General features: G+C 42.2%; 1 protein-coding gene across 1 annotated transcript; it reads left to right on the plus strand.

The window, feature by feature from the left end:
- The first annotated feature begins 14,261 nt into the window (after positions 1-14,261).
- Mtpn (myotrophin) lies at positions 14,262-39,014 on the plus strand. Its single transcript, XM_051174734.1, has 4 exons — positions 14,262-14,534; positions 26,299-26,412; positions 27,162-27,245; positions 37,640-39,014. The coding sequence occupies exons 1-4, from the start codon at positions 14,463-14,465 to the stop codon at positions 37,724-37,726; spliced, it is 357 nt and encodes a 118-aa protein (XP_051030691.1). The 5' UTR covers positions 14,262-14,462; the 3' UTR covers positions 37,727-39,014.
- The last annotated feature ends 33,075 nt before the right edge of the window (positions 39,015-72,089 follow it).

Consider the following 72,089-nt stretch of genomic DNA (forward strand, 5'->3'; position numbering starts at 1 on the left):
CACGCCTAAGATCCGTTTTTCCAGCAGGGGGCGCTCACACCATTAGAAGTACAGATAGAAAAAGTCTGAACTGTTACAGCCTCACAATTCATTTGCTCAAATAAAAACATTACCGAATGTCAACTAACTGCTAAACGTTGTTATTTTCTGGAGACGCAATACAAAGGCCTTTGTCCCCGTAGAAGTTAGTTCCCGTAGTGTCTGAGTTTTGGCCACCTCTACCACAAATCATCACTGTTTTCAAAGTAAAAGCTGTTACAAGGAGAACATCCATTTGGGGAGAAGGAGATGTGGGTTGCTGGGAAAGCACTTTGGAAATAGCTCTTAGCACACATTACATTTGGCGCTTCTGAGCTCTAAAATGTGTTGATTCATGGAACTAGAAGTGAAATTTCCTTGTTCCCTTCCGTGCCCTCTCCTGAGATCCAGCCCATTTTGGATCCTGAAAAGAAGCTGATCTAGAGGTAGAAGATTCCGGGGCTTACCACCTCAGGTGTTTACACCTAGGATCTACAATCCTAGGAATGATAAGTGACATTGAATATTGTTTAAGCTGCCAAGACTTAAAACACCAGCTCGTGAAATTGTGGTACATGGAGAAATTCCAGAAAATTTTTCAGATTTGATTATTTTTTTTTCTTCTAAATGAAAACTTAGTCCACTGTGACTTAATGAATTAGATCCATCTTACAGTATGGATCATCTGCTTTCATAACATAATGTCAGTGAGGAGACTGGTGCTATTTTACAAACCACTAAAACGTTAGCTTTCGGATAGACTCGTGGGGTAACATGGTGGCGAAAGTTCCATCTTCTTAACCTTTCTGGCCAGGCGCCATTCAAATGCCAAGGAGCATGCGTAATGGATCGAGGACGCATCTCACTTCACTAATTAGACACTCAGAGGCCAGGAAGGCTCCAGAGCTTTTTCATATTCCATGCAGTGCATTCTCAATACATTTTCTCAGGTTCAGTTCTTAAGGATATGAAACCAAGGCATCTTAGAAGTAAAGCTGAGTCTTGGGAAGTCACCAATCCAAACCCCTGTCCAAAGTGAAGACCACTCAGTAGCCCCTTTGAAGGAACTCGGTGTGAGCGGTGGCAGAGTAACTGCCCTCAGCCCTGACAGGTGCCGCTCCTCCCGCCGCAAGACCTTCTGATTGTTATAAAACTCTCCTATGGGACCTACAGAGACGTCATTTCTCACTGTTTTATCATCTGAGGCTATATATAGAGCTGTGCCACCTTATTTAGGATTGGTCATTTATAAATCCCAGTCCTCAACTTCTTACCCATTCTCCAAAAGTTAGACATGGTTTCTACCCTGAATCCCACCCCAGCCTTAAATTTGTACCACATGTGGAATCATCACATTGCTTTATCTAGCAGGCATGGAGTACAATGGGACATACAGAAACACGAGTAGATCCATCTCTGTCCCCCATCTCTTCCTCTCAATCCATCCTCCCACCTCCAGCCTCTGGTTTTGCTTTGTTTGATATTTGTGTCTTCTGAGAAAGGGTCTTACTCTGTAGACCCAGGTGGCTTGAATTCAGTTCACTCTGGCACTGATTGCTATAGCAGACCTCAGATCCATTGCTGGCAAGCCATCCTGCCCCGGCCTCCTAAGTTCGAGGGTTACAGGAATGAGCTGCTATATCGGCTTCTAATTCTCACAAAGCCACGCTTATTTCGGGATGGGAAAGAATATTATTCTACACCTGGAAGATTTAAAGCAAAACTACCTCTCATGCCATTCCGATCTGTGTAAAGACTTTTTCAGTCAAATCAGCTCTATAAACTAGAAAATGCCAACTGGACTTGGGGGGGATGGCTCGGAGGTACAAGTGTTAGCAGTATGAGCCCAATGACCCGAGCTCAATCCTAGGATTGAAGCCGAATGTGATAACCCACATTTGTACCCTCAGGACCCGGAGAGGGAGACGGGAGGTGGATAAAGGAGAACCACCCAGAAGCCCCCAGGCCAACTAGGCTGTGGTACCCAGTGCAGCATCAGAAGAAAAGAGAAACCTAAGTTAATGTGGTGGAGGGGACGATTACTCCCAAAAGCCATCCTCTGACGTCCACATGGGCACTGGTACAAGTGTAAACACATGCTCACACAAAATAAAAATGTTTTTTAAATGCCAACCTAATAAGGTAAAGAAAACTAATTTGTTTATATTACAACAACAGAAATCAACTCAGTAGTTTCTAATGTCAGCATCCCCCAAGGGGGAAAGTGGGCTCAAGTTAATTGGGTTTGAGTAGATCAATATATACTAACCAGTTTGGGGATTTCTTGGAGATTAGTCATTACCAGAAAGGAAATATACTCCAAGGTTGAAAGATATAACTGAAAGAGATCTTTGCATTCACGCAATAAACATACCAAGAAAACAACCAAGAAGTCTTCGGCGCAAATCACTCTGATTGATGAACAGGATGTGGATACATTTATGCAAATAAATGATTATTTTAAAAAAGACCCACTGCAACAATTTCCAAATAACGTTCAGTTCCTAAAGCTAATTTTAGTTAATTAGCCATCCTCAATCTAGCCAACCAGATAGGACTGTGTCCTGTAAGACATGCTAAGCTGCTCACCAATCACTCAAAATAGCCCTGGGTGGAAAGCCACAAAGTCCAGAATTAAACACCAGCGCCCAGCAACATGCATGATATGGTCTCCTGTATCTTCTCAGCAGATGCCAGCTGCATGCTCACCTACCATCAGAGCAGCAGAGGAGGACTTCAAAGTCAAAAATAACGGATAGGCTTGAGTGTCTTCAGAAAAATTTTGTCAGATTACCAACACTCATGCCAATGTCACCCTGGGCATGTTCAATTTGATGAGCTCTTTCCCAGGCATGAGACACCAAGGTAATTACTAATAATATACCTACTTGACTAGAATGGCTTCCCTTCATCTTCATCCTCCAACTCTTTTCCAATGGGTATCTTATTCATCTCTGCTCTGCAGATGAGGAAGTTGGGTGCTGGAGAAGGGAATTCACTTGCTCAAGGCCACTTAGGTAGGAAATGACAGAACTGGAATTTGAATCCAAGTCTGTCTGTGATGCTGGACTGGGTGAAGAGTACCCAGGCCGCAAGCAAGCAACTCTCCCTCTCATTGACAGTTGCCGTGAACCCCAATCAAATATGGATGTCTAACTTTCTAAACACTTTGGGTGGTTTGATGGAGAGCGGTCCCCATGGGCTAATATATATTTGAATACTTGGTCCCAGTTGGAGAAACTTTTTGGACGACTTAGGGGGTGTAGCCTTTTTACTGCTGGTGTGTCACTGGTGGCTGGCCTTTAGGTTTCAAACCACTCATGCAATTGCCACTGTCCTCTCCCCCCCCCTCCATGTCTGTGTCTCAAGATCTGAGCTCTCTGCTAACAGCTCCAGCGCTATGCCTGCATGACTGCTGCATTGTTCCCACAGTGATGGAGCCCAGCCCCCCGAAACTGTAAGCCTCAATTAAATGTTTTCTTTTGTAAATCTCTTTGCTTATGATGTCTTATCACAGCAATAGAAAGTAACTGAGACACGCTTGTTTTCAAGCATCCTAAGATCTCCTTACACTCAATATTGAAGTCCAGATCCATTATCTTTCCTGCACAGAGAGGTAGCATTGTATGTAGGACATAAGTCAGAAAATTGCATCCTGTATCTGTTTTACTAGCTATACCATTACTGCTGCTACTCTCTGCTACTCCATTAATCCTAAAATAAAAATAATAATGATAAATGTTATCAACTTCATGAAGTTGTCCTAAGTTGTAAATGAGAATAAAATGTTTTAAAATTCTTTGCGAAATAATATGACAATGCCATCTATTCGATTTATAGTGCGTTGTGTTTCAGTGATGAGTTGTAGCTGAATGGAAGATCTTGGTAGCCCATCCTTTTATGACTAAGCAATAATCAGATGCAAACAGAGTAAGGGAATTTTCAGATGTGAAGCTTTATGGTTTGGCAAACCTACACTGCTTAAACTATATTGCTTCTGTCACTTTATTTTATTTATTCTAACAAGGACAGCAAGCAATGACTTTGCTAAGACTGATTCCCAATTAACCTTGATACCATAAAGCACTTGGTTCTTACAGTATATTAAACATGGAGATACGTAATTGCTTCTTAAGAAATATTTGTTTTCACTTTAGGCTTTGGAGTGAGGTGGAGAGCTAAATCATGCTATTTTAAATGGCATTAGTTAGGCAAAATTCTCAGTATAGATAATAGATTGGGTAATAGAAGCATAGTCATAGAAAAAGGAAAATGAATTTTTAGAAGCATTGGACCTTAGATGCTATCATTTCTCTATAAACCACAATGATGACAAAGACTATTATTGAGATAAGAGATTATCACTCATATTGCATGGAATTTTATCTGCATTTGGATGTTATTATATTATTTTTAATATGGGATTTAATTCTACTTTCTTTTTATAACCAAGAAATACGATGCACGAGTCCAAATTGAGGCTAACTTAAAATTTAAATTCTTTCATCTCTGAGTCTTTTCTTTTCGTATATATTTTTGAGACTCCGTGTTTACAAAGTAATATTTAAGTATATGTTTGAGCTCTTGGCCCCACACAGGATCCACATATGTGTGTGTCCTACTCCATCCCCTTTTCCTTAATTCTAGTGCTGAACTTTAATTTTGGACTTTCCTTTTGCTACCAAATCTGATGTTATCTCCTGGTTCCCCCTTGTCTACCCAATCCTATCCTAGCTGTTTCCCAGTTGTTTGCCTTGCACATTCAATTGCCTGCAGAACAAATCACTCTCAGCACTCAGGAAAGGCCAGGCAGGAAGAATATCAGTTGGCTTCATAAAAAACAAAACTCATGGAAATTTAAATTGTTATCTTTTTTCAATTAATAAATTTCTCTAAAGCTCCTAAATCATCCAAACTCTTCCATGGAACACCACAGCTCAAAATCTTGATTTCCCAAGATATTTCATTTTCTCCCTGGTCATTGCCCTGTAACATTGAGAAGGAAATGAATGATGAAATGTGATCTATTCACAAATAGGGAGGGGGCAATCATAATACTCTGTTGTTGAACATGGGAGGGCATTAAGGAATTGACAGTTGGTAAAGCATGAAGCTTCATGGTCACCCACCCTTCTCCCCACCACATGCTGTTCCCGGGGTTACCTCCCAGAACAAGAAGCATGAAACACTGCTTCAGAGGCTATGGAATGGATTCATCTACTCAGAACACGGTGAACCACAGTATTCATTACCCAGTTACACACATCACTGTCAACTCATCTACATTTCCTGGTAGGCTACATATGGTTTTTACAAATTATGGTTCCCCTGCCACATGCATATTCTTTAGTAAGTAAATAAAGAAGGAAGACATTGCATTCAAGAACGTTATAGATGTAAATGGTTTGCTGTGGGTGAGTTAAAAGTTCACTTCCCTCCAGCAACAGGCTTGTTCTAAGGGAGGTTGTTCCTGATTTGTCTGTGTGGCTTTACCCAGTCTCTCTACTGCTATTGTGAGCATGGACTCATAAAGGGAGATGGTTGCTTAATAATGGTCATGTAAGAGTCCAGCCTCTTTAAAAAGACATGTAGTTGTGCCATAGACAAACTTTGCCAGCTACATCCCAGACTTTTTTAAAAAAGAAAAAATCATCCACTTATTTTACATCCTTGCTGCGACCCCCTTCTCATCCTCCTCTCTCAGTCCCTCTCCTCCATTCCCCTTCACACCCCCAATCCTCTCCTCTTCTGTCTCCATCCAGGAAAGGGCAGGTCTTCTATATGTCAAGTTGCAGTAAGACTAAATACCTTCCCATGTATTAAGGCTGGGTAAGATGACCCAGTATGATAATTGGGGCCCCAGGAGCCAGTGGAAGAGTCAGAGTTCCCTGTTCCCACTGTTAGGAGTCCCATAAGAGGACCAAGCTATTCAACTGTAACATACATGCAGAGGGCCTAGGTCAGTCTCACACAGGCTCCCTACGAACCCCTACGAACACAGGTTAGTTGATAGTGTGAGCTTCCCGTGGTGTCCGTGAAGGTCTACCTTCCTCCACAGATTCCTGACCACTGCCTAATGTTTGGCCATGGCACACCTCAGACTATTAATCCATCAGCCCAAGGTAGTTCTTCATGGTCCATTTCAGTCATCGTTGTCAGCTGTATGAAACAGCTTCACATTTGGCTCTTCAGCTGTAAGTTTAGGAGTGCAAATTTAACATTTCAGAGATAATTTATTCCAACCCAGAGAGTACCCAAAATTTAGGCACAAGCAAAGGTTAATACTGGCATCTATGTGATTGTGCACATGATGGAGGAAACAGCTTGCTTTCCAGTTTATTCTGTTTTCATCTACAGCAATATATTTGGACCTGTATTACTTACTTTTCTGTTGCTATAATAAAATAGCTGACCATAGGCAACATATGGAAGATAAGGCTTAGGGTTGGGGGGGGGTCCATAATGATGTGGAAAGCATGGCAGCAGTCATCTGGAACAGGAAGCTGTATGGTCACATTTAGTCATAAAGGAAGCCAAAAGAGTAAGCTAGGAGAGTAGTGAAGCTGTGTCCTCTCAAAACCATCCTCCAGCAAGACTCCTCATACTAAACAGCACCACCAACTGGAGATCATATGTTCAAATACCTAAACCTATAGGAGACCTTTCTCTTCCACATCAGTAAAGTTCTCCCAAAAACATAAAATTATACAAATGCTTCATGATTAGGACACTGAGTCTACATAATAATAATGTAAGACCCTCAGAATGAGGAGTCTTCCAGGTTCGGTCAATACCCCAAGAACTCAATGTCCAGTCCAGTTGCTGCAAAACGCAAGAGGCTTTAATGAACAGGAAATGTTTGTGCAAACAGGCTCCTCCAGCATGCAGGCTAGAGAGAAGCCCCCTCCCCTGGGCCCAGGTGTTTTTAAAGGCAAACCCACACTAGCTTAGGGAGGGGGTGGGACCCTCTGTCCATTGAGTACGTGACCCTTGGAGGCCGGATGGTCTGCTATTAGGGTCAGCAGATCTTAGGGCCTCAGGGTGTGCTAATTAATCTTGTCTGGGCAAACCAGAGTTACAGCTATCTCTTTGTTTCCTAAGGACCCTATTTACCACCTGTTGACTCACAGGAAAGGAGGGGCAGTGTGAATTCTTGTCATCTCAGGGCCTGGTGAGAGGAAGCTAGCAAATTCCAAGGAACAGATATTGGTTAGCTTTCCAGGTCAGGCCGTCCTTTATTTAACTTTACTTTTTGGTCTTTCAATAAACGTGACTTGAAGAGAATTTAAGGTAAACGGACAATTGAAGGCTACATTCATATAGACTTTCTACATGATCTTAGTGCTATTTCAGCACCTTACCATGTTGGAAAAGTGTCAGTAATACTTTATGCATGTGTTTTTCTTCTTATGACACTTCAGCAGGCCCGGGTCATCGTCACAGCTCGCCTTGACTCTTCACTTATCCATTTCTACTATTAGAGTCAACTCAATCCCTGAATCCACCAAGCCTGTTTGCCTTGCTGTTCCATCTGCCTGGAACATTCTACTGCAGGAAAGTGGGTGAGCTGCTCTTTGTCTGACCTTGGGTGTTCTTTCTCTGACAAACCTTCCTTAACTACTCTATTTCCATAACGCTGGCCTCCCACAAACTACATTCATTATAAACACACCCTCTTAATATTCCTCATAACACTTAACCTGAGGTGAACTCTCTTACTAATTTGTCTACTCTCTGTCTCCTCCATGAGAGGGAGGCTTGTCTCCGTTACTGCTCTGTTGCTGTGAAGAGACACCAGGACCAAGGCAACTCCTAGAGAAGACAGCATTTAAGTGGGGACTTTGGAGGAATAGTCCGTGGTCATCGCGGCAGAAGGCAGACAGGTACGGCACTGGGGCAGTAGCTGAGAGCTTTTACAGCCTCGTGTGCAAGCAGCAGACGGAGAGAAAGGTGAGGAGACAAAGCTTGGTGGGAGCTTTTGAATGTCTACATGCAGTGACATACCTCCATCAACTAGACACAAGCTAGTTTTTAAGTTGAGAAAATGGCTCCATAAAATTGGGCTGTAAGTAAGCCTGTAGGATATTTTCTTAATTAGGGATTAGTGGGGAATTAATGTATTAGTTCATTGTCTATGGGGCCACTCCTGGAATGGTGGTCCTGGATTCTATTAAAAGAAAAGGAAAGAAAAGAAAAGAAAAGAAAAGAAAAGAAAAGAAAAGGCTGGAGAACAAACCAGTAAGCAGCATTCCTCCATGGTCTGGGCATCATCTCTTGCCTCCAAGTTCCTGCCCTGTTTGAGTTCATTGAAGGAGATGAGGAAGCATAAGCCAAATAAATTCTTTTCTCCTGGAGTGGCTTTGGTCATGGTGTTTCCTTGCAGCAATGACCAGTCTAACTAAGAGGCAGTCATTCCTGTTCAAACCACCACAGAGAGCTTATTCTCAATCATCACTTTCTTCCTGATTCCTAGAACAGTTTGGGCACTGAATAAAAGTGTGTGTATTGTTTGTTCTAAGTCTACATTACATTGAAGATCAGATAGAATGAGGCCTGTTTCATGGCTTCTTCCTACTCAGTCTTTATAAACATAACGTTATAATCATAAAGTCCCTCAACTAAATTGGACATGTTTTACCCTATATAGATATCAATTATAACTCGCTTATAAAAATTAGGAAGTTTATGTAAGTATAAGAAAAATCAACCACAAGTCCACACAATTCAGGGAATGCTCATATAATATTAGCTCTCTCTTACCCCTCCAGTGGGGAGACAGCAGTCATGCTATGCTGGCCTTCAAAACTTTAGAAATAAATGTTTTTTTTAAATCTTCTATCCTCTAGTGTATTATGACATACTGTTATGCAAGAAATAGTTGTATTATTCAACTGTGTTATTTCACTATGGCATACAATGCCTGAAATTTTAGTTGCATTCAATATAAAACATTCCTCAATGACATGTGTGTCTATCACTGGTAACAAGGGAATCTTCTTGACATGGTTACTCCAGATCCTGTGTTGATTGATGGTGGCCACTATATTTGGAAAAGAGTACTAGAAAAACACACAATGGCTATCAAATGCTTAGGTGCTCTGTCAAATGTTAACTGTTCACATCTTACTTGCCGGAACTAGTCACAAGTCCCCACTTAAGCCCAAGGGACCAAAAAGTGACCTCCCCAAAGGAGGAAGCAAGAGCAAAAACAACTGATAACCAGTTTGTCCTTAGTTATCGGGGTCACACTTTAACCCCCATGCAAAATAAACGTATAATGTCTTCTGAGTAAAATAACCCAAGGAGCTTCGTGCTATTAGAGCATCAAATTTGCTGGGTAACTTAGCTCAGTGGTAGAGTGCTTTCCCAGCATGTGAAAGACCCTAGATGCAAATCCTCAGAACTACAAAGGCAAAGCAAATAGACCATACAGGAGTATCAAGACGAACACCCAGGATCTCACAGGAGGGTTTGTAGGCCTGCAAAGTACCCTTCCTGTGTACCTAGTATGCAAATGTATGTAGAAACACGATAGCCACAATAACCACTCCCATTCAGAAAGAGGAAGAATGGGATGGAGACGCCAATCTTAGTCTATGGCTATTTTTGCAATCTTGCCCAGCCTTTTCAAGGAGCCCCTTAGGGGAGGGGATGGTCTTTGATTAGGCCCCATTTCTAATCCACAACACCTTCTTCCTCCTCTAGCTCATGGCTTCTGGCGGTTCACACACACACACACACACACACACACACACACACACACATATCCTTTTATATCTTTTTCATGATCTCATTTGTCATCTTGAGTAAGAATTGGAGAATATGTTCTTCTTAGAGTTCAAGCAACTTTCTCAAACTGCTTCCTGTACATAAAGGAAGAGGCCCTGGGCCATTTCAAGGCTATCCACGGTTTCCTATAGATATGACTGATAGATATTTCGGCCCCGCTCTCAGAACTTCTGTCAGTTGTTTCTACAGTTAATCCAAGTGAACTCTATGTGTCCTAATCGCAGCCGTCGTCATTCCCTGCTTATTTCTTTCTTGTTTCTTTCAGCCCATTGGCCTAGCAATGCATGCACTATTTTGTACTACTGAAAGATTTCACTAAAATTACTTTAATCTAGAATGGGACCCTGTCCTCAAGTGTACATTCTAACCAGTCTTTGTTGCTCTCTCTCTCTCTCTCTCTCTCTCTCTCTCTCTCTCCCTCTCCCCTCCCCTCTTCTGTCTCCTTTCTTTTTTGCTTATTTTTAATAACTAAAAGTGGAAGACACCTTTTTCTTCTAGTTGCTCATATTTCCATATTTTTGGGCTCTATAATCAATTTCCTTTCCCAAATATTTTATTCGTAACTATGTGTATGTGCCTGTACCTGTGTATGGGAATGTACACGTGAGTACCAGTGACAGTTGAGGACAGAAGAGGCCACTGGATCACTGGAGCGGGAGTACAGACAGTCACAAGCTGCCCAAACCAGATGTTGGGACCTGAACTACCTGGGCGGAACATTCACTTAACTCCTAGGGCATCTCTTAGGCTCACTTGCATTTTTATTTGCAAGCTAGACAGTTTTTTCTAAGCTGAGCTTTTTGGGCACTGTTTCATGCCACCACTGTTTACCAACACGGAGAACTGGCTTCCAGAACCAGCCTGGCCGCTACAGCCCCAACTGGCTTCCAGTCCAGCCTGGCCGCTACAGCCCCAAGCTTAAGGTATGTTATCTGCCTCCAGGCTGCTCCGTGCTCTCATGACAGGCTTTCTCAATCTTCTGCTCCTGTGACTATGAGTCACCACCCTCCTGACTTCTGTCCCTTCCTTTTCTGCCTGTGTACTACCTGGCCCTTAAGTCAAGAGTAATGTATTCACCGGTTTGTTCCAGCCACTTCTTCAAACTGGAAATTAGTTCTGTATTAGTCAAGACTGGCTCAGTGCTGCTCCAGGAATAAAGTCCAAGTCTCAGTGGTTTAAAACAACCAATTGTTTCATTCATATTACATGTTCATCCTAGGATAGGGCGAGCTCTGAGCATGTGCTCCTTTAGGACCCCTGGCTGCCTATGTAGTCACTGTCCTCCTGAATGCTGTCCATTTCTCCAGCAGAAGGGAAAACTGGATTCTAAAGATTCTTGAACTAGCAGCCTAGAAGCGACTCACATTACTTGTACTCATAGTAATAGTCCAAAATTAGTTACACGACATTACTCAACAAAGAATCTAGGAAGAGCCATTCTCTCCTGCACCCAGAATGGTATTGACAGACAGAAGAAAACATTTATTGAATACCATAAACATCTTCCAAAATAGGCAAGTAAAAAAAAATAATGAAAATCTTTGGGCTAAACACTGAGAATTGGCAAAGGGGGTGGGGCTATGTTACTAAAGTGAGTAAGGTAACTTTTTGCAAGCAAATCTCAAAGATTGAAAAGAATCCGCAAGAATTAGAATCCTAGACAGGAAATAACACACAGGAAGGCCACGAGTTGGAGTGTGCATGGCTTTTCCTGAAAATGACAGGTGAGCTATGTGGAAACTCATGAGTCAATGGGCTTCCCAGGGGAGATCACAGACAGCCCTGATCTGATAGCAAAAAGGAAGCATGCTAGGAAGCTGCTGAACACTTAAAACAAGGGGGGATGCTTTGTGCTCTAAGACAGTAACTCGCTCTGAGAGAAAAAAAAAAAATACCTGGAACAGGATGAAAGTAAAACTGAGACCTGCTGTAGCTATCTCTGTAGAAGACAGAGATAGCAGCTTGGGTTAGCATAGGGGTCACTATTGAAATCTACAAGAAGGCAACCAATTTCAAAGTATTTTGAGGGACTTTAAAGGTTGGTTTAGGGGAACATTGGGAATAGCTGGAACTATTGTGACTTTCATGTTTCTGGTTTTGGTGACCGGTGGTCTGTGAGGCCATTTATAGAACCAGGAAGTATAGAGGGGTATTGAAGTTTAGATGCTATGAGACAAGATTCTATTTTAAACATAATAAGCTTCAGACAATTGACTGAACTGCTGACTGCAGAAGTAGATCATGTAGAATGGTGATGAACCAAGAGCTGCCATGTCCTGTAACTCAGAGATCACTTGTGTGTAAGTTGGTGAAGAATCAAATTTTGCCTCACAACTTTTTTTGTTTTTACTGTAAGTTCCCTTCCAGAAAGGTGTCATTGTTGGGCATACAGATTTATATTCTTAACCATCAGAGTTAAAATGAAGAGAATAACAACGTAAGCCCCTGTTAACTATTCAGGGGTTTTCTTTGTGCTGGGAATTCTTTACCGGTTGTTACTTAATGATAGCAAATGCACACATAGTCACCAAACAGCATTGTTTTGCTGAAAACTTTGAAGCAAAAAGGGTTAAATACCTTGGAAATGACACAAAATCAGTCAGAGTGCATCCGATATTAAAAACCTATGCATTTCACTCCATTCTGTGCTTTCAACCTTTGTACTTTGTGGAACAGAAGTGAACTAGTTTGGTTTAATTAGTTACTGAATAATACATGATATCCAGTATGCATAATAGTTCCAGTAAGTTTTTTGGTTTTTTTTTTTTTTTTTGGTTTCTTGTTTTTTTGTTTGGTTCAATGCTCCTGGGTATATACATATGTTTGAATCATTAAGTTTATAAGATAGCATCCATCAGGTTACTGTATTATAAGATATTTCAGCCAAATTCTAAGAACAGAACAGGCTTCAGAAAAATAGTACTGTAGCTACAAATCATTTAAAAAGTGAGTGCTTTTTAAACCACACAAATCCTTGATGCAAATTATACTAAACATGCTAGATGTCATCTGCTAGACAGAAAAATGAGCTACTTTTTAATCCCCATCACACACTGAGTGGGAAACATCATGGAACGTAATGCGTAGTACTAATGTGCTAAATTCACATTGTTGGGTTGGCAAGACGCCTCAGACAGTAAAGATTCATGCAACAAAGCCTGATGATGATCTGAGTTCAACCCCCAGGACCCACACGGTAGAAGTAACAAACTCTTCCCACAATTTGTCCTCTGACTTCCACAAGGGTGTTGTAGAACACTCATGCCCACGTACATAGATCTGTACATATGCACCTAAGTATACAATTAAAAATAAGCATTTGACATTGGTGTCTTAACTATGTGTTGAAGATTTCCTTCTGGGCAAAAACTGCTTTATTCTTTCCTTTTTATTTCCTGCTGGTGGATAGCAGGGTCTTGAGTCCCAAGCAATACTGAATAGTGGAGGAAAGGAAGGAGAGAAGCCAGGAGTGTAATGGGGAGGGAGAAGAGAAAGGAGGATAGAACCCAACCCAACCAAAAATGTCTATGAAAAGGAATTCGGTTTGAGGCCTCAAGGAGAAACAACGCAGGTCATGAATTCATGAACACACAGGAAGCACTAAGTGGTCTCAGTGGACGAGAGAGAGAGAGAGAGAGAGAGAGAGAGAGAGAGAGAGAGAGAGAGAGAGAGAGAGAGAGAGAGAGAGAGAGAGAGAGAGGAGAATGATGGAGAGGTTAAGACCACTTGCTGGCTGCTCTTGCGGAGGACCCAGGTTTGGTTTCCAGCATAGCCCAAACGGGGGATCACAACTGTCTATAACTTCAGCTCCCTGAGATCTGATGCCTCTCCCTGTCTCCCTGGCCACCTGCACACATGCAGTGCACATAAATTACAAATATCCAGGCAAAACACTCATACACATAAATACATTTTTATTTGAGAGAGAGGATATAATTGGGAAGGAAAAGTGGCGGGGTGGGAAGGGGAAGGAGAGAATCGGCAGTGGATTTGATCAAAGCACGTTATACGTGTAGGCGCAATCCTCAAAAACTTTTTGAGAGTGCCTTGTTTCGTTTTGCTTTGCTTTGTTAATGACTTAAAGTGGGAAAGAGAAGGAGACGACCTAAGGTAGACACTTCTCGGCATCACTCGAATACCAACATTTCCCCTTCTTCGGTGGAGTGGAGGGGGGGGAGTGACCCTGGTCTCCCTCAAAACATCGTCCCAGTCCCAGGTTCAACCCGTGACGTTCGCGGCCTCCAGGACCTCTTGTCACTCAGCCGCCGGGCCACGCCCACCGGGCCACGCCCCTCCTCTCTGCGCCGGCGAGAGCCCGGACCCTGAGCCTGCGCACCAGCGGCCGTCGGGAGGCGAGCAGGCGTTCCGCGGAGAGGAAGAGGAAGAGGAAGTCGGAGGCGGGTGCTGGCGGGGCGTGAACCGGAAGTGCAAACGTCCTGCCTCTTCCCCTCCACCCCCCCAGCCCCAGCCAGGCGGAACCTGCTCGGCCGGGCCCAGCGGCTGCAGAAGAACTTTCTCCCGCCCCAACGGTCGTCGCGGCCCACAGCCTCGCCCACGCGGCGGCCAGCGGCGCCTCGTCCGTCCGCTCGATCGCGTCCCCTCGTCGGGCACAGCCGCCCCTTCTGCCCGGCCCGCCGGCGCACCCCGCCGCAGTGATGTGCGACAAGGAGTTCATGTGGGCCCTGAAAAACGGAGACTTGGACGAGGTGAAGGACTACGTGGCCAAGGTGAGCGGGGGTGCGCAGGGCGGGGGAGCCGGGGGCGACGCCCGGGGAGCGGGGTGGCCGGCCGGGGCTCGGGGCTCGGGGCTCCGTCTCCCCCGGTTCCTGGGCTCCCGATCCTCTCTCTGCACGAGGCAGGCAGTTCTCCATCTTGGGCTTGCCCGTTACTGAGAGGGTAACCCGAGAGCAGTTGGGACCCGGGACGATTTCTCCAACTTGGGGGCCTGGTGGGAGTGGAAGGGACCCGGAGACCTTCGCTGACGGCGGGATTTAAGGGCCCGGAACAGCCAGGGTGCAGGTTCTGAAACTTGGTATCACTTCACTGTGAAGTCTTGGCTTTGGGTGTGGCCTTCCTCCCCCCCTACCCACCCATCCCACACACAAACCGCACAATATGTGTGTTGTGTGCGCGTTTATTATTCACTTGGAGTGGCAAGGTTGCCATTTTGGCATCTGGAAGCGGTTAGGAAAATCTGAGGAGTTTTTCAAAAGCATTTTTAACTTTGGGTACTGAATGATCTTCATCTGAAGTCTAAATGTGTGCAGTCTACTCATGCTAGGTTGAAGAACGCCAAATTTCAAAGCGAAACCCAAGTAAATAGAAATAAATCCACTTTGCGAGGGACTTGGAGAGGTCTAAGCTAACCCTGCCTTTGGATCCTAAAGGTGCACCTTTTTTATTATAAAGAGAACGTGACATAGTTTTTAAAGTTATTTCTGGAAGTATAGTTCTATGACAACCCTGAGCATCTTGGTCTTCTTCCAAAAGTGTGAGCCTGTGGTCAGCAATAAGGTTCTTAAAAGGGGTGAGCAGTGGTATCCCGCTTCATAGGCCTTTGCTAGGCGGCAAGTAGAAGCAGGTGTTTCTGGTTTTTGTTTAAAAACAACCACATGATTATACAAGGCTGATAGTCGTTCTCACATGTATTTGATCTGCTTAGTTGTGTGCAATGGATGTTTAAAGCGGGCTGCCTTCCGAACTGCCTTAGCTAGTTGCAGACTGAAACCTCAGTCACCGCCTCTTTCAGTAATGCAACACCACAGTACTCTCTCAAGATGAGTGGCTTTCGTTTTTCCTGTCCCGCTCAAACTTAGGTGATCTCAAATACAAAACGTTGATAAGATTAACTGGGTTTAGTTACAAACTAGCCTGCTTGAAATTGTTTTCTCCATGTTGATTTCATGACTGAACCATTCATCCCAACTGGAAATTGGGGGATTTTCCTACACATCTGAGGTTGCAGCTCTTCAAGGTAGTTGCTTGCGGTTTTCCAGCCCACGCTCTATTTTCTTCGTTTGGTCTGCCAGGTCCCCACCCTGGTCATCTCAGATGTTAGCTGAAGGGATCAGAGTTATTTAAGCATGTCTCTCAGTGAACTCCCTTCTCTAATTTGATGATAGATTCTACATCTTGTGACTCTCGATCACTTCCAGCTCAGCTCCTCTTTCTTTTGGTCTACTGGGCCATTGTGATGTGTCAAGGGATTGTTTTTCTCACCTGTTGGAAAGCTCTACTCCAGACCTTGACTTGTTTCTATTTCTTGCAGTAGATTTGTCCGAGTGCACTTGCATCCTGTTTGTCCAAGTAGTCTTCACAAGTCTTCCAGGCTGGTGAATTCATGGTTGTCCTCTTGGTCTAAGTATCACCTCTTCCAGAAAAAAATATTCAGCTTGAAAGGGAACTCAGCTTCCTGATGTTTCATTTGTCAGGTCACTGTGGTTACCTGTCCTTCATTGAGCCCCGAGCCTCTGGACATTAGATGTTATGCTTTTTCATCTTCATATCTCCAGTATAACCCTAAGCATTTCACACATTAAAAGTATATGTTCCTGATAAGGAATTCCTCCCTTAGCTGTGATTGTAATAAACTTCACTAGTTATGTAATAGTAATTACTCTTCACTGGTTCGTTTATGTTGTACAGTAGTAGAAAGCACTCGGATTTTTTTTTTACTCACTTTCAATTTTTTTCTCATCCTGTTTCTATATTCCCATTTTAAGAATGAGGAAATTAAGATTTGGAGGAGCTAATCTGACAAGGTTGTAGACTAGGCCGACTTGGATTTAAACCAAAGGCTGTCTGAATCAAAAGCATACACATTTTTTTGAGCTGTATCAATCTGCTTTGAAACAGTTGTGGTTTTCCATTTTCTCAACTTACTAAGGCTTAGAGTCAGTCCATCAAGAAAATACGAGGCTTCCTAGAAGAACTTAGTCCTGACCATGAGTGAAGACAGAGAGGACTCTTTATTTAAGTGCAACAGTTTAGAAATAATTAGCATAAAGACAAGTATTTGGTAAACTTAAATTCTCACCAGATTCTCTTGCACAGTGTATGTCTGTAAGATGATTATTTGGTAGCTAAAAATGTTTTTTGTAATCATAAGCTTGTTATTTTTGTTTGTAGCTGTGATCCTGAACAATCTAGAAAAAGGTATGTTAGCCCCTAGGAAGGAATGGTAACTAAATAACTGAGATTTCTACTCATAATTAAGAACATACTCTTAACATTTTATATATTTGACCATTGTGATGTAATATACAGATATTACCACATCAGGCCATGAGTGCAATTTTAGACACTTTAGAGGTAAAAATAAAGTAACTTCCCCAAGATCTTGAAGTTTTGGGTGGGTATTGGGAGTGAGATTTGAACTTGCTTTCACAGGCTAGGAAGAGCTTTCAGTATTCCTTGATACTAACCAGTTCACATTCTCTTGGCCTTCACTTCTAAACAATCCCAGATAACTGAGGGGCTGTGTTGCTACTGTGTACATAAAAATTAAAGCCTGAGGCAGGATGATAATGGTCCCTTGAGGCTATTTAGAGATAGACTCCACCATTGTCTTTGGGGTGGGAGGTTCCTTCAGGGGAGTGCTTGTGAGTTGTGCTGGTGAGTAGTCCGCAGAGACTCCAGCAGCCCTAATATCTTGTTGATGTGTGCTTCTGTTTCACTGGCTGTGAAACACTATACATTAGGTCTCTAACTTCCCTTTCTGTGGTTTCTCTCCAGCCTCCATTCTAATTACATCTGCTTTTGACATTAATAGGTTTGGAAAGCAACAGTTGCTCACCATGTGAAGGACAGGATCCATTGAATCCAAGAGATGTATCAGGTCTAATCTTCAGAAATTGCAACTTACTGGGATCTTTTTTTTCACTTTCCAAAAAGAGAAAAGAAAAGAAAGGAAGGATGGAAAAGAAAGGGCAATTTTAAAGTAGTTCAGATCCAGTCTACATTTGTTGTTTTATTTCATTTTTTTTTTTTGTTTATTTTTAATGTTTTTAAATTAGCAGGGTGTTTTTCTTACAACATTTTATCACTTGCCTGCAAGAAAACTTATAAGCTTATACCAGCTTTTGGGACATAGAGGTGCTATCAGTAAAATCAAATGTTAATACAGTATAAATATAAATTGCTTTCTCCTACCCACACAGGAAATGGGCACAAAACCCAAATATGACTAATTGGATGCTTGAGACTAGAAGCTCAGGGGCAGTGAAGGGCACTGAGGATGCAGTGGCCACAAGAGAACACTCGGTTTAGAGCTACTGTAGCAGCACCTCCACTCTTGTCCATGTTGTTCTTATGGCAGGGTTAAGTTTTTATTTCTTGACTGTAAGCCTTACCTTATGCGTTTCTTCAACCTGCTCAGCAATTTAGAACTACATTAGTACCTTGTTAATGTGTTACACTTGTTAGTCAGTCTGAATGGGCTTCTGTTGCTCATTTTTAGTTGCCAACTCTTCTTGGTTTTTTTCTTTGCTTTTTTTTTGGGGGGGGTGGGGATTGTATTTTTTGTTTGTGTTTGTTCTTGGTTTTTTGAGACAGGGTTGCTTCTCTATGTAGCTTTATAGACCAGGCTGGCCTCAAACTCACAGAGATTGATCCTCTTGCCTCTGTCTCCCAGGTACGGGATTTAAAGGCCTCCACCACCTGCCTGTCTTTTAAGACAGACATTATCTTTATTTAAAAAAAAAAAAAAAAAAAAAAAAAAAAACCACAAAGGAATTATCTTTGTATTCCCTATTCCCAGTTATTGCCACATTTATCTGCCATACAGTTTAGTTAAGTTTGAGTTGGGTTGGATTGGTATTTGGAGAAAGCTAGCCCTTCCTTCTTTTCAAAGTTGGAAGTTGGTTCACCATATATACACCTCTAATTGGTCTAAATGATAGTCTTTCTTTTCTTAGAAATAGCCTGGAGTGTTGGTGAACTTTATGCAGCCCCCCTCCGCCCCATGATTTTAGTGATAGTAGTAGTCTACATAGCTTGCTAGTTTTGACTTTGTCTTGTGACCATCATTTTGGAATTTTAGTTAACTAAAGTATTTTCAAAATCACCCATCAAACTTGAAAGTTAAGTTTTGAACTTGATGCTTTATGAAAAAAAGAATTATCAATTGGATTTTTAATAGTAACACAAAAGCACCCGTTGAAGCCTCGGCATTCTCATCTGAAACAGGGTAGTGATGATGCCAACTCGTATTTTGTGCAGTTTTTAAAGAGACAGTAAAAAGAGTAGCATCTCCACTACATGTTGCAGCTGTGCAGTAGTATTTGCTACTTATGTTGTCTGTGCAGATTATTTACTAAGTAAAAGCGTAGAGAGAAGGCTACGGCAAGAGACTGGCAAACTTGGCTTTGTTTTCATAAGTGACCAGTTAGTACATATTTTAGGGCTTGTCAGCCATATGGTCTCTATGTCTGCTGTTGTACAGAAGCAGGCATAGTCAGTATGTAAACAGCTGAATAGTTGAATGTACTACTTGTGTTTCAATAAAACTTTATTTGCAAAAAAAAAAAAAAAAACAAAACAAAACAAAAAGGCAACAGGCTTGATTTGACCCATTCTCCATAGATTACTCATTTTTACATAAGACTGAAGTTGAAAAAAAATGAATTCACCCAGCAGACTAAATTTCTTTTTTATCCTCAAGGCTTTGACATCTAAAATAAGTAAGATGCATGATAAAATGGAAGTTTTATTTTGAGGTTGTTTCCAAAAATCCATTTCAGAAATCCTTATGGTTGAAAGAAGTTGAACTGTAATGAAAACCATGTGTGGGGAGATGGAAGAGACGTTAAACTGAGGTTCTCTAAACAAAAAAAGCATATTCTCTAGTGAATTTGAACCTTAGACAAAAGAAGTGGAATTATTTTGTAAATTGAGCATTAGGGATCTTTATTCACAAATGTGCAAACAGAAATTAACCTGAGCTCTTTAACTGAAGGAATTTCTAGAGATCTTTTCAACTGTCAAAATGTTCAGCAAAATATTCTAGAATTCTCTCCACAGCTCTGGTGCCAGTCCCATGACCTGGCTTGATTTATAGCTCCAGCAGTGAAAGGGAAGACTGGTTAGCACAGTTTTCACCGGTTCATTCATAATTAATTCAGCAAATACCAGTTGAGAACCTACAGTGCCATGCATTGTATTAGATAAGCATGAATACAACAAGTTAATGCTTCTAAGGATATGTGTGTTGAGGGCTTCATTGAGTGTACAAGAAAACAACAAATACCATGATTGTATGGATTCTGAATAAGTTGCTTTTCTGTAATATATGAAATATGGATTAAACTCAGTAGCTTTACATTTTGTTGATATATAACTATAGAAAGAGATTCTCTAAGATCCATGGTAAATTTAAATTTGGCTTCAATAGAAAGAAGAATCAACACTCTAAAATACCAGATTCAAATCAGAATTCCAGCAATGAGAAAAGAATGCAGTGTCTTTGTATATTTTGTTGTGTGTATATGGTCCACACAGTGATGTACATATGATACACTTATCATTCAACTCTGCAGGTAAGCTTTACCCTCGTCTTACAGACAGGGAAATGGGAACTGAGTAACTTTCCTCAGCTCTTACAGCTAAGTCCAGGAGGACAGGATTTCAGCTCAGGTCTGAGTCACTCCAAAAACACTCCTCTCCCATCATTATGCACTCAGTGTTTGAGGACTACAAATGATTGGGAGGTAGGGGAATATAGCCTTCTTCCTTCCTACTTGTTTCCTCCTTGTCATAGGTTTATTTACAAATATAGCTTTTAGATCTGTAATCCATTGAATAAAATAGCAGATACTTTCCATGCTGCAAAAAAAAAAAAAAAAAAAAAAAAAAAAAAAAAGGAAAGAATTCCAACTGTGGATCACTGAGTTTGTATCTTGTAAATGAAGCTACTTTTTTTTTTTTTAATTGAGAAAGAACCATAGTACTTTGAGTGTGCTTCTTAATTTGGTAAGGGATTCTTGATTGATATTATATACATGCCTTTGGCTACTAAACTTGTAGCTTTATACTAAAAGTAAAACTTTTCTTTAAAAATTACTTTTTATTTTAGTTGCAAAATGTATATTTGGACTAACTACTTTTAGACCTTAGAAGAAAAATTAAGGGTCATTTAGCACAGAAAACTGGCTATATAAACATTTAAGGATTTTCCATAATTTGAATCACTTAACTGGTTATTTTGAATAAAAAATTGCTAAGTTGAAGTAAATGTAAAAGTAGGATTTTAACTTCATGGGTTCTTCAAACCCTTTTTATTATAGGTCAGAAAAGTAGATATTTAAGACTTTATTGCCTTGAAGTACTTGACATCAGCTAAGCATGCAACAGCTAAGCATGGCATTCATTTCCTTACGCTGAAGTTATTGCGGCACATCTACCTCCCTGCTGTCAAGTTCTCTTGGCCTTAGCCAAAACTGGGTGTACCAACGTTGCTGTAAGACCTAGGGTGACTGTCCAGGTGGCTTGCTGTTTCTCTCCTTGCTGCACCTTTTGGAAGTTGCCCATCCACACTTCCTGCTACCTTAGTATCGTTGTTTTCCTTCTCAGGTCTTGATGAGGTTGAAGATTAAACTGTCACAACTATTATTCTCTCTTCCTAGTTAGATATATTAGGTGCTAGACTTACGTTTTCCAGCTTAGGGCAACTCTATTGTAAACTCCATTATGCCTTCACCCTAGGATTAGATATGTAGGTCATTTTGTTCTCGATTTTCCTTTTCTTAGAGCACACTTGTTATTCACTGTTTTGTATATAGTTTTGTATCAAGCCTAAATCTGTTCTTTAGACTAAAAGGGGAATTGTAGTGAGATACTTACTTTGTCTCCTTCTGTGGCACTGACCACGCCCATTGGGGGTGGAGCCATGGGCGGAAGTGACCTGTGGAAGGAGGTCTGAGGAAGAGCCAGGGAAAGCTCTCTTGCTGGTGGGACTCGACAGGAGAGCATCCGGTGGAACTTGCTGGTATTCATCTGTCTAGGTTGTAAGTTATTTCTCCCTGAATAAACATCTATTGTTTATCCTGATCCTTATATAACCGCAATACATTTCATTTTTCACTCCATTGATACTAATCTATAAATGACAAAAAAACCTATAACATATGCATAACACATGTTTTTCCAGAACCTGAGTGTGTATAACATATGCATACACACGCATGTCCTTCTAGAGCCTGAGTGTATATAACATACACATGCACACACACATCCTTCCAGAACCTGAGTGATCCTGGGACAAGAATCCCAGGAGTAATCTTCATTCTAGAATGTTATATCTTGTTTGATTTGTTACTGTGCATAGTAACAATTTTTCCTGTATACATCTTTCCTGTAAGATCTTTCCTGCAAGATCCATAGCCATTACTGCCCACTATGGAAGTAGCTGTCAGTGAACTCCCTCTCAATTAGGAAGCTGTCTGAGATGAGTGTCCTGTTCAGTTGTAGATAGTAATCACCGTGGTCATGGTTTTAACTAGTAAACTATTCTTCATGAGCTAGAGGGATAGCTCAGCCGTTAAAGGCTAGGCTCACAATCATAAATATAAGAAACTATTCTTCAAATTATTTGAAGTATTTTAAGAGACTACATTATTGTATATCAGTTGAGCATGTTCCTATTTAAAAAGTAAATTATAATTGTGGGAATTACTGTCCATTACTTTAAATGAATTTTTTATTAAACTTTATATTAATAACACTGAAGAGTCGTATTTTATTTATTTACCAGTTAACTTTATAGAAAACAGGAAAGAGGTCAGAGATATAGATTATACCTTCTTACTTTCTGTTGTCAGTTTTTCTGTATTAGAAAGTTCCAGATACAGTAACAAAGCTTTTCTCACCTCTTTCAACTACTTTACCTTCAAAGGTAGATTTGAACCTGCTGCTCTGCTGTAACTCAAAATTCTGGAACTGCTCTACATTCTTAATGTTACTGGTACAGTGATGTGATTCTCTGCAAAATTACATCCTAAGGTAAAAGTTTTACCTAGTGAGGTAGATGGGGTCAGAAAGTAAGGTGCACAGGGAAAAAGGTAGGAAATGATGGGCCAGAGTTTTCTTCTCAAAAGGATCTTAAGAACTATAGCTCTTTCATCAGAAGAATGCAGATAAATGATGGCATGCACTTGATGCAGTGACAAATGAGACATAACTAAAAGTTTATAAGTAAATGAGCCCACAGTAAAGGCAGGTGCGGGTTACAAAAAAAGGAGGAAAAACTTGAAAGATTTTAAGAACTCCGACCTATTCCAAACAGGACAGGAAATACTGACTGAATGACTAGGAACATTGGCTCAGCTGTAGAACTTGGTAAATTTAATACATTTGCTGTTTACTTTCTACTCAGTCAGGTGTCCAGTGTCAATTTACATGGTGTCCTACAAAGTTGTCACACATAGCCTGCTTTTTAGTAGCTTTGGGGGGCATTAGTCTCTTGTGACAGTACAATATGAACTCGTGCCTTAGATCTTGGTTTCACAAATTGTGCACATTTGGAAATCAAAGGAGGAGAAACTGTTTCTTTTCATCTGAAGAAAGGCCTAAAGAAAATTGTCAGCAGAAGTCAGTGGGCCAATTAATTTAAAGTGATCTTGCGTCTGTTTCTGTTATTCACATGAACCTAACCTAGTATAGTTTGAGATCCATGTAAAAGATCTGGGAGTTAAAGGAGAAAACTGTGGCTCTTAAATGTTTGCCACATAAGATTTGAGTGGTGCCCTTAAACAAACTGTACTGTGTTCCATTTGCATTAGAACAGTTTTTACACTTGCACACATACACACACCACAGATTTCTAAGCATGTTTCTATCCCACGTTAAGACCAGGTAGGGGACTAGACAAAGATTGAAGAAGGCTGGGAGACTAAACCTACTAAGTGTTGCTGTCTTTTGATCATGCCTGCCATGGCTTTGTCTGCAGAGAACTGAGATGTGCTTCTCATCAGTGTTGTTTTGATCAGTTTTCTTGCTATTGCCCACATAAAGACACACAACTAACTTAAACATATTTAAAGTACAAAATTAATGTTTCAGCTTTTTTTCTTTGAGTTCTCCTTTAGTCTTGGTTTTGTAGTGAAATATGCCTAGAATATATGCTATCATAAGCAAAGTCACAATAAACTCTGGTTGAGGTTTGAAAGTAGCAAGTCATGTGATGGAAGTAAAAGTCGTAGTCTCTGACCCCTGTGTGCCTTTCAAATCTAACAAGATGAGACACAGACACCTGAAGAATTAATTCCCAGTGAAAGGGAAACCGCCAGTGAGGGAAGTTTTTGATCCTTCTCTTGGTTGAATTCCTATAATTTTGCTGTTCCTAGGACATAGACCTAAATGGCACTCATTATATACATATTTGCTTTCCCCAAAAGGCAGCTAATTCTTTGTTCAGTCAGGACTTCCTGTTTCATCTCAAGTAAGTAAAACTATGCCTAACTTACAGTTAGTATTTGTTTAGTTAAATCAAGTTGAATAGTAGGTCTTTTTCTGGTACCAAGTTTCACCTTTTCTAACCTTTGCCTACTTTATAAGTACAATTCATAATAACAAGTACATTTTGAACAACATTTTTACTTTGGAATTTTTTTTTTTTCTGTTTCATTTAGTGTTGTGTTAAATCTGTTTTGAAACAGTTTATGTTAGATATTAAATGTATGGCCATTTGTAGCACTTTGCCTTTCGAGAACTGTTTTCACAGTCATGTGTGCAGGAAAGCCTTTCCTGGCGCAGGAGGTGAGAAGGCAGAGAAGTTGTTCACTGATAAAATCACCGAGAAAGCGCCTCATGTGTCCATGGTGGTTCTGTAGCAAAGCACCAGTGAGGTTGGTAGCTGTCAAGAGTTCATTTTAAGTGTACTTCATGGTGTGTGCTCAGCAACAAAATCATCCAACTACAAAACATGTAAATCACACATTTTTCAGGGCATGTCTTCATAATAAACTATGTTTGGCTGAATTGGCTTAAATAAACAGACTGTTGGAAGTCACTGTTTCCAACTGCCATAGTAGTCTTAGAAAGGGATTGTTTTATCATCCGTTAACTCAGAATAGGTAATTAATTTCTGGTAAAACTCAGAGACAGTATATTGGTACTGTATGTTTGGAGTTGTGCTTTGCTTGGCTCATCCGTTTAATCCCCACAGTAGTTCTATAAAAGTAAAATACTTTGATCTCTCTCCATCTTAAGTTATGAAAGCTCATACATACAGAACATAAGTATCTTGCCTAGTATTAAGTGGTGAAGGGGAAAATGTATTCTTAACCCATACATCATACTGTAGGAAGAGGTAAAGAAGAAAAATAGGATTTCTGCTCCTAGAATTTGCATCCCATTGAGAAAGAGTGTAAAAAGTGTCAAGGGTACTTTATACCTAAATGATTGCTGTAGTTTTGAGGGAGGGAAAGCTTACCATAACCATAAAGATGATGGAGATAAGAGAAATCTTGAATTTGCATGAACTTGGCATCTATAGTACATACCTTAGTGAGAAGAAAGGAAAGGACTTGGTCTAAATGAAAAGGATAGGAAATTGAGGGGCTTGAAAGCACAGCTGGTAATGGCTGAAATGTTAAGGCTTTGACATCTTTATCCAAGATTTGGTGAATTGACTAAGTTAAGTGAATAGTATAGTTATTGAGAAAATAAACTTTTAGACATTTTGGTACTCTGTAAAATCTGAACTCCTTTAAAAAGATTGCTTTAGAAGCATCATGGCACTGTAGAAAAAGAAAAGTTATTCTCTTTTAGGTTTACATTTGATGTATAAGGTCCTTGTCCTAGGGTAGCTTGAAGATTAGAAATTATGTATATAGCGTGGTACCAAAAATATAGTAGCTGGTCACTAGATGGTTTTGTAATGCTATGTCCCTTCTGTCAAGATTAAGTCATCGTCTTCTGGTAACCATGTGATAATGAGTTATTGTTTTTGCTTATAGAAGAATAATATTTTCAAATTAGGTCACCTCCACACTTACGTGGTAAGTTACATGCATTGGAGACCATGCAGTTTATTCACGTTTGTCTTCCTAGTGCCTGGTGATGTGCTTGCTTTACCACACCACCTTAGTAAATACTGAAAGGGTTAAGTGATGACAGGTGTATTACTTCCGATAATGGTACGTGTCATAGAAAATACAAAATCCCAGTAGTTGAACTCACCAGTCTTCTGTGGTTACACATCAACAGTATGCTGACTGAACTTGTTTGCGGTAATGGAACACAGTGATATATTTCATTGCATTTAGCATTATTACATACTGTTTTCAGCTTGCCTAACCATGACTTGAGTACCGTATGTTATTATGCAGGATGTGACTTCTTTACATTTTCGTTTTACTTTGTAAAAAATAGAATTTTGGTAAAACTCTCTGAAGTTTTTAAAGAAGTTAAAAAAAAAAAAATCAGCTGCCTTGTCTTGTTCCTGTCTTCAGTCTCTTACCCTTACAAACGTTTTTATTTGGCTTCTCTGACAAGGGAGAAGATGTCAACCGGACACTAGAAGGCGGAAGGAAGCCTCTTCATTATGCCGCAGACTGTGGACAGCTTGAAATCCTGGAATTTCTGCTGCTGAAAGGAGCAGATATCAATGTATGTATTAGACATACATTAATACTTAATGGTATATGTATAGTATATGTCATTCTAGGAAAAGTCTGTCATGTGCTTGGAGGAATTTTTTGCTGTAGGTTTATGAAGTAGCTACTTTGAATAATCTAGTCCTATACAAACCATTCTTTTTTAAGTTAATGAACTGTTTGCTGTCTCCCCCTTTGGCTGTTGCTTTTCAAGTTATAAAGCTGGCAAGTTCCCGTGTCATGGAGCACAGGTCCCTGAAGGGATAGGCCGTAGTAGCCTGGACCATGGAATTAGTGTGGGGAAGTCGTCAGGCAGGACTTCTCGTCTCCTGACCTGAGCCCTCTGTGAGTTGAGGGTTTTAGGGAATTGTTTTGGTGATCGTAATAGTGAAAGAGATAGCTTCTCCCCATGTCAATTGTCCCAGTTTGGCTGTCTCCTCTTACCTTCTCATTGGCATTGCTACCCTGTCCTTCCTTTCTGAGCCACACTGGCATTTCTACAGTAAAGCTAGAAACCAAGCACATCGTGAGCAGATGAAAGATTTGAGCTGAGGTGAGATTCCCAATAAAAAAGACACTACTTGTGTGCTTGGGCTCCTTGATAATTTTCAAGTGGTTAGAAACTTCTCTCTGGATTAATTTTTATACAGAAAGGAAAAATGGTTATTAATTTTGAAACAGTCATAAGAATTCCCTAATTAGATATAGGAAGATGGTTAAAAAAAAAAAAAGTAGGTAAAATTGTCTCTTTGATATCTGCAGGCCCCAGATAAACATCATATTACCCCTCTTCTGTCTGCTGTCTATGAGGGTCATGTTTCCTGTGTGAAATTGCTTCTCTCAAAGGTAAGGTCAATGTTCATTTTTATCGCTTACTTTAAAACTCTACTTTGGAGCTATTTAAACTAAGTGTGGCTGCAGGAACAGAAATTGAGACCTAGAACAGTGTTAGTTATAATTGCTGGCTACATACTGTTTGCTTCCAGTCTGTGATGGTTAAAGTGCTTGACCTAATTTCATAAGAAAACCTTGTTAAGCAAAAGAAGTCAGCTAAAATAAGCAAGCATTAATGGCATAAAAAATGTCACCATTGTGGGTGATGGTACAGGGTGTAGAGAACACTTTAAGTAACAGGTTTGAAATTTTACAGTTTATTTTCTGTAGTCTATACAGAGAAAGAGTATCAGAAGTGTTGTACTATGAGTTCTTTCTAGTTTGTTGATATGATTGAGACAGTGATGAGTCTGGGAGATTTCTGTCTTCATTTCTGTTAGTACGTGATGGGGTACGGGATCCAACCTTGGGAGTAGCCAGTTACTAGCAACCATTCTAGCTGTGTTATATTCTGTAAGGGAAGAAATCCCTAGAGAATGAGTCACCATACACTGACTGAAAGGTGGTGCTGGGCATGTTAGCATTGGGGTCTCAGATTACAGCCTGCTAAAAGAGAGCGGCAAGGGAAACAAAACGAAACGAAATTAATATGTATGTATAAAGATTTACCAAGTTTCTGAAACAATGTTTTTGTAGTCATAATCAGTAAAGAGTAGTTTTTATTATAGTGAAGACTTGTTGCTTGAGTGTCAGTACAATAGAGAGAGAACAAGGGAAGATGAATGCTTGTCTGAACGCTTACCATCTTCTTAGAGCTAGCTCCACAGCGGGTCCTGGTACACTGGTGTTGAGTTCCACTCTTAGATTCATATACAACAATAACTAGGTATCTGTAAGTGTGTGCTTTTCATTCTTTCCTAATAAATTCAGGGTGTTCTTTCCTCAGCCATTTCTTGAACTATAGATAGAACTTTTTTTCTTTCTGATGTTTTTTTCATAAGAAAACAAAATAGTTTTCTTAGCCAATCTTTTTTTTTTTTTTTTTAATCAGTGGTACTCCATCAGAAATTCTTTATTGCTAAAACAAGGCTATTCCAATGTAAAAGATGCAGTCAGTATTTATATTAATTCTAGGTCTTCCTTGCACCCAAACTAGAATTCTTATAGTTTCCACAATCATTTACATTTCTCATATCTTTACATATCTTATGCAACTATTGTACTGTTAGCATAAGGATAAAATAATAAGCAGCAATTTAGAAACAGTATGGCTACAGCTAATAGGACATAGAAACAAAGGAAATTTCTAGAATCAAAACTGTGTGTGCCAAGTAACAGTTTACTCAAATCAAATACCACAAGCATCATCTCCTTTTATGGATAAAGAGACTGTTTGTCTCAAGGACATCTAACTGCCTGAAGGCCTAACAAAATTTAATGGGTTCAAAATCTGTCCCAAGATGTAGGTTTAACAGCCTGTGTTCTCTCTGCCACTCAAAAATGCCTTTGGAAATTAATCAGATCATTTGTGAGGCGTGGAACATGCCCTTATCTATAGATAGGAAGACATGCAGCCTGATGTTTAATTGCTGAGCTGATAAATTAGAAAAATGCAGAAATCAGAAATATCAGAGTTCCATTTGAAACTGAGGTCTAACACATGCCCTTGCCTCCTGGTTTGGGGTGGTGGTTTTTGTTGTTCTTGCTTGTTTGCTTGCTAGCTTGGTTTTTGGTTTGGTTTTGGTTTTTCTTATTTTGTGGGGTGTGTGTGAACCAATGCTTTGTAAAATGGATCATACAAAGAAGATTTCATTAGACATTAGATAAGAAATGGTAGTGAATCCTTAAAACACAGAAACATTTTTACAAAAGGTGGGCGGTGATCCAGGGATACTCCAAGCCCAAAGGTACTTGGTACCCTTGAGCAAGTGGAGTGGAAGTTGGATATGCTTCAGGAAGGAGCATGGGGCAAGAAAGAAAAATGAGAATATGAATAAATCTAAGCAGATCTTAAAACTCAAATGAATGTTAGCTAAGACCAGAGAATTGGTAAAGTGAGTGTGTGATATTGACCCCCCCCAAGAAAAGAATGGTGACTAATATAATAACACAGCATCAAGTGAGTGTAAGGACCAAGCTCACTATGCTTCAGCCTGTTCTTATCAAAGCAAAAATAGACTGTGAAATCGTGTGTCATTTAGAATTGTAATTATCTCAGCTGAATAAAGTTCTCCTTTTTGCCCTAAAAAGTCTTTACCAGGAAATTCTTTGAAATGTAAGCAGTACATTTCAGTGCTATAAAAGTATAGGCCAGGCTCCTGTAATCTCAGTACTTGGGTAGTGGAGGTATGGTAGCTAGCTCAAGACCAGCTTGGGCTACGTGAGACCCTAACAAGGTTGCATACCATGGGTATGTGGGGGGGGGGTAGAATACCACATGTTTTATTCCTGTGCAAACCATGTGGTCTTAGTCATAATTTTGTGATAGCAGCTCTGTGTATTTCATCATTGAGTGGGGAATAAAATGTCATTTACAAAAACAAGTACTTACACTGTAGTTTGCTGTAGCTCACAAGTAGTTTGGATTTTATAGTAAGCATCATTTTAAAGCCTAACTTTGAGTTGTTCTTCCAAAGTTGAATGTGCATCAGTTTGGACATGCAACACTTACTGTTGAAAACAAATGTAGCCAAACGAGTTCATAAACACTGATCTGGATCTTCATGGTTCATTACTAAACTCTGCTGATTCATGTTTCAAATGTCAAAGTAATAGAATGAGTACATTATTTGAAGAGAGTAGGTGGTAAACCATATTTTTTTTTTTAAAACTCTACTATTGTTAGCAAATGGGCTTTTATAAGTCCAAAACTCAGTTTAAAGTTATATATAGTATGATGTTATTTTCAAGGTTAAAAAAATATATATCCCAAGAGAAATATTAGGAGTTTGCCTGTAGCAGCTTTACAATGTCATGTTGAACAGTTCTTACATTATTTACCAGATACTAAATTTTCTACAGTATTACTTTTTAAAAATCCCTTATAATTCATATAATTTCTTAAAGTTTATATGTGATAATAAAAGATTTTTTTAAGTAGTCCAGTATTCTTGTTCTTTAATCCTAAGAAAAAAGTCATTTTAAAATCTGTTAGTATATGGTGTCATAGAAAAATACACTTAATCTACCTACCCTAAAAATACTCTACTTCTATTTTGAGACAGAGTTTCTCTGTATTGCTTTGAAGCCTGTCCTGGAACTCCCTCTGTAGACCAGTCTGGCCTCGAACTCATATAGAGAGATCCGCCTGCCTCTGCCTCCTGAGTGCTGGGATTAAAGGCGTGCACCACCAACACCCAGCCTACCTTACTTTTTTGTGATAAACTGATAGCAGACTACATTGCTTATGTGATATGCACTGCTATTAAAACTAATAGGAGCTAGGCATGGTGGCTCATCGCCGGAATCCCAATACTCAGGACGCAAGATAGGAAGATCAGCCTGTGCAGCTATAGATCAAGACTGTCTCAAACAGCCAAAACAAACAAATAAGGTAGGAATGGGAATTCCTTCAAATAGACATGCTACATCCCAGTAACATAAGTTTCAAAGCAGAGTCTTACTGTATCTTAGATTATAAAAACAGACAGTATATTTAACTTGTTTTTATAAACCATCATTCAGTTACTAATTGTATTTAGCATTCTTAAGGCTTTATCTTCCAGGAAGACATTCAAAAGAAACTTTGTTTTCCTTTCTTTCTTTGCAAAGAACTTACCTCCTTAAGAAGTCTACTTCTTAAGGGGTTTGGAGCCCTTAACAACCCATTGTGCCTCTCTAATTTTAGTGATTTGTGACTATTCTGCATCACTCTGTAAACTGTTCCTCTCATTTGTTAAGATTAAAAAAAAGGTCTGCTAGGAAACATGAAATACCTCTGTTAATAAGAATTTTTCGTTGTTGTTTAAATGAGCTTACAAACATAGTGGGTCTCTTTGTGGTATTTTCATATGTTCTTTTTAGTTAACCATCTCCCTACCCTCGTCTTCCTCTTCGTGTCCCTTGTCCCCACTCAACCCTCCCACCAGCGGTGTTCTCTGCCTCCACTGTCACCGTGCCTGTGTCCTCAGCCCTGTCTCCTTACTACGGCCCCTTGTTTCTGTCTTACGTCCTTTGTAGGCTCTGGGTCTCTGCACATACTCACACATGAATACAACAGCAGAAGACTGAGCCAGCATCCACATCGGAGAGCACATTCCCCATTTGTCTTTCTGAGTACTGGTTCCCTCCATGCGTGACTTGGCAGTTCCAGCTCTTGATGTTTTTAACAAACATGTTCTTTGATTTTTTTTTTTTTTTTTTTTTTAATTTTACTTTTGAGCAAGCAGCCTCTTGGACATGAAACGTAGGGCCATTTCACAGTTTAGTCACCAGTAAAGTATCTACTATATTTTGTGTTGAGAACTGAGAATTAGCTATATAAGATATAAGAAAGGGCTCGAAATATGCTCTTGCAGCATAAGCAAACAGGTGAGCCAAAAGGCAGAGCCATTTTTATTTAGATTATTCACTGAGTCAAGCCCACATTTGATGATTACAAAACCTAAAAGCTTCTGTATAAGTGGATAAGTTTAGTCTTAATAATTTTAGGGCCACTGATCTCAAAGAATCCAACATTCCCTTCTCAGTTGCCTTATTTTAAGAGATTGTACCATAAAGAGACTAGCAACAATTTACCCAGCAGTTAACTGAAGAACTCTTACTGTAGGTTTATAAATCTCATACATAAATGTGCCCTTGTAAGTTCATTATTTTCACCCAGTCAGCTCTTTCAAGCTGTAGTACATCATTATTTTTGATGGTTTCTGCTAGTGACAGGTACTGTGTATTTTAGAACCTATTTCTTCTGACTTATACTTCCCAGTAGATCTGGTTTGAGCATACTTTTTAACATCTCATCATAAACTTTCTCTTTTGTAACATGGGTCCAATTCATAAGAGGATAAAATAGCTCGTAGCTAAGTAACATTCCAAAGTGTAAGTGCTGTTTTGAGTATTTAAAATAGATCAGGTCACCTAATTTATTCCAACAGTCCTGTGAACTAGGAATGATGGAAAGGGCATATTTTATTGCTGGAAAAACTGTACACAGCTGGTAAGAAAGTCTTAGTTCATCTTTCTGCTGGTTTAAACAAAATGATACATGATATCTAATTGACAATGGGAATTTAGTTAACTCTTGACTTTGAAGGCTGACAAGTATAAGCATATTTTACAAATAACTTTCAAGAGCCATTGTGCTACGTCATCCTTTGTCAAGTTGACAAACAAGATTAACCATCACAAGGCCACACATTCAAGCTGTATGAAGCGTGTAGACATTGAAACTAGCCCAGTTTGTCTCCAATGTCCCTCTGTAGCCACTGCATTGCAGCCACATAAGTGTGTGTAAGCTGTTTGCCGCACTGGAATAGAGAAGACTTACTGCTGCCACAATAAGGGTCCCCTGAAACCTGTTTCATGAAAGAACTTCACTTCAAGGATCAACACCTATGTCTAAAACTTAGACTGCTCCAGCGGCTAGAAGAGATCAATACTGAATGTCCTGGGGGAAAACAATTGCAAGATGCATTTGTACTTACCCCATCCTATTTAAAAAAAAAAAAAAAAAAAAAGGCATGTGAAACCTTTGAATGTTCTTTTTACCTTCCTAACAACAAAAATGTTTACATTAGAGACATTAACATCTAATTTCACTAGGAGTAACAGCACAAATGTACATCATATCTGCAACTGGAAATGGACAGTAGTCACTTTGTCCAAATAAGAAATAAAATCAAATGTAAGATTGTGCAACATTGCTCTTAAGCATTTGTGGAGGGGGAAGGGGTATTTGGTTTTTTATGGGCATGAATTGGGGTAGCTACTTGGAAAGCTTTTGAAGTGCATGACTCTTAAAGCTAAGTGAGGTTGAAGCCGGAGGGAGACATGAGTAAAGTACTGGAATTCAGACTCCCAGGTCCCACATAAAAGCTGGACCTAGCAGTGGCCAGTTGTTATCTCAGTTGCTGAGGAGATGGACAGAAAAGGATCCCTAGAGCTCAGTAGCTAGCCAAACTAGCCCTTTGGTGAGCTCCAGGGTTAGTGAGAGTTCTGTCTCAAAAAATTCAGTAAGGCACAGTTAAGGAAGACACAGCGTTGACCTCTGGCATCTGCACACATGTATACATATACAACACAAACACCAAGTTTAAAAGTTTAAAAGGTTAAGAGTCTGTGACTCCAGTGAGTAATAAGAGCCCCCTCTATAGGACTCTACACAAGACTGTCTCAAAATAAGCTGCCTAATGGTTACAGTCCAAGGCTGAGAGCCACTGGCTCTACTGTAGATACTTATCAGCCCACTCCTGCAGGAGTTATCTGTGTTTGCAAAGAGGTGAGAATGTTGTTCTGAGCATTTACTGAAAAAGAAAGTGATGCATGAGAGAAGCTGTAGCCTAGGCACTTTGTTTCCTTTCAACCTGTGTGTGTGAGGAAAAAACAGATTAAGAGGTTTTACTGCCTACAAGAGAGCCAGCCAAGAGATGGTGTTCAGCTCAGTATGGCAGACAACGTGCCATGGACAAACAGAGGCAGGAGCCAACTGCCTTGGATAGTTCGAAAGACTTCATAGACTATAACAACTGAGGAGGAGTTAATGAGTAGAGAACAAACAGCTCTTTGGTACTTTATGTTTTTCAGTTGGTGGGATATTTAATATGAAATACGGGAAAATAAACTTCAAATTTATATAGGAGAACAAAGTGAGTGCATTCTCAGAACTCACAGACCTCATTTCTAAAGGTAGAAATTTTAATTTCAGATAGTAACTGTAAGGAAGGAAGAGAGAAAGGAAAAAGAAATGCCTTTGTAATGTTAAAATAAAAGACTATAATTATTTGGATAGAAAATGTCTTTTTAGGCAAAGTAAATATAGCATGACTAAACATTTCTTTGAAGATTTATCATCATCAACTTGATCTTGTTTGGGACCTTGGGAAAGCAAAGACTAGCAACATATTTACTGTGGTAAAGGAATGTGTTTGTAAGAAAAGATGTCAGATTGATTTTAGGAAATGTTGAATTTGAGGTGTTTATGAGGCTTGATACAGATTAATTTCAAAGCAGATAAATAGGGAGAGTGAGGTTTAAAGTTCAAGGTAGGTTTTTTGGGGATGGGGATAAAGGAAAACATACATAAAACAGCAAGTGTTAATGGAAACGTTTTGATTGAATGCTAGGGCAAGACCTGATGTGCAGAAGAGGAGCGAGCTGAAGAAAGAAGTCAGGCATGATCGTGGGAGTCCAAGGAAGGATAGTAAAGGGCCACATTACAACCGTGTACTACTAACAACTCAGTCAGCCAGCAGGAGCTGGGTAGCTTAGACAACATCTTAGGAGATTATAAGGGAATTGAGGTATCATTCAAGGCAGAAGAGACACCAGGAGATACAATAGGTTTTCTAGAAGCTACAATGTGTGCCAGCAAATATTTAGCAAGAAGTAAGAGGTAGATAATGTTCTAGATTGCTTTCGTTACTGTGATAAACATGATTACCAGAAGCACCAAGATTTCAGGGCAGGCTCAGAAGCAGGGACTGTGCAGGGAGAAACCCTGCTTTCTGGCAGTTTCTAACTCGGGCTCAACTGGTTTTCTTGTTCCACTAAGGCCCGTCAGTTTAGGGACGGTGCCACCCACACCAGTCAAGATAATTTCTCAGACATCACTATAGGCAATGTGGTCCCTGCAGTTAAGTTCCCTCTTCCCAGGTGGCTCTAAACTGTCAAGTCGACAAAATTAAGTAGGTAGTAAGGAGATTGCTGTGGCTTATTGTTATTTGTTCCCATTACTATTTGAGGGTGCCACCATAAAAACTCTTAAGAAGGTGAAGAGAATTGTCAGCATTGTGTTTGAGAACAATCAGCCGCATAGATGTGAGTAATCTGAACTGCATAGTGCATGATATGAAGCCAGACCAAATGGGAAACTGTTTGTCTAGTGGTGGGAAGACCCTGAAGAGGAGAGCAACGGAGAAGGTGGTTGGGAAATACTACCTGCAGACCTAATGGCTGCTTAGGTGGAACGCCAACAAGAACCTTCCAGTGCGCTCATGAGCCCCTCCCCATGGGAGAGCCCTGAGAAGGGAGAGGTTACAGGCTTGTCTTAGGGATGTGTTGCTCAGCACAGGGGTAAAGAACGGTTGGGGTGCCTGGTATAGCTAATGAAAAGCACCTGAGCAAGTGTCACAGCTCTGTAATGAGTGGGGAATATATTATACGGGACAGCCAGAGAGGGTGGAAGGAGGAGCAGGCTAGGCAGCGAGAATATAGAGAAGCCACCGGAACGTGGGCGTATTGATTAGGAGTTGACTGTCCTCACTGCTCACTCAGATACAACAGCACCCAGAGAACTCAGCCTCTAGAGAGCAAAACCACCTTATTCCGAAGAAGGTTGAGGGCGGTTGTGTACTTTGTCTATTTTTCCTCTTCCTCCCACTTTACTTTCACCGGTTGTTTGAGAGTAAGACTGGAAGCCTCGGGCTGTTAGCATGTGTACAGCGCTGTACTGCACTATCGACAGCTCCTGCTGTGGGGGCTGCGCAGAGGCTGCTGAGAGGCGCAGTAAGCAGTACTTACCTCACGTAGGTAGCCATGGTTAGTACATGTTAACTAGGAGAGTCAGCAATCACAGGTCTTACAGACCGGAATATAAAAGTTGACACTAGAGTACACAGAGTTTGTCAAATTAAAAGATCCCCAGGGAGAATAGTAGGCAAAGCCAGGAGGGTATCTGATACTACTTTATGGGAAGTGATGCACCATCAAAATGTATGAGGAAACCTAGCTGCAAATAACCTTAAAGTTGCAAAGCAACAAAATGATACATTAAGTATAGGAGAGTGGGAGTCTGAGGAAGGAAGAGGGTGTCGATAAGCTAAGACTCATCTATCTATGTAGCAGGAAGTCAAAAGAGAAAAGCTAAAGCTAGTAACTCAAATAGCAGCGGGAATATATTATCTAAAGCTATGGAAAAATTATCACATAACTAAAAATGAATGTACAGAATGGCTTGCTTCCTAAAGAAAGGAATGGGGCCAGATATACCCAAGTTCTCCAGTTACTTCATTAGTATTAAAAAAAAAAAATTTAATATTCTCACCATGTTAACAAATTGATTCTTTTTTATGCTATTGTAGGAATAGTTGTTTAATTTCATCTAAAACACTAATTAGTTATATCTGGCCTATAATTATAAGTATTTTGTCAGCTAAATGTTGGCATAATAGAAACTCTAACAGGAACTTTTTGGAAAGCTGTTAGGCTGTTGAGAGAATTATTGAGAGCCTGAGAAATGGAAGGTGTGTGTGTGTGAGAGAGAGAGAGAGGGAGGGAGGGAGGAGAGAGAGAGTGAGTGTGTGTGTGTGTGTGTGTGTTCATCCCAGAGTCCTGGCCATGTACTATTCCTAGATAGGTGGTCATCCGGTCATCCACGGGAAAGTAGCTAACCTACCAGGAGCCATGCCCTTTATTTAAAAAAAAAAAAACACAACTCTCCCTTCCCCAGAAGCCAAGGGATATTACTGGTGAAAACTTAGTTAATTGGACAAATGTGGTAAGTCAAAGTTGGCCCACTGTTTTGAGTTTTGGTGCTGAATTTTGGTGGTTTAAATGAGATTGTCCAGTACCATTGGCTCCTTGTTGGTGGAACTGTTTGGAGAAGGATTGAGAGGCGTGGCCTTGTTGGAGAAGATGTCACCCCAGTTGGGCTTTGAGGTTCCGCGAGCCCACAGCATCCCAAGTGTGTCTGTGTGGGGCTTGTGGGTCAGGTCCAGGCTCTTAGCTAGTGCTCTGGTGCCCTGCCTGCTGCCGTTACTCCCCACCATGATGATCAGAGACTAGCACTCGGAAACTGTAAGCCAGCCTCCAACATAACGCTTTATGTTAAAAGTTGCCTAGGTCATGGTGTTTCCTCAGCAACAGAGCAGTTGTTTTGTTTCTTAGCATTTCTTTTTCTTTTTTTTTTTTTTGGAGCCTGGAACTTGCTCCCAAGACCAGGCTGGCCTTGAACTCACAGAGATCTGCTTGCCTTTGCCTCCCAAGTGCTGAGATTAAATGCATGTGCCACCAATGCCTGGCTAACACCTGGAAAATAGTAATGCATTTTGGATTTTCTGTCGTATTACTGTGCGTATGTTAGTGTATGCATGCCATAGCACAGTGTGAAGGACAGAGGACAATTTCCCAGAGTTGGTTCGTCCTTCCACCAAGGATTCCAGAGATTAGAGTATAAAAGGCCTGTGCCACCTCTGGCACTCACTGTTCTCTGATGTATGTTCAATTAATGAAGGCTCCTTTTCTCTTTCCAGGGTGCTGATAAGACTGTGAAGGGCCCAGATGGATTGACCGCCCTTGAAGCCACTGACAACCAGGCAATCAAAGCTCTTCTCCAGTGATGGATGGATGGATGGATGGATGGACTGATAACTTGGGAAGAATGACTCTCCTGTGGCCTCACACTGCTGCCTGTCTGTCTGTCACTTTCTATCTGCCAGCTTCTTCAGCTAAATACTTTAAGAGGGGTGAGGGGAGAGAGAAATTCATAACAAAGCAGACTACCAAGGGGGAGAAACATGTTTTAGAGAAGCAGTGGGAAATGCGATCGGGCTTTTACTGGGATTCCTGATCAAACCAGCCTCTTTTCCATTTCTAGTAAAATAGACAGCTTATACCTAAGGGAGAGCAAAAATAGTGTATAGGAATCCTTGGACCTTCTCAGCTCCCGAGTTAATTTATTAATTAGTGTGTTAAAGGTCTGACTATACAAGGCCAACTCTACTTATTGGGTAGCCCTAGCTGTGAGCAGTAGTGGCTGCTGTTATGTCAACTTAGGGTGCTGAGACAAGCAATTAGCTACAGCCTTCTGCCTTAAGAGTGCACTCTCCTGGGGGCTCCTGGCTAGGTAAGAGCGCTGCCTATGGTCAGTGACCAAAATCTTGAATGACTAATCTTTATGTGAAAGCTCAGATAAGTGGCGCACCCCTAAATTGATAGATGACTAAACTTTGGATTTTCTCTCCCCTTTCACATGAATTTTGTGTCTCTTTAGATAAAACTGACTAGTTTTATTTATAAAATGTTAAATTCTAGGAGCCTAAAGGAGGAATCATTCCAGTATGCTTATTTCTTTCTTTCTCCTTTAGACTCAGACATTTATATAACATTGAAACACTTTGAGACTCCTGCTGATAGTAAAGGGAGATTTAAAAATAAAATCATAGCCATAAGCGTGTTAGTATCTTATAAAGAGAGAACAGTTGTCTTAGTACTTACGGAATTTCTTTATTTGCTATTTGAGTGAATCAGCCTTAGTTGTGTTTGGAAAATGAAGAATATTCTTTGGAATGCCTCTCTTAAGACCCACCATGGATGCTGATTTTGTAGTGCACCAAAGCTATCACTGGGGTGAGATGTACTATTTGGATAGATGGATCCTCATCCCTTCAAAAACCTGCTTGTCAGGTTTCCTTGAGCTGTTGATTGACTCTTGTTGGGCCAACACCACCCCACCTGCATAGTGTTTTTGTTTCTTTTAACAATCATGCATTGCATACATGTGATAACTTCACAATACATTCTGTGTTCTTAGAATACACTGCCCTAAAATGGTGTTCTTAGGACCTGCAGAAAATTTAGTAGACTTATCTCTAAATTTTAATTCATGAACAATAAAATGAATTAAAAACATACAACCTTAAATTTGATATCTTACATTTAAAGTGTTAAGATTTCTTTGACTTGCCATCCATACAGGCTTACAAAAACTTTTTACAGTCTTTCCTTAGCCAAGTCATGCAATAAATGAATGTACCTCAAATTTTTAAAGGGTGGGTGGGATAGGGACTTATATTCAAATTATGGATAATAAAAAAACTTTTTTTTTTTTTTTTTTTTTTTTTTTTAGGGCAATGTAGCATTCTGTAGCAGGGTTAAAATATCACCCTGTTACCACAGTCAGCCTGGCTAAATAACTATTGATCAGTTGATGATTGGTGTGTGAGTGAGTGTGTGTGTGTGTGTGTGTGAGTGAGTGTGTGAGTGTGTGTGTGAGTGTGTGTGTGTGTGTTCTCCCATGTACTCTTTTTTATCCTGTGGCTTTTTCACTTTCAACTAGCCTGACCCTGTAATTTTTCTATGTCCAAGAAAACAATCACAAAACAGTAGTTTAAATACTTTGGTATATTTGGCTAACTCTTGTGTCTTAATGCAACCTACTAGAGTTGGACATCCTACACTTGATCTTAGCCAAAAGGCCAAAAAGCTATAGAGCTGGACATCCTGGTAGTAAGTGGGGGCACTCTGTCAGTCTGTCAGTCTGTAACTATCAATGTAATGCAACAGGGAGTTTAGAGGCCTTTGTTTTCCCCTCTCGGCATACTGCTGTTTTAAAGGCTTGCATTAACCCTTTAAGCAATTTTCAGTTTTTCTTTCAAAGTGTTGTTAGAGTTGGCTATTGCAGAGAGTAAATTGTCTCATCATTCCTAAACCTGGGTCTGCTTCCTACAGTCTTTATGGTACTGAAACCATACGATTCCTTGTACAGTTTACCTTGTGTCCCTTGTGATGCAGTTGAGGCTATTTTATCTTCCCCCTTTGTTGGCCATTTTGTAAACCCATAGCTATGAAGCAATTGCTTGAGAAAATAGCGTATAAACATGGACTAGGATAGACTGACCAGGATGGTTTACAGTTTCTTTTAAAAAAAATAAAATAAAATAATAAAAAAATAAACTAGGTTATTTATAATGTATTTCTGAACCACTTGGCAGAGAAATTCATGACACTTAATGTTAATATTTTTGAATAAAGGAAGCTAAAATGTCTGCTTTTGGTACTACACGCATTAATAAAAGGTTAAGCTTTGTTTTCCACTGAAGTACTATTTAACAACTCAGATTAAAACTGCATGTTCTATAGTTTTATATCAACTCCATCATTTCATATGCACTGTATCAAAAACAGGTAATTTGCCGTTGATGGTTGGTGTTCTAACATCCCCCACAGCTTCATGCCAGCACCTGTAGACTTGCTTGAGTTCTATCTAATACAGCGCTTGCATACCCCGGCTCACTTTCTACAACCAGCTGGGCACAGAGGAAAGGCAGTAACAGCAGCATGTGGGAGCTCAAACAAGTAGCCTTCTAGCCATTTCTTCCTGGATAAAGGACTTTCAGCTTACGTGTACTTGACTTTTTTTTTTTTTAACTTCAGCTCAGCTGTGATATTGTATTCTCGGTTGTGTATAGAAGAAGCTGGTTAAGAGTGCCCTCCTACATAAATAAGCAATTGCAGTGTTTTGCATGCAAAACTTAAAAATGTAAATTGTCCTGATTCTATTTTGTAAATGGAGAAGCATCTTTCTAAGCAGGATGGAGGAAGACTAGTGTGTTGTGCATTTTGGTATATTTGAGTTCAGGGTTCCTCAGCGTCAACCCTTTGACACAGTTGGGTTTCTCATAAGAACCTAGTCATGTGCATCCCGATGCTAACTAATGCTGTGTTTAAGTTTCGTGTTGCAAGAACAAATGGAATAAACTTGAATTGTGCTACAGATAACATGTCAGCAACATGTTTATCTTCCAGACACTGTCGCCTTCCTTTCCAGACTCCCTTCAGCTATGCGAAAACCTTGACTTACTTGGGCTTTTAATCTGATTTTATCCCACTTCTAGAAAAAATAAGTGGGGAAAGAAACCAAATATTAAAGGCCTAATGGGAATAGATTGTGCCACTCATAGAGAGGCTTTTACTTCAACGTTAGTCTTGTGACACTCCTTGTTGCTGTACGTGGGTCCAGGGACCTGCCTTGCTCCCGGAGAACTCGTCACTGCCAGTGCAGCATCAGAGTGAGGACTGACACTGAAGACAGTAGGGCCGTGGCTATCTTTCCAGCTCCTTCCTTGCTCCCTTGGGTTGATGTTTGTTTCTTGAAGACCTACACTTCCCAAATTAATGACCGCTCACACAGACTAGAGTGTACTTTTCTGGGTGAATGATCTCTTTCAGTCTCAGAACTGAACAACATTATATATGAAATCAGTTTGTTTCTGTTGTAATCTGTTAAAAAAAAAAAAAAAACTTTTTTTAAGTGATCTATTAATAAAAATGAGGAAACAAAATCACGTCAGTGCTAAGATACAGCAAACCCTGTTGTCGGATAAACTGGGCGCCTGGTACGGCTTTAGGTAAATATATTCACAGAACGTTTTTCAGATAATTCTTTTTTTTTTTTTTAAGGTGTTGGTGGCGCTTGCCTTTAATCCCAGCACTTGGGAGGCAGAGTCAGGTGATTTCAAGGCCAGCCTGGTCTACAGAGTTCGTTCCAGGACAGCCAACTCTGTTACATAGAGAAACCCTGTCTGGGGAGGGGGGAGGATCAAAGTTACAGACTTCGTATTACAATACGAAGCAGCTTCCGTCTGATTAAATGTTGCCATGGGAATGGGGCCCCTTTACATAACACTTGAGCAAACTGGTAGATACGGGAAGAAGGCATACGGCAAAGAATGAACTTAACACCTAGTTTTTCATTAGGCAGCAGCTACACAGAACTCCCCCCCCCTTCCCCGCACAGCATACCACATTGCACTGACTTCTCCATCTGTGTGCAAGGCCAGTGACCTCACAATGAGAGCCCTAGACCAGCCACATTGCCCTAACTTAGAAAATCGACAGAAATGTAAATTTGTCCAGTCCCAGCTGGGGGATTTTGATGCACACTGAAGTGTAAATGGAGTTGTTACTGGTCTAAGCGGTAAAAACCCAGTGTCAGATGTGGAAAATGCTGAGAGGTCAGAGAGAAGGAGCAAACCACCCCCACACCCTACCTCCTTAGTGTCTCAGCAGACAAGAGACTGAGTTCCTGTTTCCGCCCCAGCTGTCTCACTTCCTGTCTGTACAGAACTCCAGACCTCTATGGTTAGCTAGTGGCAAGCCCCGTTTTCAGACCTTCAGACAGGCTTTATTTGTACAAGCAAAATATCACCACACTGAAACAAAATAACCATAAAAATAGCCATACAGAGAGAAAGCATCAAATAGAGAAATGATCAGGGCATGGTTTTCCAGAGATAGGGGAATAGATGGTCATTGTAAAATGAAGTTCTCAACACCCAAGAAAATCTTCAGGTGAGTTTGAGGAGTATGCCTTTGCTGTAGGGTTTGACTGTGAACCTAATGCTGCAACACTGTTAGAAAGACCCTTAGTTTGTTTTAAATAGTATATGGCATACAGCTGTGATAGACAATATTTCTGTAGTTCACCAGCCTAAAGTTGTAATCTCCAAAGCTGAATTCCCAACACGTATTCTTTACCCAAGTTCCACCTCCCGTTTTATTCTCTACAGTCACCAAAGGGAGTATACACAAGCACGTGGGAAAGATTGTGAGCCAGTGTTCTACCATCAGGCTCAGGTGGGATGCTCTAGCAGCAGACATAATGTCCACCAGTCCAGAGCACAAGGCTGAGTCCTACCCTGCAGTATAGATGGAATCGCTACAGGGTCTCCGGGATGCAATGTCCTCCTTCACCCGCATTGCAGAATGACCTACCCCTGACTCAATGTCACTCACCCAGTGATCTTCCCTTCCCCAGGTATAAGCCAAATAAACACATAAGCCCCTTCAGGACTTTTTACTTCATTGAAATAGAGTTGTTGATAAAGAAGGTTGTCAGCAACTTGAATAGTGCTTCACCATGGCAGACGCTCACCCTGCCCTGAACTGAAGTTACCAAACCATCACACATTAATATGTGAGAGACATTTTGATTCACTGAGCACAGCTGAAGACTGAACATTTGAACCTTGAGACTACCTGTGAGCCAGTGCCCCTGACCCCTGCCAAGAAGCCCCTAAATAAATCTAGTACAGACCCAAAAGGATGAAATAGAAATACACAGGTAACAGAGCCAAAATATTTTGTTGAAATGCTGACTACCAGGTCAAGTGCAGGTCACTGCCACTGGGGATATGCTGAAAGACAGCTGTAAATGACCCAACAGAACAAAAGGCCTGTCCAGCCACCCTAGCAACTTCTATATGCTCAGCTGCTGCAAGAGCAAGGACAGTCTGTTTGTACAGTTCTGGATAGAATGTGACATGTGACACTATTCATAGCAACAGTGTCTTATGTAGAATACAATAATAATGTGGAGCTAATGGATGCTGATTTTGAGAATGCGACTAGGTAACTATGTCTTTAAAGAATTTCCAAGGTTTTGAACTGACAAGTCTCAAGGGGTATTGTGTACTGCATGTCATTGTCCTGGTGTCTGATAACGATCATTCATCCGCCCCCCGCCCCCCAAGCAAGCTGCCAGGTCTGTTTGCAGTGGCTTGTGACTTGCTGGTCAGATTTCAGTAGAGAATATGCTCAGCAACCCCTCTAGGGAAATGGCCTGCTCAGGAGCACCAGCCTGGCAGGCACGGAGGGTGGTAACCCTGGCGAGTTCTGTGCTAGAGCTCTGTAGTAGATTGTCCTAATGGGATCAAACAGAACCTTGGCACTGTCTCTTCAGGGACCTGGGATGCCTTTGGACTTGGACAGGACCATGCTTGCTTAGCCAAAAAAAAAAAAAAAAAAAAAACCCAAAGTTTTCCAATATTTGCTCCCCAGAACACAAGATTTTCATCTTTTTTCTCCCTCTTATGACTGTACCTTTACATCTTTACATAAATCGTGTAGTTCACCTCATCTTCTGTAACATTAAATGTCCTATTCACTATAATTCTTGCCAATAAAAACCCCAGTGGAAATGTGGACAGTCGCCACGGGCAACACAACAGCTGGCCAGGACAGTGCTGTGGTGTTTCACTAGTCCAGAGAGAAGCGTGTAATTGTGTAATTCCTCACAAGACAACTAGTCCTAATGTGTTTTGGTTGTACATTGCAAGTAGATTATCTTTTAAACATTTAAATTCCTCTACATCCAAATGTTCAAAGGGGAAAAAAGGTAGTAAATATGGAACATCTTTTAAAATGAGACATTACCTTTAAATTACAAAGGGCATGGCTTTAAGAGGAAGTCTAACTGCTTAAACATCAGGGAATGTTTTTGATCTAATCTTTCTCATCCAGGACAATTTCATTTTCTGGAGTATATTTTCTTTCTCAAGATGCTCAGTATTTTTATTGGTTAGTCAAAGGTCTGTCTCAACATGCCTGTTATTAGTAGTGAACAAAAGGAAGGTAGCTGTGGTTACTAGTTTTCTCTTGCCAGAGTTAATGAGGGTTTGAATTTGCCCGGCGCTTCCTGACATACTGTGTTTAGTTTTATCATGCTGTGATTCACCCCTTGCAATTTTTTTCTAAAACTTACATTAAAAAAAAAAAAACGTAAGTTGGCTCCACTCTTCCCCCTCCGAAATTGCCTGCTCATGGGAGGTGGGGGGGGGTGTTTCCTCATAAGTCTCTGGCCTAGTTATGTCAGAAGAAATATGGAAGCAGATTCCAAATTCAGGGCTCTGGACCACGCGCCTTCTAACAGCCCACAACTATGGAGCAACACTTCCTGTTAGCAGACCCAGAAGAATTCCTAGCATTAGTGACCAAGTTCCTTGTATCCACAAACATCCATCGGGTGAAAATTAAAAGGTTCTCTGCTCAGCACTCCCCTGATGACTCCCCGTGGCTCTAAGAAAATACAACTAGATCTCCCAGCTCTCCGTGGGATAACAGGGCATCTTGAGAGGCACCAGTGGTCCCAGTTTGAACTGTATTTACTAAGGGGGTCAAAGCTGCCAAGAGCCCCTGCCCTTAAAGCTCTGAGAACTGATGTCACAGGTTGGAAGCACAAAACCTGAAGTGGTTTTACGACTGTTTCCGGTGATAGGGAAGCTGTGCTAGAGATCCAAAGACAGTTCGCTTTCAAGCCTAAGGTGCTTTCTCATTTCAGAGAAAGCCCCCCCCAGGTCACATCTCACCCAAGTTCTGGGCCCTTACCCCAACTGTCTAATATGTCTGGAAAATCGCCACTACCCAGCCGCCTACATGAAGCATTTCTTGTCTTCCAAATAAAGTGCTTATTACACTTAATTTATGTTCACTATTCTTGTAACCACCTAAATTCATAACTTGTATTTCATTTTGACTATGATCATAGTTGCTTTTCAGGCATTTTCCACAAAAAGCCACCAATGTCAAGCTGGATGCTGCTCCTGGTGCCAGACATGCTACTCTCCCAACTCACAGCAGGAAAGCTTTCCTCCTCCAAGCAGTTCACTAACACACATTTGCTAGCTCATCCATTACAGGCTCACTTGGGTCTTCCAAAATCACTGAAGCCCCCGTTTCCAGGACAACGTGAAGGCATGGAGACATTATGACCAAGTGAAGGTGGAGGCAGACACTGGAGTGACAGCTGTCAGTCAAAGTCACGGATTGACAGCCACAAGAAGTGAGGAAGAAGGTTCTAGGCTGGAGTCTGAGAGGGAACCCTGCCTGGCCAACACCCTGATTTCTGACTGCCAGCCTTCAGCACCAGGAGACAACTTCCTATGGTGTTAATCCACCTGGGGTGTGGAGCATCATCGTCTGCCACCCTCTCCATGACACTGTTTATTTCTGCCTGCCCGTAAGCCCCCTGAGACTTGTCTTGAACATTTTCAGTCTCCTGGGAGCACACGAATTTTCTAAGAGTCCTTGTAAATATATTGATCTAGTGGTTCTTCAAACTAACTTCTCCCTGGACCTGGGAAGAATGAAGTAATCTTGGGGACTGCCACTGTCCTCATTTTTGTGTCCCCGGTGCCTAGCACACTGTCTGGCATTTCATGGGTACTCATCAAATCGGTTGCTTTAAAAATCCACTACCCAAGTGTATGTCCGTGGGTCCCTCCCAGTGGACAGTGCCTCTGCCTTCTCTGGAAGAATTTGCTGATGAAACACCTTTAGTTTCTCCAGACAGAAGTGGTGAAAGAAAGGGAAAAGTACAATTCTCGTCCCTAGTAGCCTCACTAATAAGTCATTAGCGCAGGCCTGGCATGAAGCTCCAGGGAGCCCATTAGTCCTTGGTGAGCCCTCTTGGAAGAGAACCCACCTCCCATGATCAGCCTTCCTGTTTATTAATACATGACAGGCTGTTCTTCCGCCCATTGTTACCTGGGCTTCCAGAGTCCTTTGAAGGCATAAATAAATGATGGTCAGCTGCTCTGTTTACCCCGGGAGGTTGTCAGTGCTAAGAATTCTGACAGCTCTCCTAGACGTGATTTGTCCCTGCAAATGCCAATTGAGGGAACACTGTCGCATTCACAGAGATGTTCCGTGATTCAAAGAACTCCGAACCAAACAGGGCAAGTCTTCAAGGGTGACAGCTGTGCAAGTTGCTTTCCAAATCGTTTTTACCTTAGCGTGGCAGAGAACCTTAGTTCATAAGGTCAGTAAGTTCTCCAGAAGTCCTCAGGAACCACAGCCACTGAGTGAGTGACTGGGGTATTAAAGTCAGGCAAAGGCCCAGAAGGAAGCTGCTCTTGGAACTGTCTTCCCCAACCCTACCCCACTTCCCCTACCATTCTGCAGCCCTGGTTTATTTCTTTAGTCTTAACACTGAAGACAACCTCCATTCACTGGTGTATCAGCCAGGCCAGGGGCCCAGAAGCTGATGGCTCTGCCAACTGCCTGCCGAAAGGTTTTCTTTCCCACCCACCTCCCCTGCCTTTCTCCAGCGCTGGGGTATTTCTTTATCCATAAAGAACACTGAAGAGGAAAAGTCCCACCATTCACTAAATAGAGAAGATGGGGGAAAGAGGTATAGTACAGGAAAGTCTAACCTTGAAAGGAAGTTAAAAGCCAAAGAAGGGCTAGCAAGACGGCTCGACAGGTGGCAACATACCATCAAGGCTGCCGACCTCCGTTCTATTCTCAGTACCCAGATGATGGAAGGAAAGCGCCAGCTCCCACAAGTCATCTTCAAGCCGCAGCACATTCTCACACATACAAATTGCATTCACGCACACGTGCACTTTAAAGCAAGAGTGGAACACGTATTATCAGAAGAGACTCTAGCCATTAAGGGCCAGCAAGACAGCTTTGCTGTTAAATGCACATGCCACCAAGGCTGACGAACTGGGCTTAATATCCTGGACCCATGTGATGGAGACAGAGAGCTGAATTCTTCAAGTTATCCTGACTGTGTGCTGTGGAACGCGTGCGCTTGAGCGCACGCGCACACACACACACACACACACACTTTGGGGAAGGAGGGAAATAAATGACTAAAATGGAGAAGAGGACAGTAGAGATCAAGTAATGGCTCAAATCATAGTAGCAGGTCAAATCTGGGACAGAGTTTGGCAAAGAAACACATTTTAAAAGTAGATTTTGAGATCTATGGTGGCTCAAAATAAGCCGTCAAAGGATTCTCCGGGTATTTTATTTATTTATTTATTTATTTATTTATTTATTTATTTATTTATTTATTTGTCATTGTTCTTCCCTTAGCAACCCTCTAACCCTGCCACCACTACCAAAAAAACAAAAACAAACAAACAAAAACCCTCAACACACTTCACCTTCTCAAAGGAAGAGAACAGGAATGCACTTGGGAATGTACTTGGGAACATAAAAAGAAGGGGATTGGGGGAGAGACAGGCTCAGCCTTAAGAGTGTGTGTCATCTCTCACAGCTGCAGAGGACCACTTGCTTCCTCTCCAAAGTCACTCTGGGCATCTGAGTCATGGCTGCCAGCTGTGGACACTTCTGAACCCCTGTGGTGGCTAAATAACTGACTTTAGTATCAAATCATCATACAATCCAGGACTATTTTAATGAGGGGCTGGCTACACAAGCTTCCAGACCTTATAGTCTGTCCATCTATGTGGTAGGTGAGATGTAGTAGGGTGACTTACTTTGTGTCACCCAAGTTTCTAGGTGACCCCAGAATTTCATACACTGTGACAGTTGAAAGCAAAGAACAAAACATTGGTACTGAGGATGAGACCTAGGGCCTTTGTCATGACAGACAAGCATCGTATGTACCACTGAGCCATGCCTCCTTCCCTGGCATGCTGTAGTTACTTTTCCTAATGCTCTGATACATTTTCTGATAAAATAGCAACTTAAAAGAGAGGTTTATTTGGCCCTAGGGTCCAGGTTGCAGTCCACCATGGTGGGAAAATCCAAGGAGTGGGAACTTGAAGCATCTAGTCACATTACATCCACAATCACAGGCAGAAACCATGAATGAACTCATGCATGCTAGTGCTTGGCTCAGTTTCTCTGTTCATAAATTCAGGAGTCCCTGCCCAGGACTCATAGTGGGAAGGTCTTCTCACTGATCAAAACAATTCTTCAGAGACAGAAGTAAGCACACAAAACCAATCTGTTCTAGACCAAATCCCTTGTTGAGACTCCCCAGATGATTCTAGATTGGTGGTTCTCAACCTTGTGGGTCATGACACCCTTGGGGTTGCATATCAAATATCCTGCATATCAGATATTTACATTATGATTCATAACTGAAAGGGGTAAAACTCAAAGGCTTCACTTCTAATAATTCATACTAGAGAGAAATAAAGGGACCAGACCCTTACTCAGGCTTTAGCAGCCATGACAGGTGACAGAAAAGACATGTAGGCCTCTGACTCAGCACATGACACAAAGGAACTCTAGATTCCCTGGCCTCTCAGAGTCTAGGGCCAAAAGAAACTCCAGACCCCCCACCCCCAGCCTCCTAGACACTTGGTTCCTGGGAACTGTTTGGCCACAAAAGAAACTCCAGGGGAGACCAAAACCTCCCCTGTAGTCTCCAGGAAACAGTTCTGAAAACTATTGGTATCTATGTACAACAGGTCACTGCAAGTAACAAGACAAAGCCATAGAAACCACAGAATGTTCCCTCTCAGCACTAACCAATGGGAATAATTGGTAACAGGTGCCTCATGCCAAAATAATGACTTTGAGAAGTTCCCCTGATTGTTCCCCAAATGTCAACCAATCAGAAACCAACTCCTACCTACTGATGTAATCAGATGACTTTTGCCTTTAAAAACCCGACAGTAGACAGCTCCCTCTGGTGGCTGCTGCATCAGCCAGCTAGGTGAGGCCCCTGTCGTGGTTGGATGAGCAATAAACCTTATGCATTTGCATCAATGGGTCTGTCTCTCCCTGGTGGCCTTTGGGGATCTTCACAAGTTGGGCACAACAATAACAGCAAAATTACAGTTATGAAGTAGCAATGAAATAATGATTTTTATGATTTGGGGTGTCCACAGCATGAGGATCTGTATTAAAGGATCACAGCATTAGGAAGGTGGTGTCACATTGATAAAACCAACCATCACACCTAGAAACTGTCGTTAGAAGGGAAAGCGGTGCCCTTTTACTAATGTTCTCCCCGACCATAGCAACGAGTATACCACCCACTTTTTAGTGTCCAACAATAGGGTTCCTTTGAAAAGTGTCTGGTCCAGGTCTAGGCAAGAAAACCACAGTAAGACCCTGGAGCTTCAAGAGCCAAAAGTAAAAACATGCTTTCAAGAGACTTTTTTACCAAGGCACAAAATCCAACTGGAAGAGTTCACAGTGACTAAAAATAAAACCATCCAAGGGACAAAAGAAAAAATTACACTGGATTGTGATTTATAGAACCACCACAAAAGGGCAACCATAAATCTATTCTGATGTAACTGAATATATGAGTTACCAAAACGACGTAGCTCCTCACAAAATAAGTCTGATTAATAAATGGAAGAGGAAATATAAGATCATTAGAATCCCAAGTAGTAGCTGGGCGGTGGTGGCGCATACCTTTAGTCCCAGTACTCAGCAGGCAGAGGCAGGCAAACCTCTGAGTTTGAGACCAGCCTGGTCTACAGAGCTAGTTCCAGGACAGTCTCCAAAGCTACAGAGAAACCCTGTCTCAAAAAAACAAAACAAATCAAAAAGAATCCCAAATAGCAACACTGGGGAGGTAGACAAGAGAATCCCCTGAACTCATTAACTAAAATAAAGGATTTATGAAAAAGTCATATGTAAGTCAATTAAAAAATATGTTAAAAAGGAGTTCTGCCTGGCTGGATGCTGCTGCTCCCAGAAGCTATTGTTCAGCAAACAAAAGTATGTGATACTCTTTTGTGAGTTGTTGATCAGAGAAGCCCCAGAGGCTCCCAAATCAACACAAGCTATTGCCATTTACATCCTTTCTGTCTCCCCGTTAGCATTTTTCCTGGGCAGGTACACCATGGCTCTGGCATTTCCCACATTTTGTGGTCTCCGAGGCGATCCAGGATTCACCTCACAGCTTCTATAATGGCCTCCCTGAGCCTCCATTTGGAGACACCCCTGACACACGCCTTACCTCAGTAGCTTTCCTTAGGAATGGAGGGAAATTCCACAACCCATTTCTTCCATCCTTGATTCTAAAGCCAGAACTATGCAGTCAAAGCTGCCAGGTTCTGCTGCTTGTAGGAGCTGGAACGTGGCCCCTTCATTCAATTACATTTTTACCAGCTTTCTGTTTTCAATGGTTTCCTTCACTTCTTAAATTTGGCTGTCCTAAAACTTGATTTGTAGCCTATGATGGCCTCAAACTCAGAGATCCTCCAGCCTCTGCCTTCTGAGTGCTGGGACTGAGGCGTGCACCACCACACCAGACTCTGATTCCTTTTCAAAGTTGGAAGCTTAGCTGGGCAGGGTCCTGCCCTGAGGTCACCACCCCCTTTATTCCATTTAGCATCAGGCTTTTTTTTTTTAATCTGTTTATTTCCTTGAATGCAGGATTTAGCACCAATCCATTTCCTGTTTCCTGGTGTCCTTTCCTCCTTGAATCATACATTTTGTATTTTTCCTTGCTTAGCTTGCTCCTTTTCATTATAAATTTTCAGAAGAATGAACACTAATAACCACATGACAGAGTCAATATTATGCTGTTTTGAAATTTCCTCTGCCAATGCAATTAATCCAAAACTTTTGCATTTAACCTCAGGCAGACTTTCTGGACAAGGATAGAACATTCTACATCAAAATATCGCAAGTACAATCTCTAGGCCACATTCTATAATTCTTCTCTTCTGAAACCTCCTGAGCCAGGGCTCCACCTGGCTCAAATCACCTTCAGCACTATCCATTGCCTTCCATCCTCCTTCTAGTATGGCCCACTAAGCTACGCTTAAAGCATCCGGTTGCTTTTCTAATCCAAACTCCCAGAGTCCACATTCCTCCAAACAAAAGCACAGGCAACCCTATCACAGCAATACCCCGGTCCCTGGCACCAACTTCTGTCTCAGTGTTTCATTGTTATGAAGAGACGACATGACCACAGCAACTCTTACAAAAAGCAAACATTTAATTGGGGCTGGCATATAGGTCAGAGGTCTAGTACATTGTCATGGTGGGGAGCATGGCAGCGTGCAGGCAGACACGATGCCTGAGAAGGAGATGGGAACTCTACGTACATCTGGATTAGCAGGCAGCAGAAACTGAACTGTCAGCCACTAGGCCTGGTTTGAGCATCTGAGACCTCAAAGCCCACACCCTACTGACACACTTCCTCCAACAAAACCACACCTCCTAATAGTGCCACTCCCTACGGACCTATGAGGGCCATTTTTATTCAAACCAAAATCTTCTTGATTTTACACAAGAACACGATCCTAAGAACCCTATTGCCTAAGATAAGATACACTGGTTGCCGGATACACTGAAATCAAGCTGGTAGTGGGTTAGAAGTCCCCACTTTTCCAGCTGGTTTTCACAGTGCCAGTAGGTGTCTGTGATCTCAGTTACCCATTAGTAAATCCAATGAACTATAACACCAACCTGCCAAATGAGACGTGCCTAATGGCACAACAGTGGTACAAGTATGAGGGTAACCAATCACTCCGGTTGGATTTAAAGCCCACTCCACAGGAGAGAATGCACACTTAGTACTGTAAATGTGGCCAAAACCCACCACTGGGCAAGTTGAAGGCCATCGAGGGGCACTCACTATTGTTGATTAGCTAAACTGATATGGCACCAACCTGCTTCCTGACTACTTACGTTTACGTCCATAGACAACTCTCAGCCTTAATCAGAGAAGTCTCTCTTCTCGCTATATGGCAGTGAGTACAGAGATCCATGTTCAAGATGATGAGAGGGACGCATGAGTGTTCAGTTCTAAAGAGGACACTTCCACCACCCCCTTAAGGCTCAGAGAACATCGTAGAATTCTTACAAAGAATGTAAGAGCTGTCAGAGAGAAAGCTATGAACACTATCTTCAGAGTATGACATAGCCATTGTTAGCATAATCTCATAGCAACTGCAGTCACTTGGACTGGGTCTGGAGATAGTAAGGGGCAGTTAGACTAAACGGAATTTACTATATATATGTACGACATGTCAAAGAACAAATGTAACCAAGAAAAATATGTTAACATACTTTATATAATTTCACTATATATACTTCATATAATTTTAAAATTTTTCTCTTGGCCCTTGACTACTAACTAAGAGGGGAACAATATTCTCACCTTGCCTTTTTCAAAAGAGTCACTTATACAAATGAACATTTACCAAAGTTAAACATGCAGTTGGTCATAGAAGATGAAGGTGTGTGAAATTTAAGAGACTTTTATAGCAAGATCATGTATTTGGCCATAACACAAGCAAATCAGGAAACCGATCTTAAAAGATAACTGGAATTTGTTTCCATCTTAGTAAGTCAGGAGCTAAAGAGGTTATGTCTCACTAAACAAGAAGCCTGAAGACACAGATCCGTGAGACCTGATTCCCAAGTTGTAGCTGGCTTTTCACTTCAGGTCTCCCAAGAGATCTGAACACTGTAGGAATGGTAAAGTGGAGAGTGTCCTGAAGCTAAGGAGAGCTGTTGGAGGTCAGTTTAAAGAACTAAAGCCTTGAGGAGTTGCCTTCTCCCCTGGAGGCAGCCTGGAGGTGAATCTGAAGAAAGTATCGGAAGTCTCCAGGACCAGGATAACAGGCAAGGAGGTGTTAGCCACACAAGACCTGCAGATTCCATAGAAACCTGGAAATATTCACAGCCAAGCTTGTGGGCTTCAGGCAAGCCTGGAGGGCTCTGCCCCAGGGACTCTAAGTAATAGATTTTGCAACCTGGGTCCTTTAGCAAATGGTCTCAACAGAATTTACCATTGATAAACCCATGCACCAGCTCTGGGTCTCCCTCTGCTTATTCTATTGTGTTTGCTTTACCTTTTGTGGATATAGAGTATAAAATATGCCATTTGGATCATTTTTAAGCTTATGCTTCACTGGCATGAAATACATTCTCAAAGTTGTGCAATCATTATTACCACTACCTGTTTCCACAATTTTTTTTCATCGCCCTAAAACAGAAACTCTGTAACCATTAAGCAACAATCCTGCCCCCAACCCCAGTAACCCCTATTCTGCTTTCTGTCTCTATGACTCCTCCTACACAAGATGCCTATTATAAGTGGGGTCGTGCAATAATTATCCTTTTGTGTCTGGTTTGCTTCACTTAGCACGTTTCCTGGCTCATCCAGGTTGTAGCATGTGTCGGAATTCCATTCCTTTTAGGACTGCAAAGGCTTTTATACTGCATTTTTATCATATCTTCATCAGTTGACGGACTTCTTCCCACTTCTGCTACTGTGAGCTTTCTCACTCCTGTGACAAAATGCTTGTCAGGAAGAAGGGGATATTGTGGCTCGTGATTGAAGGGGGGGATAAAATCCACTCCGGCAGGGAAGGCATGCCAGCCAATAGCTCCACTGCAGCAGGGTGCTGAGGCACCTCACACCCCAGAGGCACAGGAAACGGAGAAAGGGGAAGACTGGCGCTCACAGGCTTTCTCCTTTGTCTTCTTCTATTAACCCCAGGCCCACAGGCCTAGGGGTAGATCTACCTACATCCAGGATGGACCTTCCATCTACTTAATCCCCTCTGAAAATGCCGTTACAGACACTCCCAGAGATAAGTCTCTAGTAGCTTAAATCTATTCAAGACAGCAAGTGAAGAGTACCCGGCACAGCACCAAAGTGCCTGAATCCTTCTACAAGCCTTGGGATATTCTAGTCATTTTTTAATTCCTTACAATAATCCCCCAATGAAAACCAAGGCTCAATGGATACTTGAGAAATGCATTTTTAATGAAAGACAACACACAAACAGGGAAAAAGAAAACCCCATAGGAAACGAAGACCATCCAGAAAGAAGAAAGTATGGCAAAACCAGATGTATAAAAATCCATGCCCTAAGAAAAATAAAATACTGCGTCTATGAACTAAGAATTTGCCCTAAGACAAACAGAAAAATAAACATAACCTAGAACAACAACAACGAAAATGACCTCTATAGGAAATAATCTTAAGGGAACAAAAGTAAACCGCACAAGAAATACAAATGTTTATAAAGTTGAAAAGGGTCACTCGGGAAATACAAAGGAAGGCTGGAAGGGAAAGAAGAGACGCTGAAGAGGAGAACCGGCAGGAGACATGAAGCACCGCAGGGAAGAGAAACAAAAAGCTTGTGTAAAGTAACATCGGCATCAAGAGGATGCCCCGGCTAATGGCCGCGAGCAGGGCCGGCTGAGTGTCCCGCACAGAAGGTGCACACACGCAGGCATTCTCTCCAGGCTGCTCCCAGAGCACTGGGGTCAGCCAGGACACCCAGCTGACTTCCGGAAAGAGGAAAGGAGTCATGGTGAGTCCTGACTTCTCCCTACAGCTCTGGAGACTATAAAGACGGTAGGTAGAGCAGTGTCTTCACACTTCGGAGGGACAGTGATCTCTAACGTGGGAAACACATGCCGATCACATGGACAAATGAAGAGCTGTCCTTAGCAGTTTTTCTAAAACATCCACCATGCACTACCATCAAGGAATATTTTTTTTCCACAGGACACTTTTCGCTTATTAAACTGAGTCATTTTCACTGACAGGAAGCATTTACTGCTGCTGATCTACTTTGTAGAACACGGTTAGACTGGAGATCACAAATCTTATGTAGAGCTGGGGAAATCAGACCCACGGATTCTTTAATAGCAGATTGACCGATGGTCACTTTCTATGACATCATACTGAAATAGTCTGAATTTCATGTTTTTGTTAAACCGACATTGTTCTCTAAAACAATAAGGAAAATGCTTAATCTCCTTAAAATTATCTCACTCTAATTTCCATATTTAATATTTATTTTATTCCATGCATATTGTAATTTTTAAGATGTGGAAATATTCTTTGAATTTCTCAGAGGAAAAAGAATTATAGCATTTACATATATTAAATAATGCATTATGTGTAGTCAAAAATCATGTTAGATTTTTTAAATTACAGATCTTTTAATACAATATAATCTGATCACATTTCCCTTCCCCAAATCCACCCAGATCCTCCCTGCCTTTCCACTCATGCAGATCTCTATACCCTTCCCTTTTCTCTATCATTAGAAAATAAGCAGGCAACTAAAATGAAAAGGAAAATCCAAGATAGGGCATCAAACAAAACAAACAGGGAAAAAAGTAAAATGAGCCAAACAAAAAGAACAAGAAGCATACAGACACACACAGTTGCACACACAGAAATCCCACAAAAACACAAAATTGGAATACATAATGTATAAGCAAAAGGCCTATAAGATTTAAAACAAAACAAACAAAAACCTGTCCATATAAAATGTTATAACACAAAAACCAAAGCAAAACAAAAACCTCCAAAAATACCATTGAATTTGTGTTTTTCTGTTAGCCACCCTCCGCTAAGCACAGGGTCTGTCCTTACGTGTGGTTTGTGTCCCCATTTTTCCTTGTTCAGCTTTCTCCTTTTCATTATAAATCTAATAAATCTATAAACCTAACACTAATAACCACATGACAGTCAATACTAGGCTGTTTTGAGATTTCTTCTGCCAATGGTATCAATCCAAAAACTCTTCAATTTAGCCTCAGGCGGACTTTTTTGGACAAGGGCAAAAAGCAGCCATGTTCTTCACCAAAATATCACAGGAGTGATCTCTAGGCAACATACTAAAATTCTTCTTCTCTGAAACCTCTTGAGCGAGGCCCTCACAGTTCATCAAATAACTCTCAGCATCCCTGACATCCATGCTCCTACTAAGATGGACCATTAGGCAGCACTTACCACCCAACTGATTTTCTAATCCATATTCCCAAGGTCCATATTCCTTCAAACAAAAGCATGCTCAGGCCTATCACAATACCCCAGTCCCTGGTACAAATTTCTGTATTAGTTAGGGGTCTATTGCTGTGAAGAGATACCATGACCCCGGCAGGCAACTCTTATTTATAAAGGACAATATTTAATGGGGTGGCTTACAGAGGTTTAGTCCCTTTTCATCATGGTGGGACATGGAGGCGTGCAGGCAGACATGGTGCTGGAGAAGGAGCTCAGAGTCCTACATCTTGATCTGCAGTCAACAGGAAGTAAGAGACCTCAAAACACGTGCACGCACACACACACACACACACACACTTTCTCCAACAAGGCCACATTTCCTAAGAGCTTGTGGGGGCCAATTACATTCTAACCACAAGTGCCTTCCATGCCATGAGCACTGGTCAGTAGGAATCAAGGCTGTAGGTGGGCGCCATTTAACTTCTCCATGTTCAGAGAGTTTTGTAGGTGTGATGTTTAGTAATAGGGCTGGCCCTACTGTCAGTTTGTGGGGGGCAACAAATAGCCCTGGCAGTAGCCTAGGTTGTTAGGGACTTTCCATTGGGCCCCTTTGGCCAACAACCCAGTTAGTTGGAACCCGCTCCTGGCACTGGAGGTTTTATTTGGTGACAATAAATATCTAACTGGGGCTTTGTCTGTCCTGTTATTTTGTGATTCCGTTTACATTTCTTTCACACATGTACATATTTTAAGAAGCTTCTGCTGCAGTGGGTCCCTCAAGTGGCCCCTAGTTGTACTGTCCTTACCCATAGGCCCTCCCTTTCCTGCTCTTCCTTCACCCTTTCCATCTAACCCTCATTCCAGTCTCTACAAGCTCTACTGCCCTGCCTATCAGTACTCTCTGTGCTCTACTGCCCTGCCTATCAGTACTATCTGTGCTCTACTGCCCTGCCTATCAGTACTATCTGTGCTCTACTGCCCTGCCTATCAGTACCATCATTCTATTTTCCCTTCCTCAGAAGATCTTCCCTCCTCCTCTCACCCTGGTCCCTTACTCTACACCTAACCCCTGTGGTTATACAGATTGTAGCCAAAGACTTAAAATCTAATATCCACAAAAAAAAAAAAAAAAAAAAAAAAAACCAACAACCCTGAGTCACTTTTTATCCTTAAATTGCTAATAAAATTCATTGTGTAAAATAAGCTATCCTCTGGGATGAACAGAATAAAATCAAATAAAGCAATGATACCAAGTTTCACTGAATTCTGATAGCTTCCCAAAGCTTGGGAGGCTACAGAATGTCTCTGTATCATAAAAGAAGACTTGCCTGGATGTTAAAGACCAGCACAGTCTGATGTGCTTTTTGATGTAATCAAAAACAGATTGAAGATGACTTGAAAGGACTAATTGTCTGTGTGAGTCAGTGTTTTATAATGCCATGCTAGCACACCACCTACACCCAAGGGTCTGTACCCTCTATCAGCTGCTTGTCTTGGAAACTCTTCAATGAAAGGATACACTGAGGTCATGTCCCATGTTAGCAAGTCTTGGGAGTAAAGATGTGCTCCAAGCCAAGTATAGAGAATGTTGGAATCTTCACAGCCTCAATTGAGCCTTGCCTCAATGACCAACGTGAGACAGGAATACTATAGACCCCGTTTGAGTTTTTCTATCCTTTTATTGAATTTTGTTTTCATATCCTTAACAATCTTGCTTATTTCATTCAACTGTTTGTGGGTTTTGTTTTGTTTTGTTTGTGTGCTTGGTTTTGTGGTTTTGTTTTGTTTGTGTGTTTGGTGCCTACTCACACACTCTGAATTTCTTGAATGTAATTATAATTGCTATGCACAAGATCAATCTAGCCAAAACTCCAGCATGAATAGGAAGGAGTTATTGGCAATCCATGGTTGCTGGGAAAGGGAGAGTTAGTTTTCTTCAGGGATACAGCTCCTGGTTGGTGGCCTCAGTTCCAGAGGTTGGCCATAAGTTTCAGCCAATCTTTCACCTACATCTCCAAGCTGACTCCGGTCATGGCTATGGACTCAGCCTCTCTCTTCTTGCAGGGTTGAGTTGCATGTACATAGAAGTGTTGTGGTCCTCTGCAGGTGGGTAGCACCATTTGTGTTTTTCCTGTGTTAACCCAGCCACCGGCCTGGACTGCATACTGATGACTTGTTAGTCCCTGGTTGAAATGTATAATTCCATAATTCTTTGATTAGCATCCTGTCTGGTGATATGAGGCTGATGGTCTTCAAGATGCTGTATAGCTGTTCTGTGTGCCCTCTGTGACCCATTCAGGGTACTAAAGACAGGTAGCAGGAGAAGTAATTACACTAACTCAACAAAGATCTCACCATCATTTCGACCTGTCTAATAAGCTCAAGCTTGTACCTGGAGCCCCCCAGAGGGGGCCTTGTTGTGGCTGCTACTCTTAACCTCTGGTGGCTTCAGAATGCCACTGTATGTAGAGATAGGCTCTATGAAAAGTTAATTAAGGTTAAATTAGGATGTGCTGCATCCTGATGTGGCTGGTGTCCTTATAGGGAGAGGAGAGTAAAACTCAAGCAAGGAAAGAAGGAAGACCATGTGAAGACAGAAGACAAACCTATGAGCCGCCAAGGAAATCAACCCTGCAGGCACTCCGGCATCTAGAAATGTGAGGAAATAAGTTCCTGTGTTTTCACATACCCAGTCTGTGATATTTCGACACATCAGCTGAACTGACTAAATTATCAACTCTTTTTCTTTTTTTTATTATTATTATTTTACATGTTGATCCCAGTTCCCTCTCCCTCCCTCCCTCTCTCTCTCCCTCCCTCTTATCCTCTCTGCCCCTTCACATGCACCCTGACCACCCTCCCCTCCTATCCCCCCACCAACAATTCTACATGTAGGGCAACGCCATCCTGGTGGGGTCATGTAAATCTGTCAAGTCATTTGAAGTGGGGACTAGGACTTCTCTCCTGTCTCTAGGTTAAGGGAGTATCCCTCCAAGGGGGATGTGTCCACAAGGTCCTTTTGTGCAGCAGGAATACATCCTGGCTCCACTGTCTGAGGTCCCTTAGACTGCTCAGTCCTTCTGGCTGAGACCCATATTCAGGGGGGTCTGAGTCAGTCCCATGCTGGCTTCCCAGCTATCAGCCTGGGGGGGCCGTTAGCTCCTCCTTGTTCAGGTCAGCTGTCTCTTACACATTTCAAATCCTTCCCCATGGTATTCAAACTACTTTCAATGATTTATTATTCTCTCTCTAGAATGTGTTAGCTGAAATATACAGTATGCTTGTCTTAATTCAGTTTGTTGTATGCCTCCATTATTAGGATACAGGAACTTAGAGCAGTAGAGATTTTATCTGTTTTCTTTGGGTCTTACAACATGGTAGGACCTATGTACTTGTTATTTGTGAATGGATTGTTACCGCTGCTTCCTATGGTCATGAGCTTGTGTTTACTATGCACATAGCCATGTGTCTAGACAGTACTGACGTTGGTCATACAATACGAACGGTTTGATGAACTCTACTTTCTAGAAGATAGGCATTGTAGTTTAAGTAGAAAATGAACATGATTTAGTGGAGAGAAGGAAGCAGACTCCCCATTAAGTAAAACTATTGACATAAACAGAGTGATCCCTAGATTCTGGCAATGTATTCATTACTTTTCACATTGTTGTGATCATAAGTCTAATAAGAAGTAACTTAGGGAGAAGGAGTTTATTTTGGCTCACAGTTTGAGGAGGACACAGTCCATTGTGGTGGAGAATCTGCAATAGCAGGAGTGTGGGGTGGCTGGTCACACTGAGTCAACAGTAATGTGTAAACAGATGTCAATGCTGGTGTTCAGTTGGCCGTATCCCTCCCCCCCCCTTTTTATTCAATACATGGAATGGTGAATCTACATTCAGGGTGGGCCTTCCTTCTTCAGTTAAACCTCTCTGGAAATGTCTTCACAGACAAGCTTAGAGGTGTGCCTTCTAGGTGATGCTGAATCCCAATGAAGCTGAGAATTAAGATTGCTATCATGGGTGGGAATAAATAACACTAAGTAAGCACAGAGCTAAGTGCCTCTACTGCTGTTCTTTTGTGCACAGAAGGAACTGGACTTAGCATGGAATGATAACTTCCCTTACCCAGCATCACACATCTGAGAACTAACCAAGTCAAGTGTTAAACTGGAGTACATTGTGTGTCAATGACTGCTCTTAACCACTACTCTAGGAAGATGGAACTGACTTTTGGGGGATCTTACCTTACACTGGGGGGAGGGGTGTTTAGAACACTTCCTTGGGCTATCCTTGAGTATCCACTCAGAGGAACTCATTCATCCTTCCCAGCCCCAGAAGATAATGTATCTGCACTTCAGCTCTGGGAAAAACCATCTTGCATCTTCTCCTACTCACCAGACCTCCCTCTCTGCTCTGAGGGCAAGAGTAAGAAATGTCTGTGTTACCAGCCTTTGTCCACCAGCGGCTACCATTGGTAAACATGGCCATGACACTCGGAGCCAACATGTAGCCCCGTGAAGAGGCAGAAGCAGGTACATTCATAGATTTCACAAGGACTGTGGAAAAAAGGACCCCACAGTTACTTTCAAACATTCATTGGCAATACCTTTAGCTAAACCATCAGTCATGAGGGCTCTCAAGTCTTCAAAGCACTGTGGCTTTTTGGAGCCGGTCAGGCCTCTTGTTTGACAACCCTGTGCTCTAGTGGACAGGGAGAGTACGTGGGTGGCTATAGAGATGGTAAATGTGTACCTTCTCACACTAATGGCTTCCAGTTCAGGAGGAAGAAGGTTAGTGAGATGGCATATGAGAAGCCTCCAGTAGGCATGATCTCCCTAACTCTACGACTGGACACTGGCAGTGTTCTTGCAAATGAGAAAACAAGCTCAGAGAGCGAGTGAGTGGGGAGATTCCACTCAAGCTGAGCCTATTTTCCAAAGTGCAGACACTACACAGATATGCCTTGTAAGAAGAGACCAGCCCCTCAGATTCCAGGCAAAGCTCTAACCTTGGGGAAGTTAAACGTGTCAAGTCAGACATGTCCACAGTACAATCTAAGTCACCGAGGCCACAGCAGTTTCCTATCTGGGAAAGGAGGGTTTAGGGTGAAGAGCACAGAACTGGGGATTGGAAGAATGGCTGGGAGTTGAGTTTAGGGGGTGCTGCCGCCATGGTGTCAGCAAAACCCTTTCCTGTTATCAGGGGCTATTGGCCCCTGAACTAAGGAGGTGGTTGCTAGGCTGTGAGACTCATGACTGCAAAAGACTCCTCAAGGTTCTCTGCGAGAGTGAGCTCTGGGAAGTGGTGGAAGGATCTGTCCAGTATCTAACTCCTGTGTCTTCTGGCATCATGTGGCTGGGGATCAGCTTCAGGGATAGAGAAACGTGCCCCGAGCAGAACTGAAATAGTTGTCAAAGTCTGCCAGCTTCATAAATCTGTGTGCCTCTGCCTCTGCTGACCATACACCAGCCATCTTTCAATCTCAACTAACACTATGAACTCGGGATTAAGAGGTAGATGGATCTCTGTGAGCCCAAGGTTAGATCTACACAAGATTGATCCAGTCCAAAAAAGAAACAGCTCACACAAAGATGATCTCAGCACCTGGGATAACACTCTTTAACCCCAGCATTATGGAGGTGTATAAGACAAGAGCAAGGTCTCAGTATCAGGCATTCATTCCCCGACCACATTGAGGATAGGAGGCTTTCATTCTCCAGCCACATTGAGGATAGGAAGACATTCAGTCTCAGGATTTTCCAGCCACGCTGAGGACAGGCAGCAAGATCAGCCCATTCAGCCTGAGGTAGTGGTTAAGAGCTAGTGGCCCTCTGTTTTGCTTTTCTATTCTTCAGCTTGAAGTTTGAACCCCAATATCAGTCTCTGGGTCTTTTATTTATCATGTTACAAATATCTCTCATTCCCATTAAAACATTTCTTTGCAAATAAGCTGTCATCTTTATCTTTTGGGAAAAGTCCTGCTGTCCTTCCAGATTGTTCCGCTGTCTTTAATCATGCTTCAGAAATAGGATGACTATTTTTTTGCTTGCAAGGGTGGAAGTGGTATGTCAACTCGACCAGGTCATAGAGTATTCAGATTACATACTGTTTAGGGGTATTTCTGTGAAGATGTTTCTAGGGGAGCTTGGCATTTGAATTCATTTGAATGTATGATCTAAGTAAGGCAGGCAGGCCTTCCCAGTGGACAGGCACCACTCAGCCTATGTAGTGCCTGAAAAATCAAAAGATAAAAAAGGAATTCATCACATTTTTTCCTGCCTCATTGCTCACCCCATCTTCCTTGGCTCTGAATCTGGGATTTATACCATCATCTCCCCTGGTTCATATGCCTTCAGACTTCAGAATTAGACTAAATTATTCATTGTCTGTCATGAGTCTCCAGCTAGAAGACAATAAAAAATGGGACTTCTCAGTCTAAATATTACCATGAGCTATTTTTGATAATAAATTCTCTCTCTCTCTCTCTCTCTGTGTGTGTGTGTGTGTGTGTGTGTGTATACAGAAGCGGCATAGACAGACAGATGACAGAAATGATATATAATACCAGCTCTAAATCTCTGGAGGGCTTGTGTGCCTATCCACCAAGAAAATTAAATGCTCCAATCTTGCCCATCTTGTCTGGGTAAATTCCCACGTTCAGTAGCATTCATCTGTAAGACTGATGCTTGAAGCTGTGTTCGATTTCCTTCCTTTGAGGCTCATTGCCAAGGGAAGGCCACACCACCGCTTAGTATGCAAGTCACTAAGGTGATACATTTTCATAAAGGAAAGTTTGTGAGCCAGCCAAATGAGAGGAAGTGGGAGTCCCATGGCTTAAGTCTGCCTCCCCAGTGAGGGTTTAGAGGTATTTATGGGACAAAGCATCAAGGGGATTTGAGACAAATGACTGGAGGCAGGGAAAGGTGACGGGATTGGTGGCCTGAGCATGAGAAATCAAGCCTTATGGCCGTTTACATAGAAATATGCAGAACAGCAGTGACATTCCTGTGACCTAACGGTAGAGTCTCATTCCTGTGACCTAACGGTAGAGTCTCATTCCTGTGACCCAACGGTAGAGTCTCATTCCTGTGACCTAACAGTAGAGTCTTATTCCTGTGATCTAACAGTAGAGTCATATTCCTGTGACCTAACGGTAGAGTCTCATTCCTGTGACCTAACGGTAGAGTCTTATTCCTGTGACCTAACGGTAGAGTCACATTCCTGTGATCTAACGGTAGAGTCTTATTCCTGTGATCTAACGGTAGTCACATTCCTGTGACCTAACGGTAGAGTCACATTCCTGTGACCTAACATTAGAGTCACATTCCCGTGATCTAACGGTAGAGTCACATTCCTGTGACCTAACGGTAGAGTCTCATTCCTGTGACCTAACGGTAGAGTCTTATTCCTGTGACCTAACGGTAGTCACATTCCTGTGACCTAACGGTAGAGTCACATTCCTGTGACCTAACGGTAGAGTGTCCAGTCCTCTGATGTCAGGCATCCATGCAACAGCAGCGAATGTCCCAGTGAAAGGTTTGTGTTTTCAGCTGGCTTTGAGATAAACAAAAGTGCCCTCCTGGTTCCTGGTTCCTGCCAAACAATATAGGAGCTGGTACCGCCCTAGATGCTCAGTGGAGCTGTTACCAACAGTGAAATGGATAGACACACTAAATGAAGCGATCTCTAAAAGTGTGGATTATGGCAAGTAACACAGAACAAAGTGTAGCTTGAGGTTTTCTTCAGATCTTCCCTCAGTCCCCTTGGCCCCTGCCCCTTTCCTTCTAATCAACATGGACTGAGAAGCCATATCCATCTTCTTGGTTTCCAGGAAACCCTAACCATGTACCTTAACCCAACTTAGCCTGGGACTGCTGGAGTGTGAATCAGGCCGGATTTCCTGCCAGTCACCAAACCCTCATGGTAGGTCCTGTGACCTGCACAGCAGGCTCTGTGTTACCACATCAGCTGAGTTCTGGGTCTATGGATACCCCAATCACAGAGGACTATGCCCCTTCTGACACAGATATTCCCATTAGAAGACAGAATTTGCTGAGAGCACCTTTCTACCTGAGACTCTCACAGTTAAGGAGCACTCGGCCCATGGCCAGACAAGTTTATCCTTGGAGGAGTGCATTTGCTGCTGCAGAATTGAACCCATGACCTTCCATTCTGCTTATGTTGTGGCTAAATAAGAGTGAAATGTGAGTTCATCTCTGAGTATGCCTTGGGAACTAAAAGACTTCTTTCCCCCCCCCCCAGAAATAGTAACAAGAGATGGCTATCTCCACCTATGGAAATGAACAGTCAGTCCAGAATCAAAAGTTGGCTTCAGTTAATGAATATAACACTACAATGAGCACCATTGTCAAGCTTCATTCTTCTCCTGAAGTGTTTTCCATCCATTGCATGGGAAAGGAGTCTGTTTCTCCACTTGCGACAGTTTTTATTGGCAATCCAATTTCTGAGTGTCATTGAGTGCCCTTCTACAAGCATAAAAGAATGATGACTTGCTGGCAAAAGGCCCTGAAGAGTTGTCAGACATCTTGATAAATGGGAATCATCCTTGTTTTCAGGGTTGGACTGTACATCCCAACGCCCCCCTTGTACAATTGTCTGATATCTACAGTGACATCCCAACAGCCAGGCAGAGAGCCAAGACCATAAGTAAGCATCCACGCCCTTGCTGTGTTGACCCTGCTTCTCTCTCAAGAGTACATAGGGAGGCTGTGCTCACCAAGCCCTGCTGGGGCCAGCTCATACCAGCTCCCTCAAGCTAACTGCTAGATTTCCGGGAAACTCCTATCTCCTTGTGGACTTGAAACTGGCTTGTGTGAAACTGAACTATGGTGCAATGGTTTACACCATGGAAACGGGTAGATTCTACCCATCAGCATGGGTTGTGAAGCATTTACTAGCATGCCCCGTTTGTTACTGAGTGCTTGGGATTTTATAAATAAGTTCCAAACTTGAGCTAATTTGCCTGTTTTGTTTTCTGAGACAGATCTCACATTGTAGCCCAGGCTAAGCTGAAACACACCACATAGCCACAGATGAACTCAAATTCATTCAACCCTCCTAGAAGAGCCTTCCAAGTATCCTTCCTCCAGGCACTGGACATCCATACCAGACTTGAGAACAGGTCAGCCACATGAGCCGGTGGCCGGATAGTGACTGGGGTCCTGTCTCCCTGCACAGCTGCAGTGCTCAGGGCACTGCCAGCCTGAATTCAGAGCTGTCTTTTGGATAATAACTCCTCTAGACTCCGGACCCTGCCTATCACCTAGAGGTACTTACTCTACCTTGCTGAATGGGCTTCCTGCTCAGTACAATGCTTCCTTCTTCCCTGGAATTCCTGAAGGATGCAGGAAGTAGATCTTCCCCATGAAATATCTGGATAATACACACACACACACACACACACACACACACACAATACTGGGAATTAAATACAGGGCCATTCATATGCTCAGCAAGTGCTCCCCACCAGAACTATAGTCCCAGCCCATATCTTGGATATTCTGTGTCTCCTGTTTCTCAGGCTGCACAGGAAAGTCAAATTGGGAATGCATGCGTGAGCCATCACACCCAACTCCACTGTGCTTTGTAGCCCTTCCCAGAAAAGAGGAGGAAAGGCGGAAACAGGGTATCTAAAAATGAGCTCACCTGGAGAAAATGCTTGACAAGAGCGGAGAAAAGAATGACTCACTGCTCAATATACAGGAGGCCTATGTCCAAGCTACTACTCTGTCATGTTCCACAGAAATGCTAAGAAAACTACAACAGCCAAAGGGAGTAACTACTTTTCCTCCATCATTCCAGGAATGCGTTTATCCCTGGTAAAAACAGAACATCTGCACTTTGCCAAAACTTCCTCAACCTGAGAAACAGGTACGTACCTCAAGAATTTACCAGACCCGGGCTAGAGATAGCTCCAAGTTGGAGCTTTGTCTACCATGTGTAAACCTTAGGTCCCATCTCCATAGTGAGGAGAGGGAGGTCCAATACTTCACTGAAAAGAGCTACTTCCCACATCTCTCAAGATTTCCAAGGGAGAAAGGGGAGCTGTGCTGAGTAGGGGGTGTCCAGATGATGGGACAGTTTACACATCTGGCCTCTTAAGAGATTGCAATCAGAGAAACTGCTCTGAATTCAAGCAGCCTGGGGTATCCTGAGCAATGCCAAAGGCTGACAGAGACACATCCAAGCGTGGTGTCCTCAGGCTCTGATGTGGCTCCCCATGTCTGAGAGAGATTCCATAAACACAGTAACTAGGAAGATATCCTAGTATCTGCACCTGAGATCCCTAAATCTTCAACACACCCAAGGGCTATCAGGAACTGGTAAGGGAAAGAACTTTGGTCCCATTTTGCAGTATGTGGCAGACTGGATACAGTAACCTGTGCAGGTATGTGGCAGACCGGATACAGTAACCTGTGCATGAGGAGTTTGGGGCTGACAGTTCCTTGCTGGAAAAAAAAATGAAAACACCCCAAAAACTGACAGCAGAGTGTTAATGAGCCAGTGAACAAGAATGAATTGCTTGCTAATCGTGCACATGTGACAGGGAACCTGCCTTTGATATGGAGAAGTTTATTCTCAACACTTAATTAAACAGAGTATTAACTATCAGAGGAAAAAGTTAGGTGTTACATTGTATGCATGACTTTACAAGAAATTAGAAAACATCTTTAAGACAAGTACACTTGACCTATTCTCTGAAGTCACAGATGTCCTTGCCTCCCGTGTTGGAAGGGCATGTGGGCCATGTGTCTTTAAATGGGCGTCCACAGTTATGTGGTGGGAGACACTCTCCAAACACCCTGGTGAAACTGACTTTTGACTGGGTTAGTTTCAGCAGATACATGAGCCCAAGGGAGTGCGGACTGGTCAACTGAGTCTATGCAATTCAGGGTTCAGTGAGAGCCGAGTGTAAGCCAGCTCTGGGGATTATAAGGTACAAATAAATCTCTTAGGAGTCCTGCTTTCAGGGTTCTATAGCCAGTTAGAGTCTCTCTCTCTCTCTCAAGCTAAACTATGTGACAATAGACATTCCTTTGTTTATCACTGTATCCCCCAACCCCTAGAACATATAAATGCTGCATAAATATTGTTGGGTGAATGAGTTCATTGGAGGTAAGACAGGTGTAGGGAGAACTAGTACAGACCTTTGCAATAATCCCAGAAAAAAAAAATAGAGGACACCAACAGTAGAGCCCGACAGAAAGATGCTTCTTTGCTGCATTTGCTTGGGAAGGAAACCCCTGGAAATGTTGGGAACGTGGTCAGATGGCTAGCAGACACTTCGTCCTGGCAACAGAAGTCTCATGCTAATTAGTCACCACTATGCAGCAACTAATTGATTCCAAACACAATTTCTTAACCACAAGAAGAAAGAAAGAGAATTATAGTGAGATTCCTAGGACAAGACTCAGTGGTGCCTATGTGTCCATTAACTGAGGCGGGAAGACCTGCCTGCTGTGGGTGGTTCTATTCCCTGGGCAAGGCACTACTTCTTGGACAGAATGAGAAACAAGATCTCGACCTCAGCACAAGGCCACCCTGCAGCTCTGTTTCTTAACTATGGATGCAACGCGTCCACATGTGAGTTCCTGTTATCTTTGATTTCCTAGCATGAAGGACTGACCTTGAACTGTGAGATGAAATGAGCCCTTTTCTCCTCAAGCTGCTTTTTGTCACAGCTACAGAGCTACAGGGAAAGAAACTAGACAATGCCCTAAGATAATCACATTTAATGGAGTCAAGATCAACATAAGAAGAGCCACATGGGCACCACTGAACCTTGTCCTAGGAATCTCACTACAATTCTCTTTCTTTATTCTTGTGGATAAGGGAGAGTGTTTGGAATCAATCAGTTGGTGCAAAATAATTATTAGTAAGAGAGCTTAGTGGGTAATACTCTACAGGCTTGGAAACTTGAGTTTGAGCCCTGCATGCCACATAAAGGCGAAAGAAGAGGAAGGACTCCACAGATGTGTGAGGGGACTGGTCGCATTACTTCTAAAATCCAGAGAAAGGGGGCAGAGAGGAAGTGAGCCAGGCTATAAAACCTGCAGACCCATGCCCAGCGATCTACTCATCAGCAAGGCTCCGCCTCCCAAAGGTTCCACCATCTCCCCACATCTGAGGGCCAAGTCTTCAACCATACGAGCCAAGGCAGATGGTTCATATTCAGACCACGGCAGGGTCCTTGTGGCTCAGTGGTCAGAGTGTGCCTAGGGACGAGGGCTGTGTGCAGGGCTGAGACTTGCTTCATGTACAGTGTGGCCATCGAAGATGAATGATAATCTGAGGCAATACTTTTAAAAATCAAAGTGAGCACACACACAAAAATCCATGGACAAAATGTCAATATTTTAAACAAAGACCAGGTCAATGCTATCGATTTTTTTTTTTTTTTTTTTTTTTTTTGCTCCAGATTCCATGGGTCTCAGGAGTCCTGTCTTGTCCTGAAACACGGGCATCTTGTTCACCAGAAACAAGTGGATTCATTTTGAGTTCCATGGGCATTACCTTAAAATAGACATTCTCTTGGGATCTCAGATTTAGGGTTCCCCACCATGTTTGGGGTCTGAGATTCTCATCCCTTAATGGCTCACTCTAACTCACAGTACATTCTAGTCTTTTCTTTCCTGTTATGTTATGTAAGCAGAAGCTGACTGCTTAGATGGTCCCAATCAGGTTCTGTCTGAAAACCTTCCTGGGCTCCTAATTTTTTTCATCCAGTTTTCTCTTTCCTTGGACCTGCCTCCCTCAGAACCTTCTACCTGTGACCTGATGCCACCTCTCGCCAAAGCTGTGAGAGCAAGGTGCAGGTGCTTTGTCCCCTCTGGAGGAACTGATTCCTTGTGATATCCCCACTGTAATCTCATCAGGCTGGAATAACTTGACGCTCCCATTGGTCTGAAACCCAAGTTGTTTTTCCTTCAAACCTCAGGCCTGGGGTGTGTTGCTGACCTCCTCTGAGAGGGCTGTGGTCATGTTTTCGGCTGCTTTTCCATCATACCACTCACCAAGAAATCCCATGAGCAGCGGGAAGGAAGCTGAGCATGGAGCCAGGGACTAGGGAGCTGCAGGCCAGGAGGGATTACCCTCTCAATGGGAACTCTCCAGCCCCTGAAGGAGAACTAGACAAGTCACCAGTGAGTGCTGCAAACTCCAAAGAATGTGCGTCACACAGGGCAGTGCCCCTCGGTGACTGGCAGCCTCTGGTTTTGTGGTAAGAAGCCTCAAGACACTGTTCCAGCATCAGTGGCAAACTAGATGAGATGAGGGAACGCACGGGTCTGAACATCCCTGCCCTTAGCAGCCTTGGGACCATGGTGGGAATGACTGCCCTGGCTATTTCAGAGGACATGAGCTAGTCACTGAGGAAATGTTTGGAAACTCTGTGCATCTAAACAAATGTAAAATGCACTGTCTCAATAGTTAGCTAGCCAAAAGTGTCTAGTAAGAACCAAGGCAGAAGGTCGTCCCCACATAACATTCAAGGCAGCATGGGTCACAGTCCTGACCGGGCACCTTCTGTGGCAGCAGACCCCACAGGAAGTGTGAAGATGCATTCCTAGCTCCCTTTTTCTTTAGACTTTTGTGACCAGTGAGGTCACACTGTGCATGGATGTCACTTTGGGGAACCTCGGATGACCACGGAGTCCCCATATAGCAGGGGCCTGTCATGCAGGAGGGCACTCGAGTCTGCAGAGCATGTGGCCCAGCATTGCAGATAGCTGCTCTCCTCTTGGCTATCCAGCCGCTAAGCCTGCTTCCTCTGCTTGCAGCACACCTGACGGGGAACGTCCTTCTGCATATATGTTTCTCTTATTGGTTGATGAGTAAAACACTGTTTGGCCAATAAAGGCAGGAAGATAGGCGGGACTAAGAGACGAGAAGAATTCTGGGGAAGGGAGGCAGAGAGAGACCAGACCACAAGGGGACGCCATGTAGAGGAGGAAAGAGTAACAGGTCCAGGCATTCTCAGGTAAGCCAAGACCACATGGAAATACATAGATTAACAGAAATGGGTTAATAATAGCCAGTAAGAAGCCCTAGCCGTTGGCCACCAGTTTTACTAATCAATATGTCTCTGTGTGCTTACCTGGGGCTTAAGGGCTGCCTGACCTGGTGGGACAAGAAACTCCAGCAACACACAGCTCCTTTTGTTTCTAAGTAGGAAGAAAGGCCTCAAAGGTCAAATAGTCATTTCTCATGCAACCTTTGCAACTAGACCCAGGCAAAGAGCTGAGATGCACATATCCAGACTTTGAATCTGGCCTTAAGAACCACTCAAAGAAGAGTCGGAGCATCTCGTAGCAGTGACCATGGTAACATCCTTAGATTCTAGGGTCATGGATGCCCAATGGCCTGGGCCAGAAGCAGAGGTAGTACCAACAGAGTTCAGTGACATCAAAAGCAGTTGCAAGCGCCCCTCTAGGCTCTTTCTGGAATGTGGTTTGTGTTGACGTCCTAACTGATCTCCTGTTCTTGTCTAATTTCCAAAGCTGGATCAAAGTAAATACTTAGACTCCTATGTACACAGGAAAGCCATGCAAGCTCCCAGTGTAGGAGCAGCTGCCTATGCCTGTAGAGAGCCTTCCCCAGGCGCCAAACCTGCCAGCACTTCAGTCTTCAATTTCTCAGCCTCTAGAACTGTGAGAAAGAAAGAAATGTCTGCTGCCCAAGTCCACTGATCTGTTGTTTTGTGTTTCTTTTTGGTTTGTTTTAGTAGTCTAAGCTGCTACCTTCTTAGAGGTCCCTAGGTCTACCTAAGCTCTGATCGGGAAATTGAAACCCTCTCCCACCCTCTGCAAGTCTCAGGGTACATCATGGAAGAGGGGACAGGAATGACATTAGAGCTGGAGGGTGGGTGGAATGCTGTGGACATTGTCTCCCAGACATAGCATAGCTGACGTGCCTGCCAACTCACGAATGGCAGTGGGCCCATCATTGCTCCTTCATGGACAGGGAGGGCTTCTTGAGGCCCCCATGCCTCCCTGAAGAGCTGTAGGCAGTTAATCGTTAGCAGCGGTGTAGCCACTGATAAGTTGTCTTTAGTCAATTAAATAATTCCCTACCCATGCTTATCCAAGTGACTCTAGTTAAATGCATTGGGACACACACACACACACACTCATGTGCGCGCAAAATTAGACAGAGGTAGACTTATTAGGAATCAGAAGTTGGTTCTGTGGGTTTAAGAGATGATAATGTCAGTGGGAATATGATCATATATATATATGTGTGTGTGTGTATGTGTGTGTGTGTGTGTATGTATGTATTTATATATGGCTATGGGAGAGATGGGTGACAGACTTGGACCAACTACTCCCCCAGATGTTCTGTGTCTTCACAAGCAGTTGCAGTTGGAAAGGACGTAGTCTGGGCTCTGGTATGGCCCCCGCTGTGCTGTGTTCCAGCCCCTCCCATCATTGCAGACTTGACCTATTTTCAGACCAGAAAAAAAAAAAAAATGCTGATGGATTCTCCAGTTGCCAGCTTTGGCTACTGGTTGCACAGACCTCACTCTATCCCTGTAGTCACAGTTCAGACTTTGACAACATTTCCCATAACTACAGGTCCGGAAGGAATGACACAGCTGGAGATCATTTTATGAACAATTCAGGCTAATGAGCTGACTCAGCAAAAGCAGCAAGAAAAGGCAGGAAACGGCCTTGGCTAGAGGAGAGTTTT

Source organism: Phodopus roborovskii, unplaced genomic scaffold, assembly GCF_943737965.1.
Source record: "Phodopus roborovskii unplaced genomic scaffold, PHOROB, whole genome shotgun sequence".
Lineage (NCBI taxonomy): Eukaryota > Metazoa > Chordata > Mammalia > Rodentia > Cricetidae > Phodopus > Phodopus roborovskii.

Coding starts and splice junctions, on each gene's coding strand:
- Mtpn (XM_051174734.1), top strand. CDS start 14,463: ATGTGCGACAAGGAGTTCATGTGGGCCCTGAAAAACGGAGACTTGGAC. Junction 14,535..26,298: donor TGAAGGACTACGTGGCCAAG/GTGAGCGGGGGT, acceptor TTCTCTGACAAG/GGAGAAGATGTCAACCGGAC. Junction 26,413..27,161: donor TGAAAGGAGCAGATATCAAT/GTATGTATTAGA, acceptor TGATATCTGCAG/GCCCCAGATAAACATCATAT.